Raw genomic sequence first — 72089 nt, 5'->3', positions numbered from 1 at the left:
CATCGCAGGGCTTTTGCCGGTGGTCATCAGGACTGAAGTGCACCCTTTCTCCACCCTGTCTAGGCCCAGGGTGGAGAAAGGGGGTGGCAATTGATAGGGGCATAAGGGCTTTGGGAATTATGGATCCAGTGTCCTCATTTGCAGTACCTTTCATGGTGTCCTTTTACAAATGCGCAGTAGCGTTTTTAGCATGTGCTAATCATTTGCATGTGCTAAACATTGGAGATGCCCATATGGTCGTCTCTAGTGTTTAGCGCATGCTTTAGTGTGCTAAAAACACTAGTGCACCTTTGTAAAAGGACCCCATGTACATAAGTACATAAGTATTGCCATACTGGGAAAGACCAAAGGTCCATCAAGCCCAGCATCCTGTTTCCAACAGTGGCCAATCCAGGTCACAAATATCTGGCAAGATCCAAACAAGTACAAACCCTTTTATACTGCTTAGTCCAGAAATAGTGGATTTTCCCCAAGTCCATTTAATAATGGTCTATGGACTTTTCCTTTAGGAAGCCGTCCAAACCTTTTTAAAACTCCGCTAAGCTAACCGCCTTTACCACATTCTCTGGCAACGAATTCCAGAGTTTAATTACACGTTGAGTGAAGAACATTTTCTCCAATTTGTTTTAAATTTACTACATTGTAGCTTCATCCCATGCCCCCTAGTCCTAGTATTTTTGGAAAGCGTGAACAGACGCTTCACATCTACCTGTTCAACACCACTCATGGTGAGGCAAGTAGGCAGTATATTCAAATTTCAAATACATAGGTTTAATTATATATATACATATTTTTAATACGTATTTATCTGCTTTTGTCCCCTTGCATTTTCTGTGCCATGGAAAAATATTGACACCCAGTGGGCAAGCAAATTATTTCTTTGCGTGTCTGTCCCTTCCCTTCATGCTCCCTTCTCTTCTCTGTCTTTCCCTCCACCTCCCGCCCCTCAGTAACTCCCTAGCAGACCTGAATTTGGCATCTTTCTCCAGTCTATGAAATGTTCGGCATTAAACAGGCTTTTCCATTACCCTCTCGGCCAGATGCAATTATCCCACCAGCTTTGCTTTATTCTTAGTAAAATAAAGTGCACGTTCAGTGCTTACCTTCTAATCTGCAATAAATTCGTGGAAGGTTGAATATGGTTTGCACCCTCACACCTAATACTTCAAATAATCATCAAGCAAACATTTCTTGGAAGGTGAGCCACTTGGGTAATTTCAGCTTATAAAATGTACTTGTTTATCTAATGAATTACCCTCAGGTCATACCTGATCATTTAGAAGCATCGTACAAATGTCTGACTTATTTGTTTTCACTATTTATTATTAAAATTTTATCAGTTTTCCGTTGGTGAATGGCTGCCTTGGGATATACCACATGAAGCGTGCACACACACGCACACCCAAGAAATAAAAAACAATTCTGCAATTTGCATAATATTATACAAGAATATTAGCTTAGAATAATATAAAGCCCTGGAATATTTACACAGCCCCTTGGTGTTTAATGTTGGTAAATATTTAAATACCAACAGCCTAAATAAATAGATGGATCAGCTTTCTAATCTGTGCACAGTCTAAAAGGCCAGTGCCCTTGTTTCTGTGGTGTGGTTTGGCTGGATTAAAGCTGAAAATTGATTTAAAATGCTCATGCCCAGAATTTGTGGAATAGTTTAGTTGCACAATAATGTATTCTGTGTTGGTGTATATTTAAAAATAAAGCACAGAATCAATGCAGTTTAAGGGAAGTAAGGAATGAGGCAGTGCTGAATTGAAAGGCTGGTCTCCATCCTTTAATGATTCCAGCTGGATTTTACAGAAGTCGGCCAAGGGGAGGAGGTCCAGCAGCAAGCAAAGCTCCTTTCTATTCCGACTTCTGATCTGAGCCACTGGCCATAGAGACACAGATTTGAGACTCAGTAGTAGAGATCAGGGGGCGTAGCCAGACTTCGGCGTGAGGGGGGGTCCAGAGCCCGAGGTGAGGGGGCACATTATAGCCCCCCCTCCCGCCGCCAACCTGCAGGACGTCAGACTCAGAAACAGAACGAAGGAAGAAGAGGACCTCGGCTGGCGGGGGTTGGGGTCCCCCGCCAGCAAAGGCAGCAGACGGCGACGGCGGGTTGACAGTGGGTTGGCGGTGGGAGGGGGGGTTGAGAGGGTCGTCGCGCAGGGGGGTCCAGGGCAAATCTACGGGGGCCCAGGCCCCCGTGGCCCCACGTAGCTACGCCCCTGGTAGAGATAGGCTGCTGTTTACATGACATAGGAGATGTCGAATGCGTTAACAAATGAAAACAAGCAGAAAATAAATCCAAGTTCATATAGATATTCAAAGTGATTTAACAGCTCCTGGCTGGTTAAATTGATTGTTTGGAGCTAAGTAGTCATTTCAGCAGCAACTACCCGATTAGCGCCACTGAAAATGTTCGGTTAGTGCCTGTCTCAAAACTGGCTATTTGAGGGCATTCCAGGATCAGAGTCAACATTTAGCCACTTTACTGGCCAGGGTAACCGCATAAAAGTCAGTCTTATCTTTATGCGATGCCCCATAGTCAGTTAAGGGCTGAATATCATGTTTAACTGGCTGGAACTGGAACTGCAAGCCTAGAAATTCAGTGCAGAAGCCCAGATATGGCAGGCATTGAATTTCCAGACCTAATACCGGCAGTGGTCAGCAAACAGGCTACTAGGAATTATTAGGAAAGGGATGCAAAATAAGACCAAGAATATTATAATGCCTCTGTATCGCTCCATGGTGCAACCTCACCTTGAATTTTGTGTTCAGTTTTGGTTGCCATATCTCAAAAAAGGATATAGCGGAATTAGAAAAGGTTCAAAGAAGAGCGACCAATATGATAAAGGGGATGGAACTCCTCTCATATGAGGAAAGGCTAAAGAGGTTAGGGCTCTTCAGTTGGAAAAAAGATGGCTGAGGGAGGATATGATTGAGATCCTGAGTGGTGTAGAACAAGTACAAGTGAATCAATTTTTCACCTCTTTCAAAAAGTACAAAGACCAGAGGACATTCAAAGAAATTACATGGAAATACTTTTAAAACAAATAGGAGGAATATTTTTTCACTCAAAGAATAGTTAAGCTCTGGAACTCATTGCCAGAGGATGTGGTAACAGCAGTTAGCGCATCTAGGTTTAAAAAGGTTTGGACAAGTTCCTGGAGGAAAAGTCTGTAGTCTGTTATTGAGATGGGCATGGGGGAAGTCACTGCTTACCCTGGGATTGGTAGCATGGAATGTTGCTGCTAATTGGTTTCTGCCAGGTACTTGGGACCTGGTCACTGTTGGAAGCAGGATACTGAGCTAGATGAACCATTGGTCTGACCCAGTATGGCTATTCTTATGTTCTTAATATCAACTCCTTTGTGTTTTTTTTTCCTGTTTACAGATTCTAGTGTACACAATTTGCAAAGAGGGTGCGCTCTTTCCCGATAATGCGTGCATATGTGAACCATTGCGTACATGCAAATTAGTGTATACATGTATACATGTCCATCTTCCTGCTTCAGTATAATTTATATATGAGCTCCATGGGATCAATTATTTTGGAAACTGGGGAATTTATATTCTCGTATGCAGATGACATGTTAAAAAAACTATATAAAGAAAATTTGACATTGAGCCTCTTTGTACTATCTTAAGTTAAATTCTGATAAAACTAAAATCCTCTGGATCAGCCTGAATTTGGCAGAAATTCCACACTGTATATCCAGTGTTGATGGGTTCATTTTAAATGTGGATAAGATCTCAAGAGTTCTTGGGATGTTGTTGGAATCTTCTTTAAGTATGGCATCCCAGATCAATAATGTGATAAAAAAAGAACTTTTTAAAACTTAGGGATCCTTTTACTAAGCTGTGTAAGCGTCTATGTGCGCCCAACATGCGCCAAAATGGAGTAAGCACCCGGCTACCGTGTGGCTCTTGTGGTAATTTCAATTTTGGTATGTGTTCGATATGCACATCCGAAAAATAATTTTTATTTTTGGACGTGTATCGGCAACGCGCCAAGTGGCATTTGACATGCATAGGTCCTTATGGCACGGTTACCACATGAGACTTTACCACTAGGTCAATGGCTGGTGGTAAGGTCTCAGACCCAAAATGGATGCGCTCCAATTTTGATTTTGCCGCACAGTCCATTTTCGGCAAAAATTTAAAAATTGTCTTTTTTTACAGGCGCGCTGAAAAATGGACCTGCAAGTGCCTAAAACCTGCGCCTACACTACTGCAGGCCATTTTTCAGCACACCTTAGTAAAAGGACCCCTTAAACAACTGCTTTGGTTCACTCGCTCAGATCATTTAAGACTGCTTGTCCAGCTGTTAGTTCTCTCTCAGCAGGATATTGCAATTCTCTTTAGTCAGGTATTTCTGAATTGATGAACAGAATCAACTGATCCAAACTCAGTTGCTTGATTGTTACTTGGGGCCCTGTTTACTAAGTCGCGCTATAGGCTCGCTATCTTTTTAGCTTGCGGTAATGCTAGAGACACCCATAGGAATATATAGATGTATCTAGTGTTAGTGTGCGTTAATTTTTAGCACGACTTAGTAAACAGGGCCCTTGTTAAATTAAAGTTTGACCATGTTTCACCACTGCTGTTTGCTGTTTGAGCTCCATTGGTTACCAGGGCCGCTGAGAGGGGGGCGGGGGGGGGGGGCAAAACTCCCCAGGCCTGGGCCACCAAAGGGCCACCGCTTTCCCTCACTGTGTCCCGCCCCTCCTCTGATGTAACTTCCTATTTCCGTGAGGGCGGGACACAGTGAGGGGAAAGCCCGCCCAAGGCAATCTGCTGCTTTTGCACAGAAGGCGCTGCACCTACTGCTTTAGAGATTTTTTTTGTTAATTTAAATGATGTGGGTCGGATGGCAGGCAGAAGGGAGCAGAGGATAGGAAAGTGGAGACTGGGAACTGCGGCGCCGGTGGCCTGGGAGCAGGAGAGGGAGGTGACAGCAGTAGCGATTGAGGGGCAATCCTTGGGGGGGCAGGGTGGCTGCGATCCTGGGGGGACACGGCGATCCTGGATGGGTTGCAGCCTTTCCCCGGGCCCGGCTCAGTCTCTTGGTGGCCCTGTTGGTACCATTGAGGGCTCAGATATTATTTAAATGTGTTGTTTAGTTTTTAAATCTTAGAAGATCATGCTCCAGAGAGCTTATCTTATTTCCATTACTAGATTTTAATAATTACCATCAAAATGCTGATTGTCAATTATTATGTTTCCCATCTGTTCATGAAAATTCCTTTATATATCAGTCAGCCAAAGTCTGGAATTCATTACCGTAGGAAAACTGTTTATGTTCTTCGATTTCAGTTCCAGAAACGTCTGAATCATATATGTTTAGGAACTTTTGTTGTAATAATTTTGATTCTTTGTTTTATTAACATTGTAGAATCCTGATGTATTGTCATCATTCTCTTAAGGCTGTTATTCCACTATAAACCTTGAACTTAGCGATAAAGTGGCAGAATTAGGTACAGGTACAGGCACTAAGGGACCCTATCACAAAGCAGCCGTAGGGCTAACACACAGGTAGCATGTACCAAATCGGCACTACCGTTGGGGTAGTGTGCCCACCCGGCGGTAATTTTGAAGTTGGCGCACACTCATTCCCGCGGTAGAAATAATTTTCTATTTTCTACCATGAGGGCGTTTCCCGGCGGTAATCAGCAGTGCAGCCACGTTAGCGTGCGCTACATGGTTACTGCGCAGGTAGTAGGTGAGCCTTTACTGCTAAGTCAATGGGTGGTGGTAAGGGCTCAGGCTCGTAAATAGGTGAGCGCTTGTTTTAATTTTAGCCCATGCCTATTAAAAAAATGCCCTTTTTCCCAGACATTGTACAAAAATGGCCCAGTACGTGCCAAAAACATGTGCCCATTGTACCACAGGCCATGTTTTACCTTGGCTTAATAGAAGGATCCCTGAATATCCAGATACTTCATGGCCTACTGGGAGTTACTGAGTTTTGCTGATATTCAGAAGTGTACCTAAATAGTTACCCAGTTAACTTAGAGCAGACATTTTGCTTATCTGGGTGCCACCATTGAATATTGGTGGTACCGGGCCTGGGTGGGCCAGGGCCCACCCAACAGTAGCACACGTTTAGTGGTAGCTGGTGGGAATCCCAAGCTCCGCCAGCTGAAGACTTCCCCTGATGGTAATAAAAATACTACTCTCCACGATACTGGCACCTGCGCATGCTCAATTTTCAGTGCATGCCTGCTTCAGACTACCAACGTGGAAAGAAGCCTTTTCCTGCCAGCTGAGATATATTTTTTTTTTGGTGGTGGTGGTGGGGGAGGGGGGGGGAGAACACTTGTTGCCCATCACTTCTTGCCTAGGCCCACCCAAAATCTGTTGTCCGGGCTACGCCCCTGACCTGGGTTAGTGGGTAATTCCGGCTCTGCCCCAGCTCTAACCAGGTAGTACCACAGCAGCCAGACAGGATATTTAGCAGCACTACCTGGTTCTGTGCTGCTGAATATTCTGTAGGAATCCAGTCAGCACTGAACATTGACCCCCCTTAGATTGTACGTCATCTGGGAGCAAGGAAATGCCTATTATACCTGGATATAAATTTTCCTGTACTGCTACTGAAAATCACTGAAAGTAAATAAAAATTGTAGTTGATAACAATGTTTTCCTGGGCACTCTCTGGCAAGCTGCTTTTTTTTTTCTTTCTTTTGCTGGGAGAAGGGAAACAGATATCCCTCAAATAATATTTTTATTTCAGAGATTTAAAAATTTACATTTTGCCATCTCAAATCAGTTTCTGGGCCAAATATGGTTACACAGTGAATTGTGGGCAGAAGGGTATTGTTCAAATAATTTTTCTGCTAAAAGGGACATGCTCAGTGTTCTCATAGTCTCTCTCTCTCTCTCTCTCTCTCTCACTCTCTCAATGCTTCTCTTCATTTTATTTTACCTGTAAAGTGTTTTTTGAAAGGGACCTTTTGACCTTCTTCTAATATGTGAATTCACACAGCGATATGTGCCAATGGTGCTTTGTAAATCCCATTGTTTTATAAATAACAGTGAAATGAATCCATACAGGGCAAACAGAATATTTCATCTCTGCAAGATAATACATTTTCTTCCGTCATAAAAAAGGGCCATCATATTTCATTCTTGAAAGCACTTATGAATTACTCTGGGTCTTTGTTTCACATTCCATAGAAAAAAAAAAGAAACTGGAAAAAAATGAGCAGTAGATCGGAAGAGCCTTTTAGCTCAGTGTAGAACCATAAAAAACATTCTGAAAGAGAGCTTTTAAAAATATATAGAAGGGTGAAGAAGAAAGGAGCAAAAAAAAAAAAGAAAAGAAAAAACAACTAGTCCTGTACACGAACCTTCCAGAGTCTGTCAATCTTTTCATGATTGAGCTGATTAAAAATCAAATCAACAAACAAATGGTACCCTTATCCTGTACTGGGCATTTTGGGTAGTGCACCATGTTGGATCATGATGGATCTTACCTTCAAGAATGGACTTGGCTGGAGTATATTAGGGTAAGTTATTGCATTTTTGGCCAGATGGGTAGATTGAACAAACACCTAAGTGATTTGCATATGTGTTGAGAAGAATAAACACACTGAAAAGTGCACACTTCACTGTGTCATAATGGCACATTTTGCATACCTCCATTAGACTTGGACATATCCGTGTGCGGAACCTATTCTTGATGAGCCATTGAAGGGTAGCAGGGGCTTTGTGGATGGATGAATGGATGTCTGCAAGGGTGTGTGGTGTCTGTGTGAGTTATATGGTGTGCATATTTACTCCTATGGGAATAGTATAAGTAGGTATCTGTGGTAATATGGGGCGGGATGGAGGGGGGTAGGTATGTGCCAGGCTGTTTCTGTGGGGTGCATCTGCAGGGAGTGTGGAAGGTTCTGTGCTGGGGGCTTGTATATCTGCTTGAGGATGTATAATTTTTTTTTGGTCTCCTTCCACTTCCCCTTCCCCTACACTCATATCCTCTCCCTCCAGCTCCTTCTCTTGTCACCATCTGCCTTCCACTCTATCCCTTGACTTTCCCTTTCCCCCTTGCACACTTTCCTCCTCTCCCAATCTTCCCCTTACTCCTCCATTTTCTTCACCTGCCAGTGGACCTCTTCTTTCAGTACTGTGGCCATTTTCCTTTGTGTTCCCATGCTTATGGGGTTCCTTATGGCACACAGCTCTATTCTCCATCACAGCATACATCTCTTGCTTGTCTCATGCCAGCAGGGGTTGAGATCCTGCTAGCAAGTAGCTCCATTCTCTTTGGTGGAGCAGATCTTCTCTTCTTATGTCAGTATGAGTTGGGTCTCTGCCAGCATGTGGCTCCATTTTCCTTCTTGGCCCAACTCTTCCTCTTCTTGTGCAGGCAGGGGTGGTGTTCCTGCTGGCACAAGACTCTGTTCTCCCTCACACTGTGACTTTTTCCTCTTGTGCTGGTAGTCATGGGGTCCTCGCTGGAATGTAGCTCCATTCTTCATTGCAGCATGGCTCTCCTCTTTCTGGCAGGGTTGGGTCCCCCGCCAGTACATCATTGATGTCATTATCATGGCTGGCTATATTTGGTCTTCTTTGATGGCAGGGCCAGACTTTCCTGCCACTCTGCTAGACTTCCTCAACTGCTGTGCCAGATTTCCCCCACCACCCTGCCAGACTTCCTCACCGCTCCGTTGCAGCCAATACAGGTTGGCTGTTGTACAGTGCCAAACTTTAAAATACAGTTGCTGTGGGAAATATGGTTGTGTATGAAAAAATAATTCTGAGCAGAGCCCAGAAACTGAATGCTCATCCCTGGTGGGAGATATAAAGTGATTACACTGTATTGTTTACATCATTCACATCACTCTTTACACTGATTGCTCCATGACATTAACTAATCACACACTCTCACCCCCCTACACATGCTCCATGCTCCATGTGTGTCCTTTCATTTATATGTTAAATATAATATAATATAAAGCAAGGAGCGGTGACAACCTAAAAAGGATGATGGAAGACTCAGGAATTGACCAGATGAACAGGATAAGTTTATTGATGATCACAAATTCACACAGTGGCCCAACACATCTGTGTTACGGCATCAAATGCCTGTGTCTGGGGTCCACAAACTGTGATTCACAAAAAGTTAAATTCTGAACAAATAGAAAATCCTGAGCATCCTTTGCTGAAAGCGAACCTTGCACCACAACAGCTTCAGAGACACTGTCAAAACAAACATTTTTATATTTATTTATTTGTTACATTTGTACCCCATATTTTCCTACCTATTTGCAGGCTCAATGTGGCTTACATGGTACCAGAGAGGTGTTGATAGACTCCGGAGTAAAACAAATACAAATAATGGCAGGGCCGGTCAAACCCGGTAAGCGGGGTAAGCACCGCAGGGGGGCGCCTGCCTTCAAGAGCACCGCTGTGGCACTGCGCCGCCTTACTGTGCCGCCCTTGGGGGTTTAAATCTTTTATTTACCTCCGTCCCAGTGGCCGCGTCAATTCAAAGCCTTGCCCGTCTCTAGCCTTCCCTCCCTTCGTGAGTTTGTTCCCTCAGAGTCCCGCCTTCTGACGTCATTTCCTCTTTCTTCAAGGGCAGGACTCTGAGGGAATGAACTCACGAAGGGAGGGAAGGCTAGAGATGGGCAAGGCTTTGAAATGACGCGGCCGCTGGGACGGAGGTAAATTAAAAAAGACTTAAACCACGCAGGGTGGCAGGAAGAAAGAGGGGGATGTTGGGGGGAGAAGAGGGCGGAGATGCTAGACGGGGCGGGGGCAGGGCGTGGGACACCAGAGACCCTAGGACCAGCCCTGAATAATGGAGTAAAACAAATAGAAATAATGGTTAGGTTGTGGTAGGAAAGGTTCATGTGATAGAGGAAGACAAGAACAGAAAGAAAATGTTTGGTGATCAATACGAGCTGTGGTGTTGTAGTGTCGCATAGGCATTTAGGTTGGGTCGGGGGGGGGGGTAGCCTTATGACATTAAGGTCCTCTGCATCACACAATAATGCAGGGGAGGGGTTAGTGACCTGCTGGAGGTGACACAGTGACATGATCCAGGTTCTATGTGTGGAAATCATGGTTCTACCCCGCCAGTCCTGGAAATGCCCACAAGGGGGTCACATGTTTTCCACACCCTACAGCCAGTTCAGAACAGAAAGCAGGCGAGGTGCCTGGCAGCTGAAAGATCAGTAAGTGCCAGTCTTCCCAGGGCTCGCTCTACCAGGTAGAAAGCTGGAAAGTGGAAACCAGAGTAAATGGTAAAACTAATACAGTATAGCAGCAAACAATACATCAACTGGTTGGGTTAACTAATTACACTGTAGTGTTCCCAGCAGTTCTACCTGTGTCTGCTGGAAAATTAATGTACTGCTTTGGTCAGGGGAATCACTTGTAACATTACATTTGTTTAGTACAGAAATAAATTTGCTCATTGACTTCTATGTGCAATAAAATGTGTCTAAATTGAGCTTAGGCAAGTAATTTGGAATATTAGAGGAAAAGAGGTTTGTTAGAATAATTTAAAAAGACTTCATTACTACTGCTACTGTATTTCATTTCTATAGCGCTACTAGACATACACATCAGTGTACATAACTCATAAGAGATGGTACCTACTCCACAAAGCTTACAATCTATTCAAGACAGAGAAGCAGGACAAATACGGAATTTCATTTATTATGGGAAATGATTAAAAACCATTGGGAGAGTTATGCTCATAAAATGTCCAGTTTGAAGAATTTTCTAGGGCTGAGTGTTTATATTTCTTTTCACAATTTCACTAAACTCTTAAATTTTGGAGCATAAAAAGTAGGTGGCAACAGGGGTGGGTTTAGAGTGGGGAAAATTTAGCACTGATTTTCAGCACTAGGCTCATAAATCTAGGAAAATAAATGGCAGATCTAAATGCATAACTTTTAAGTTTCCAAATTTTTTAAAAATTATTTATTTATGCAATTTTTAAACTTCACAAGCATTAATCTTGTTACAAACAACATTAGACATATATGTGAGACATATAGTACAAATGTACTTCCTATAAAGAAAAGTCAAAAATCCAAATTAACTCACAATATGTCTACCTTATACCACAATATAAAGCAGAAGTGAGGGGGGGGGGGGGGGGGGAGATATACAAAGATTCAGGGAATCTAAATAAGAAATAACTATAAGGAAAGGCTTAAAGCCCTAACATCCACCATCTTCATTTATAATTATACTGGTATCATGTCTTAACAATCTTTTTCAGGTTTATGAGCTCTCTTAATTGATTTGGTACAAAAAACCCCCACATATTTTATGCCTAAATATTTTACAATACACTTGCATGGGTACGCTAGCAAAAAAGTTGCACCCAATGACCTCGCTTCCTCTCTCATTTCCAAAAACTGTTTTCCTTCTCTCCTGTGTTATCTTTGTTACGTCCAGAAAAATCCATAATTTCTGTCCAACAAACTTTTGAGTTTCCAAATTAAAGTGAACTTTAATTAGAAAACTTAGGGGTCGGTATTCAAAAGGGTTTAACCAGGCAGAAGAGGAGGCTCCTGCTTGATAAAACCACATTGAGAAGGCCAATCGCCAATATTCCTCGGCAATTAATCGGTAGTGTCGCTGAGTATCTCCACTAATCGGCCACTTTGTAACTGGTCTGGGGGACAGAGTTTGGGTGGAGTCAGCACTGAGCAGTGGTGTAGTCACAGGTGGGCCTGGGTGGGCCAGGGCCCACCAACTTAGGGCTCAGGCCCACCCAACAGTAGCACACATTTGCTGGTAGCTGGTGGGGATCCCAAGCTCAGCCAGCTGAAGACTTCCCCTTGATGGTAACAAAAACAGTACTCTCCATGATACCGGCACATGCTCATGCTCTGTTTTCTGCACATGCCTGCTGCAGACTGAAAAGGTGGAAAGAACGTTTTCCCACCTGCTGAGATTTTTTTTTGGGGGGGGGGAAGGGGGAAAGCACTTGGTGCCCACCCACTTCTTGCCTAGGCCCACCCAAAATCTGTAGTCTGGCTATGCCACTGGCACTGAGGGGCCTTTTTACTAAGCTGCATTAAAAGGGGCCCTGCATTAGCGGGGGCCATTTTTGCCACACACCAGGGCCCATTTTACTGCAGTGGGTAAAAAGGCTGAAAAGAGAAATGGCCATGTGGTAAGTTCGCACTTGCTGTACGGCCATTTCAGGGGAGCCCCTTTCCATCACCCATTGAGGTGGCGGTAAGGGCTTCCACGCTAAGTTGGCGGTAACCGGGCACCATGCATCACCCTGTGGATATATTTTAAAAATATTTCTGCTAACTTTAGAAATGGCGCATGCTGGAGGTGGACCTACCGCCAACACCCACGTTGGGTTGGTGGTAGTTCCGGGTTGCTGCATGGCAAGATTTTAATAAAAGGGGCCCTTAGCCAGTTAGTGGTGATATTCAGTCCACTAACGGGATAAGCAGGCATATAAATTTAGGACAACAAAATGGCTGTCCTATTTTATGCACTGAACTAATCAGGCATCAGTCTGAATAATGGTAGACTCTTTCTAGTAGGTGCTATCACTCAGCGAAACATGCTAAAAAACAAAACAAAAAACAAGGAGAAAACAAACCCCAAAGGAACAGCTTTTTTCTGTCATTAATGTAGGAGTACCCTAGAGTTTAGATTAGTGGACTGATAACTAGGAAACCTGGTTCGAATCTCGCTTCTTCCACGGATACCCCTTGTAACTTTGGGCAAGTCAATTCACCCTCCATTGCTTCAGGCAGAGTTAATAAAATGCACTACTGTGTTAAATATGTATTATTAGAAAAATAGATTCCATTGCTTAAAATGGAACCTGTGGTAAATAACATGTCTTACTACATGTGAGTGCTCAGCAATTAGACGCCCTAATTGTAAGTCCTCTGGTGCAGACAAAATACCTATTTTACATGTACATAACTTGCTTAGAGCACTGATTTGTAAAGATGAGTCCAAATTCTAAAATAAATAGTTCTCCTACAAGTTCAGCCAGGCCTATGGGAGGTGGCCCTTACCTCAGTGGTGGAGGTTTGGAGCAGATGAATGATGGGAAGATGGCCAAAGGTTCTTGTGGAGACAAAAAGATGAACACGTTGTGTCCCAGGAAATCAGTCTGAGGGGCAACAGTTCAAAGTTTCAAAAACCTTTATTTTCCACAATCTTCCAAAAGTACACACAGTCTTGTCACATTCAAATATGTGAAAAGTCTTGACCCTACATGGGCCGTGTTTCAGCATAAAAGCCTTCCTCAGGGGTCTTCAAACGCATGAAGAGTAACAGCTGGTAGGAAACCATATATTTTGAACATCAAATCATTAGACTCTAATGCTCTGATGAGCCGAAATCAAAGTGTGCTCAGGATTATGATTTCCCATAGTGCTTGGCAGAGAACGGAGGAAAGAAGTGATAATACAATGGTAAATTAGGATCTCAACAACAAACATTTGGAGCAGAATTGTTGCTGTGATATCATCATAGGCTGCCAGATCTTAAGGGAGATATATATGAAGACATTATGGGAGGCAGATCACTATAATTGAGTTGTACCATCATGCAAATAATCTGTAACCATCAGGAACACTTGTCTAAACCATGGGTATGAAAGTCAGATGAATTTTCCCTCTCAAGTGAGACTCAGCAGGAAAAGAAGGAAGCCATAAAGAACCTAAAGGTGGGAGGAAAATTATCTAACGCAGAGAAGCAGGGCCAAGGAGTAGCCATGCATTTGCTTCTGCTGAAATTGCCATTGCACAAAGGAATCTGAGAAATAGCCCAGAGGTGAAACAGGTATAACATTCAAGAAGTTATTAGGCTGTTAAAAGACAAAAGGAAGGTGACAAAGAAAGATAAACGAAACAAGGAAGACAGAGGTGAAGATAAAATACACTTTGATGTGAGAACACTATGAAAAGAACTAAAAAAAATTACATGAAACAAAATGAACAAAAAGTCTAGCAGAAGGGAAGAGAATAAAGGGCATTCACAGAGCGAAGATTACAAAGAACCTCCCCACCTCCATTTTGTTTTACTTTCTATGGCCCACAGTGACATAAGGAGTGAGGGTGGGGGGGAGGGGGCTCTGAAGATTTTGAAAATGTGCACGGGGGGGGGGGGGGGGGGGGGGGGGGGGGGGGAAAGAGCCCTTGTGATTTTCATTTGATGACTTTGAAACAGAGCAGGTCCTTGTACTGCAAAGGCAGAGAATCTTTCTCAGAAGTCCAAAGAGCAAACCTGCTTAAAAGGGTAGATGATGGCTAATGTTTAACCTTTTCAAGGCAAAGAATTTAATATATAAGTGGTGTAAGTTTTGGGTAAAGTGGAACACAGTAAAAAAATGTCTTCGCAGTAATTCAGAGATGGTGGGAAGTACTAGGAGGTTATCCGTTAACACAAGAAAGTTGCTTATAATAACCCTTGGGAAAAATATGACATCATAAAAGTCTATGCTGTAGAACCTATAGGGAATTTAATGGGGTTTTTTTAAGGGGGGCATGGGGTAATTTGATTCGATCAGCACCTACTCCTTCCATCATTTAATTTCTACATGTAATTCTTTCTTCTATGATATTAAAGGTAGCATTCACAGAAGGTAACAGGAAGCAGAAATAGAAATCCTCCATTTATTCACTGAGCAGATACACTGCAAAAACAAACCCCCATCATTGCATCTGCCAGGGCACAAAGAATCTTAGCATGTCGTCAATAGGATGATTGTATTGATACAACTCTATTAATTTTTGTGATTTTTCTGAGTCATACAAATGGATGTTTAATTATCATGATAACTTATTGGTTAAAATCAAAAGTTCTGCTCTTCATTATTCCAGGATGGAAGACTGACTAGAAGTCATTAGGGGTTCCTTTTACAGAGCGGCGGTAAGCCCAATGTGGGCTTTCCGCTTGCTCTTCTGAGGCTACCGCTGGCCCAACACGACCGCCAGTGGTAGTTCTGAGTTGAGCGCATTTCCGGGGGGGGGGGGGGGAACCCTGGAAATGGTTAGTGCAGTAGTAACCCGGCAGTAATCAGGCATCACCGCGCGCTGACCGGTTATCGCCCGGTTACCACTGGAGCCCTTACTGCTCAATGAGTGGCAGTAAGGGCTCCACTCCGTATGGCCATGTGGTAAGAATTATCTCACCGTGTGGCCATTTATTTCGAGGCTTTTATTGTTGTAGTAAAAAGGGTCCTGGCACACAGGAAAAACGGCCCCTGCCGCTACCGCAGGGCTCTTTTCCCCACAGCTTAGTAAAGGACCCCTAGGTTGGACACAGAATACCCAGGTCATAGAAAAGTTAGGCAAAAACCAAAGTCTAGAACAGTGATTCCCAAACCTGTCCTGGGGAACCCCAGCTAGTCAAGTTTTCAGGATATCTGCAATGAATATTCTTGGGTTAGATTCTATGCAATGGAGGCAGTGCACGCAAATCTAACACATGAATATTCATTGCAGATATCCTGAAAACCTGACTGGCTGGGGTTCCCCCAGGACAGGTTTGGGAACCACTGGTCTAGAACAGCAGCTGTTAACCCAGTCCTCAGGACCAGTGCATAGCCAAGGGTGGGCTGGGGTGGGCCCAGGCCCACCCACTTTAGGTTCAGGCCCACCAAGTAGCAGCACACCTATAATGTGGCTGGCAGGGACCCCAAGCTCCACCAGCCAAAAGTCCCAACAACTGTTTGCTGCCAGTGAAAATCTGCTATTTAAAAGGTATATGGGGGAGAGGGGATGTTTGAAGACATATGGCATGCAGGCGAGAGAGGGAGAAACCAAATCACTTGTAGGATTTCTGTCCACCCACCTTGGGTCCAGGCCCACCCAACACTTGGGTGTCTGGCTACGCCCCTGCTCAGGACACATCCAGCCAGTCAGGTTTCCAGGATCTCCACAAGCATGAGACAGATCTGCATGCACTGCCTCCATTATATGCAAATCTAATTGATGCATATTCATTGTGGAGATCCTGGGAAACCTGACTGGCTGGATGTGTCCTTAGGACTGAGTGGAGAACTGGTGGTCTAGATATACGTGCCGCTTAAAAGGCTCTGCAGAAAAACTGGGAAGATACTGGTCAACACATTTCTTGATCTATTAGTACTGAGGACTGTAATGACATGGGAATGTTTTAGCATGATAAATGAAAAATTTGCAATATTTGATACAAGGTTTGAAGAGAGCCTAATATTTACCATTAATTATTGTGGAAGGTAACTTTGTGTAGGCCATGTAGGTAGGAAATACACTTTAAGTCTAACCCATTTAAACTAAGTCAATATTTTATAACAGGTTAGGGGCTCTTTTACTAAGCTGTGCTAAAAAGTGACCTGTGCTTTAACTAACTTGGTAGGTTTACCCATGCACTGAGGCCACTTTTAGTGTGGCTTCAAAATGGCTGCATTTCCTATTTCCCCTATTAATGGCCACATGCTAATTTCATAAGGTCTTAAAGACATTTATTTTCTTCATTGTAGTTATTGACTTTTTTAAATTTTGTTCCTTTTATTACGCTAATTTACTGTTAATTTATTGTTATTCCTCATGACTATATCAGTATCTTTTTTGGTTTGTATCCTGCCTTGAATTCTAGTTCAGAGAGTTGGCAGGCTTAAAGTCCCCTGTAACATAACAATACATAACATTAGCTTGTGAGCTCTTACTGACACCTATTTATAGGCGGGAAGGGCTCACAGCACTAATGGTTGGCACACAGCAATGTAGCTATGCTAGCCAATTAGCTGGGCATGCCTGCTTTCCGCTCCCCCCATGGGAATCGTGCACAGATGCCAAATCTACCAGGGACGCCTGAGCACGCCCTGCGACAGTGCATTTCCCCTCATGCTAAGCACACGTTAGTGCATACTGCAGCTTAGTAAAAGGACCCCCCAAGTGAGTACGAAGTCTTTTTTATAAAATACACTCAGGAGGTAATTCTCAAAGGGTCAGCTAAAGTTGGGCACCAGGATGCTGTGCAGTAAGGACAGTTCGATAACAACTATGCACACAATTACTGTTATAGAATACTAGGTAAGTCGGGGCATTTATACATTAACTAAGGGGTCCTTTTACTGAGGTGCACTGAAAAATGTCCTACTCTGGTGTAGGCATGTGTTTTGGATGCGCGCAGGTCCAATTTCCAGCGCGCCTGTAAAAAAAGGTCCTTTTTTGGGGCCGAAAATGGACGTGTGCCAAAATAAAAATTGGCACATGTCCATTTTGGGCCTGAGACCTTACTGCCATCCATTGACTTAGCGGTAAGGTCTCATCCGTTAACTGGGTGGTAATTGTCAGCGTGCATACACTGCTGATTGCTGCTCGGTTAGTGCTGCGAAAGTAGAAAATAAAAAATATTTTCCAACCTGCATATTGGACGCACGTAAAAAATGAAATCACCACCCTGCACACATGGTAGCTGGGCAGTAGTTCCAAATTGACGTGCTTTGGATGCACGTAGGCTCCTGCGTGCCTTTGTAAAAGTGCCCCAAATGACTGGTGTAAATCCTCATGCCTAACTTGTAGGCAGTTAGGTGCATAAATAGAAGCATTCTAGACACACCCCTGACCCTCCCATGCCCCTCCCAGATCCTTGCCCACTCGTAGTTGTGTGCTCTGGAATTTACACACCACACAATTAGTACACGAGTCCCAATACCAATCATATCCTGTAAAGTTCCATATATATCCAAAAATCTCTGCCCCAGGCAGTTATGAAGATTAACAGTGCTGTTTCAAGATCAGTCATGTGTGGCTGCTTTTATTATGAAACTAGTAAAAAAGGCCCATTTCTGTCAGAAATGAAACGGGCGCTAGCAAGGTTTTTCCTCGGAGTGTATGTTTGAGAGAGAGAGTGTGTGAGAGAGATGTAGAGTGTGATAGACAGAGAGTGTGTCAGAGACAGTGTATGTGATAGACAGAGAGTGAGTGAGAGTGAGTGTACACCCCCTCCCCCTCCCTTTATGGTCTGAGGCCCCCTTCCACCCCCACTTTTCTGGTCTTAGGACCCCCTCACCCCCACCTTTCTTGTCTTAGGACCTCCCACCTTTCTGGTCTTAGGACCCCCCCACCTTTCTGGTCTTAGGACCCCCTCACCCCCCCTGCAGCCACCCATGTCCAGCGACCCTCCCCTGCCCCCCTGCAGCCACCCATGTCCAGCGACCCTCCTCTCCCCTGCCCCCCTCCCGCCACCCAGTCCCTGTGGACCCTCCTCTCCTCCTGCCCCCTTGCAGCCACCCATGTCCAGCGACAACCCTCCTCTCCCCCTGCCTCCCCGCAGGCCACCCATGCCCAATGACCCTGCTCTTCCCCTGCCCCCCTCCAGCCACCCTAGTCCAGCGAAGCCTGCTCTCTCACCTGCCCCTCCTTCATCCACACCAGATGTGTTTTCACGAAATCTTCGGGGCAGGCAGAAAGACCTCCACGTTCCTGCCTGCCCACTGCTGGCGCTGCTGATGCTCCCCCGATGCCGGATCGCTGTTGAAAATGGCCGCCGAGACTTCCAATGGCGGTCTCGCAAGACTTCTGTTGAAGTCTTTGAGGCCACCCTTGTAAGTATCGGCGGCTATTTTGAACAGCGATCCGGCATCGGGGGAGCGTCAGCAGCGGGGAGCGGCGCACTGACAGCTGATTCCCAGGCAGGGGAAGGAGTAGGGAAAGACGCTCTGTGTGTTTCCCTACTCCTACCCTTGCCTTGGAATCAGCTGTGAGTGATGTCATCCTGGCTACGGAGCCTTGCTCAGCAACTCCAGGAGCCACGGACACAGGCAGTCCCACATTAGAACGTTGGTGATGAGAATTATTATATAGGATGAGGAAGAAGCAACAAAATAGAAACATTTACACTTTACAGATTTTGGATATATTTTGGACTTTATAGGGACTCATGCGTAAATTGAGTGGTGGTGGGCAGATGAATGAGATCTTTTGCTCAAGAAGTCTGAACATAAATTAAGCTTGATTCCCACTAAGTCCTATGAATTTCTCCTCATAAAAACTTTGATCCCAAGATGACGAATTCCATCCCAAAAATGATGATTAAAAAAAAAAGCTCTGATGTCCCCTCTTTCATCTGAAAACGCATAACAATTGGCCAGGGCTTTTTTGAGGGGGTACTTGAGGGTACTGTCACAGGGGCGTAGCCAGAAACCCAATTTTGGCGGGCCTGGGCCCAATATGGATGGGCAGAAGAACTCTGCCCTGTCCCACAAGTGATTTGGTCTCTCCCTCCCTCACCTGAATGCCAAATGGTCTCTCAAACATCCCTTTTCCCCTGCATACCTTTTAAGTAGCAGATTTTCACCAGCAGCGAGCAGCAACTAATACACACTGCTCATGTGGCCCCACAGCCTTCCCTCTGATGCATCTTCCTGTTCCGCATAGGCTGGAATATATCAGAGGAAAGGCTGTAGGACCAGTGCGAACAGTATGTATCAGTCGCTGCTCACTGTAGGTGAAGATCTGTTATTTACAAGGTATGCAGGAGGGACAATTGTTGGAAGCTTTTGGCTGGTAGGGCTTAGGATCCCTGCCAGCCACTTCATAGGTGTGCTGCTACTGGGTGGGCCTGAGTCCAAAGTGGGTGGGCCTGGGCCCACCCGGGCCCACCCGGGCCCTCCCTTGGCTACTGAGTATCGGCACCTTTTCCATTGTCTGCTAAATTGGCCCATGGTCCCCAAGTTTAATGAATGAGCTCAGGCTCTACATGCCAGTTCTGCTTGTCATAGATTCTGTGACTGGTTGCAGGGGGCCTGATCACCCCACCCCTGAAGGGTGGCCTGGCATTTGAGTACCAGCATCTTTTTCGTTAGAAAAAACGCACTGCAATTGGCACTAATTTAACAAGCCTGAAATAGTAGGGGTTGAAAAAATGTGAGCAAACCAATTCTGCCAATCAGGCTGGATATTTACTGGGAGGCATAACTGATTGGATTGAGATCTGATCAAAACCACCCAGTAATTGTGAGGTGGTCCCATTTCTGCCCAGTGTCCTTTGACTGTCACAGGCATCTCCAAGCTGCTTGTACCTTTGTGCAGTCAGTTTCATTGTACTGATAACGTGTTTTTCAGAATGATGTTGTGTGAACAACCTTCGTTTTCCCCAAAGAAGAGTTTAATTGAAGGAATGCCTTATCATGGTAGAAAACTCATAAATCGCCCACTCTCTCATTCTTCTCTTTCTCTCTCTCCTCGTTCTCTGTCTCTGAAATTATAAGGTTCAGAGTAGACAACTTGATTGGCAAGTTATTCTCTATTACAGTACCTTTCATTTTTTCATTACAAGAAAAAAAGGCAGTCTTTGAAAACCAAAGCAAACAAGACTAAAAGTAGTTATATTCCTTCCCACATAGCATCAAACAGCCAGCCTGATACATTAAAGGGGTCTGTGTATAGATTCCAAAAGGACCTTTCCCCTGCCATCAGCTGTCTTCTGAAATCTATTCAGTATTTGCTTGCAAAAAAAAAATACATGCCTGTTTCATATCAAGAGATGCTAACTGGGTAGTCCAAAGGGCTTGTGGAAACCACATCTTAGACAACTGGATCCATAAGCAAACATCGTCATTTTCATTAGGATCTACACAATGTCTTCTTCTGAAGAACACTCCATCTAGTTTATTAAATGCATTCAAGTAATCAATGTGTGATTAATTTAAGGTCTCCGGAGAATGGAACAGTGTCTTGTCTTTTGTGCTGATAAAGAGCAATCAAGTTGCCAAGAAATAAAATATTTACAGTACCGCATAAGAAATGGCTAGGTAAGTCAGGAGGATTTAGTTTTGTGGGCAGATGAGCATGAAATGGTCTATTTATTTTTAGTTTACAAATACCCAATGTCAGTAAGTGTTCAATCAAACCTGTATCAGATAATATGGAGAAGACAAGATAACTATTCTAACTCAAAAACACATTTTACTGTTGGTGTGTCAAGATTGTAGATAGACTATTCCAGCTGGCAAGATTGCTATGCAAGATCTTTGAATATTTGAAAGTAACATAACATAAGATAACAATAAAACTTATATTCAGCCGTATACTTTTCGTTTCAATGCGATCACATAAATGAAGCTGGTCATATCCAGGAAATACAAAGACAAATAATAATTTAACTACCAAATTGCAACTTGTTAGTTATTGCAATTCAGTACAAATTTCCTGAATAGATAAGTATTTGTATATTTCTGAAACTGACTATAGTTAGTCATGAAAAATAATAAACTTTGAGTGTACTTATCCAAATGAGCTGCCTGCTAGGAAAAAAAGAATATAAGTTTAGTCCTTTTAGATTTTGTATAGGTGGAAAGGTAAATAAAGCCAATGTTCTGGTGACTACAGATTTTTGTAAAAAGAAAAATGATTCAGAAGATATAATGGAGCTAAACCATAAAGTATCTTACAAATAAAGCAATGAAATTTAAACCATATCCTATCGTGCATAGGCAGCCAGTGAAGCTTTCTATAATATTGAGGAACACTGTTGTACTTTTTCAGAGAATAGATGAGTCGTAATGCAACATTTGAATAATATGAAGTTTCTTTAAAATTTGTTTAGAGGCTCCTAAATAGATTATACAACAATAATCTAATAAACTCAAGATCAGAGATTGTACTATGAGTCGAAAATGATCATGATCAAAATATTTTCAAACACGTCATAAATTTCTCATAAAAAAAGAATGATCTTTGCATAAAGTTTGTTAATCTGAAAATCTAAAGACAACTTACTATCCAACAAAATCCACAATTTTCCTATGGAAGAAAAAATGATATAATGTCTGGTTTATCATCACCTGGTTTCATTTACTTCTTTAGAAAGACCAACTAACAGAAATGTCATTTTATCTGAATTTAGTTTAAGCTTATGTAGTTTCATCCATAATTCTAAGATGTTGAAAATGTTATGAAGTATAAGACTGGATAGACATTAAGGGGTAATTATATAAGTGACGAGGTAACTAATGAAGTTTCTTTAAAATGGGTGTCATATGATCTGATCTCTGTGTGACAATAAGTAGCTGAGCTGCTGCGTTTTGTATAACCTGCAATATTTGAACTCTAGCAGCCAACATTCCCAGGTACAATGAGTTACAATAATCTAATCTTGTAATAATCAAACTTTGCACAATCATTTGAAAATCATAATTAGACATCATCCCTTTTAATCTACTGAGAACACGTAGTTGAAAAAAGAGATCAAGCTCATATGATCAACTTGATTCTGCATAGATAAGCTGGAGTCTAACTGTATTCTCAAACTGCACAAAAATGGTTTCACCTTAAAATCCACTCCTTGATACTTTAAGACAAAAGGCAAGGAAGGAGTCAATTGTCTACCAACATACATAATTTCAGTCTTTGAAAGATTTAATGACATTTTATGCTGATGCATTCAACCATTAATCCCATCCAAATATTTGTTCAATGACTCAATCAGATGTTATGTTATACTGGACTTAAAACCCGTCAACTCCTTCAGTTGAAGTTCTAAGCAGAATACAAAAAGAGAACTAATACAGTCTATCAGGCTTGACAAAAACTGATCATAAACTATTTCTTTAAAAGACTTTGAGGTTTTTTTTTACTAAGGTGCGCTAGAAATCAGCTGGCACTAAATGCTGAGACGCCCATAGGAATAGAGGAAATATTCTATATATGACGCCAAAAAACTCCACACCTTAAAATATTTTGCCTAAGCATATTTTATAAACATTAGCGCAAAATATGCCTACATGTTGTCCCGTGATGAAATCTACGCATCATGTACCTATGCAACTGAATTTCTACACCTGTCCTGCTCCACACTCTATATAGAATACACCTGGAATTCCATGCACTATGTAGTATTGATCAGCGCTGATTGACATCAATGTGTAAAGACGTCATGATGTGACAATGTCATATCTGCAGGGACATTTTGCAGCCATGCCTCCGTCTAATTTTTCCCCTGCAGACTACAAGCTCCTGGCCCAGCTGTTTCTCAGGAAAGAGAGAAGATCATCCAGGCCACCGAAGGATATATCTGTGTTACACTGAGTCTCTCCTAAGCCCTCCTATATTTTCAACTCCCAGGGATGTAAGTATACTAAGTAATGTACCCAAGTTATACATATGATTGTAATGGTTTAGTTCCTCTCCAGCTTAGGGATGTCTTTCAAGCATGATGCATTCTTCCCACAAAATATATTCTACAACACCAGCTGAAGTGTATTACAAAATCCTTTATATTCTTATTATTGTTTTCATAAATCCTCAGAACGTATGTCACACTTAAAGCACAAAAATTGTTTTCAGTACAGTAGTTATCCACTCCTCATCGGTCCACATTTTTACTGAACATTATAATAGAAACCTTGCTTTCAGATCTTCATTCTTAAACATGCTTGTCCCATACTTAACTTCTGAAATAAAATTTGCATGGCTGTTATCAAGACTGGATCTTATGCCAACATGGCAGGGTTTCAAGCTGCAGTTATGTTATTTGGACTGCTACTCCGATGAAGAGCACAAAACCTGGCCATGTTGGCAGAAGGTCCTGTCTTGAGAACAACTATTTAAATCTTACTGAAAAAGTTAACTATTTCAAAAGCATGTTTAAAAATTTGGGTCTGAAATCAAAGTTGCAGTGCAACTTAAAAACGATCTACTGTATGAACTAACTAAGTTCCGCAAACTACTGAAGACCCATCTCTTTAACAAGGCATACCACAAAGATCAACAAATGTGAACTCTTACACATATATCCAGAATTGCCTTACGATATTTGCTTGTTATACTAATATCATGCTTTATCATTATCATGTTACCCAAGATCCTTATGCAATACTAAATGTCTATTTTCTTATATATTTCCACTATTCATGATGTAATGTAAGCCACATTGAGCCTGCAAAGAGGTGGGAAATATGGGTTACAAATGCAATAAATAAATAAAATAAATAAAAAATATCTGGACCAATGAGGGACTTGCTACTACTGTAGGGTCAGGTGGAGGGTCAGGTGCAGATGACCTAGTGATGGGATCTGAGCTCCTAATCCCAGAAGGGAAAAGGCAAGTGTTCTAATTGCTTTGCCACCTCTTTCCTTGAGCAACAAAACCTCTGATAATAGGAAAGGCTATGTTGGGGGGGGGGGGGGGGAATAAATGTAGGTTGGGGGAACCAGGTGTGCAGGCCCCAGTGATGGGATTTGAACTCCCAACCCCAGAAGGAAAAGGTAAGTGTTTAACCACTCCACCAGCTCCACCCTTGAGCAGCAAATCCTCTGACAGTGACAGTGGGAAATTCCAACCCCAGAAGGAGAAGGCAAATGTTCTAACCACTCTACCACCGCCTTCCTTGAGCATCACACACTTAGATGATGGGCCTTCAAAAGAGCAGGAGTCCCTTCCTATTGCTGTCTCCTTTCAGTGGATTTCTGCTGACTCAGTCTCAGCTGCAGCAAGGAGGTGAGTACTGGACTTTGCTCTCTCCACCACATGTCCTCATCTTTGTGGAACAGAGATTCCTGGTTTGGAAACAGGCTTACAATAGTGAGGGAGACAGAGCTGCTACATTATCCATTCCAGGAGGGAAGAGTTTTGGCCAGTTCTGGTGTTACACATATATTCCAAAGCAGAGTAGAATCTGTAGTCCATGACTGTCTCCATTGCAATCAGTGCTGCAGGTCCCATAAAGTACCAGGGTGAAGTAGGGAGAAATCCTGGACTGGCCTAAAGGTATCCCTCTGGAAATTGGTACTTTTGCAGGTCTGTGGAGAGGGTGTGTAGCAATGGGCCCAGAGCCTCCCAGGAGTACTGTTACCATAGCTACGGGATACAGGGTATGCAGGACAGTGGCCCAGGAGCATCACTACTCTTTTTTCAAGCACAACAAACCTCATTTACTATTGGGCTCATTTTTGAAAGAGAAGGACGTCCATCTTTCGACATAAATCGGAAGATGGACGTCCTTCTCCCAGGAACGTCCAAATGGGTATAATCGAAACCCGATTTAGGACGTCTCCAACTGCACTCCATCACAAGGATGGCCAAAGCTCAAGGGGGGCGTGTCTGGAGCGTGTTGGAGGCGGGACTTGGGCGTGCTTAACACTTGGACGTCCTTGACCCATAATAAAAAAAACAAGGACATCCCTGACAAACACTTGGATGTTTTCACCCAGACCTGATTTTCTTACGACTAAGGCACAAAAAGGTGCCCGAAATGACCACATGACCACCGGAGAGAACTGGGGATGACTTCCCATTACTCCCCCAGTGGTCACTAACCCCCTCCCACCTTCAAAAAACATCTTTAAAAATATGTTGTACCAGCCTCTATGCCAGCCTCAGAAGTCATACTCAGATCCATGACAGCACATGCAGGTCCCTGGAGCAGTTTTACTGGGTACTGCAGTGCACTTCAGACAGGCGGACGCAGGCCCATACCCCCCCCCCCCTACCTGTTCCATTTGTGGAGGAAACAGCGAGCTCTCCTAAATCCACCACAAACCCACTGTACCCATATATAGGTGCCCCCCCTTCACCCATAAGGGCTATGGTAGTGGTGTACAGTTGTGGGTAGTGGGTTTTGGGGGGGGTGTTGGGGGGCTCAGCACACAAGGTAAGGGAGCTATGCTCCTGAGAGCATATATGAAGTCCACTGCAGTGCCCCCTAGGGTGCCTGGTTGGTGTCCTGGCATGTCAGGGGGGACCAGTGCACTACAAATGCTGGCTCCTCCCACAACCAAGTGGCTTGCATTTGGCCATTTTTGACATGGACGTCTTTGGTTTCAAAAATCACCAAAAGTCAGACACGTCCATGTCTAGGGACGTCCAAATTTAAGGATTTGGACGTCTCTGATGGTATTTTCGAAACGAAAGATGGACGTCCATCTTGTTTTGAAAATATGGGTTTCCCTGCCCCTGGATTTCGCCATTTTGCAAGGAAGTCCAAATCGCAACTTGGACGTCCCTTTCGAAAATGCCCCTCCACGTAACCTATTGTCTCTGTCATCTGAGAATGTTTTGGGAGATCAGCATGTTTATGTCAGAGGGTTAGACAGCTAATCTCTAATGGGCTGGAAAAACAATTCTTTTTTTCAGTCTTAGTTTCTTTACATTCCAAACAAATTTGTTAGGTGTCTGTCACATACCACCAACAGCAACTCACTCTCCCATTGACCCCCACACCTTGAAACCATACAAACACAAGACTTCAGTATGGCACACCCGACCACAGAATGACTCTCACACCCAGGAAACACAGCAACCAGTCTGGGTTTTCCAAACCACACTACTCCATGGGAAGACTTTCATTCTTTTATACTTTTTAGCAGTGCGATACACGAGGCGCTTGTCAAGGCTTCATGTGACTTTTATTAATTGATCAGGAAATGCTCCATCAATCAATATATTATAGAACATCCATTGATTGACCCCTGAAGAAGGCTGATACAGCCGAAACGCGGACCGTGTTGGGTCCCAATAAAGGCTTTTCTGGAGCATCTTACCCTTGAGTGTGGTGACTGATCTCTTATATTGGGCCCTCTCCACCCCCTTTTTTCTGTTGTGTTCGATTGCTGTGGAGAGTGTGAACCCCACTCTGTTTTTCTGTGTCATTTGCTGCACGACACATTTAAGCACAACTTATGCTTGCCATTTACACGGTATAAGCAATCATGCCTAGATAGTTTATATTCAGCTTCAATTATCTCCTCATTAAATCTAGTCTGAAATACAATGGCGGATAATTGATCAGGTGCAAGAGGGATGGGAGGGCGATGACTTGGAAAAACTGCTGAATTATAGGGAGCAATATTGGATTTTTACTCTGAATTCTGTCAAGCCATCTGGCTTCTATCGTGAAATTGACTGGATGACACTTATTTGAATCTGGAAGAACTGAATATCTCATTGGTAGATGTCATTCTAAATCAACTGTTCAAACTGGCAGTTTAACTGACGCTAGAGATGACGTATTCATAAAGCGCCTATATAAACTCTCTTTGAAATGATCGGTAGCCATGTTTAAACCGCTGCTTACTACATAGGTTTGATTAGCTCTCTATGGATTATATATTGGGGCGTTATATTTTTAAAAATTGAGTGATTGTTAAGTGTTTCGTTATGATTGATTTTTAGGAGACTACCTTGAAACAGCATCATACGAAACATGGATCTATGTTGGTGATATTGGGTCTCCACTGCACACCATTCACTGTTGCTGAAAAGCTAAGTACTAACTTTGAATGTAAAGATAAGAGAGACTGAAATAATTGATACGAAGAAATGCTACAATGAAAAAATAAGTAAAAAAATAATTTAAAAAAATCAAAACTTGGGATCGATGAGGATTTCGCTACCGCCTCTTTTCAAAATGCTTGGCTCACAATAGCCATTATAGAGGTCGGTACGATAATCTGAGGACCCTATAGTGAATGGCTCTGAATGACTAGATTTAATGAGGAGATAGTTGAAGCTGAGTATATTGAAAGCGATTGATTATACACTCCCTTCACATCTTTAAGTGTATGCTTGCCTATAGATTACTATATTAGATATTTATATTGGCACTTCAATGCTGCATTATGTTGGTATTTTATAATGGGTTAGGCATGTTTTAACAGTGTTATCCACTTGGTGCTATACAGGCCCCTTTGTGGCACTTATATTTATAGAATTGCCACCATAGTTTTGGCCATTGGAAAGTATGTGGTTAAGTTTATTTCCTGCCTCATCCATGTCTCCAGGACTAAATCCCCATTGTTAGCTGAAACTTATTCATTCAGTGAAATTATCCACATAGGTTTGCTTGCAGATAGGGTGGACAATATTTAAAGACTACATTTCTGTGCATAAAGCCTGTTATATGCATACAAATGGCTTTTGAAAATCGTTCCCTTGGTGATTTCTCTAGCCGCATTGAGCCTGCCATGAGTGGGAAAGCGCGGGGTACAAATGTAACAAAAATAAAATAAAAATAAAAATTATTGATCATAATATTTATTTATTTTTATTTTTTGTATTGATTTGGATTTACTAACCACCTTTATGAAGAGGTTCACCTCAGACTGTGTACAACAGGTATAGCTAGTGGCATAACAATAATAAAATAACTAAATATAAGCATAAGTACAATCAATGGGAGAAGGCAAATTGAATCATAGCAATAGCACTGGCATGATATAGTATTGGAAATATAAACAATTTTATATTCTGCCACTTCTGAGGCAGTTCTCACTCTACCAGGGCTCAAGGGCAATCAATAAACCACAGGTGTTCCTGAAATGTAGCCATGGGTCAGATTGTATGGAAGGATGACTGCTGCAAACCATCGCAAATCCTTTCATAAATCTATGTATTCAGCTGGAATTCACTGGAAAATTGTGTTCTCCTTTGCTTTGTCTGCCCTTCAGATGGCACTGTTGCATTTCCAGGTTCACCGCTGCAGCTTTGGTATAGACCTGGAGTATTTTGAAATAGCAGTGAATGAAAGGATCTTAAATGATGCAGCAACATCAGTGCACCTCCGTGTTTGATGTTCTTACTCTGTGTCTCTTCCAAATCAAAATGCCTTATCTTTCTTATTGCTAATCTATCATAACTTTGTGGACCAACTCCACCTAGAAAGAAGAAAAAAAAATTTAAATTTCACTGTGTTGCAATTACCTGCGGTTTTAGCTTCTTGAAAGTCAGATAAATGGTATCTTCAAACAGATATGTTCCATTGAAGTTGATTTTTAATGTCTAATATCCACATATAAGGAGACAGGTACATACCGGAGGCTTCCGGGTTTATCCACACACATTCTATGTTATCTTAATGCTGAATTTCTGTTTCTTAGTACTACACTGCACAAGGAGAAATTTTGAGCTGACAGCATCAGATATAGAAATACATGATTGTTTTCCTCAGGTGACAGCACTGCAGGTAGCAGCAGTACAGGTTTCACCATTCCATTATCCTACCCGACTTCCAAACCTTCTGCTTAAAACACCAAGTCCTACGTAGTCCAGTGGATAATATTCATCTGGGAGTGGGCAATGTTTTTAAGATGCTGGCTGCTGCTGGCTTTGTGCCTGGATAAGTAAATGTGCATCGCCTTGCTGGGATGAAGCAGAGGTCCATTAAGCCCAATATCTTGCTTCCAACAGTGGCTGATCCAGGTCACAAGTATCTGGCAGGATCTCAAAAGTATAAAATAGATTTGTTGCTTCTTATTCTAGGAATAAGCAGAGGCTTTTCCCAAGTCTATCTTATTGCTAGTTCATGGACTTGAGTATCGGTACTAAATATCTGGACAGTCAGCAGTCTGATGGGAATTACCCAGGTACCACTGAAATTAAATGGTAGCACATGGATAGCTACCTGTTTTGCTGTTTGTTCTCCTAAGATAAAAGGATAATTTTCCAGGTACTGCTGCTGAGCTCCTGGCTTCGCCCTACTCTATCCTTGGACTGCCCTGGCACTAACTCAATAGTGTCATGTCAGTGCCCCCAGATTTTCAGTGGCACTATAGGGTTATATGCTGCCGAAAATCTGGGGATCATCCCATCAGCAGGAGACAACTGAATAGAAGCATCTCCTACCCACTTATCACCCTCTGATCAATGTTCCCTCTAAGTTGAGTGGGAGTCCTCCACCTACATTCTTGCCACTGGGTGGTGCTGTTTAACTATCACATCTTCAATAGCGAGGGAGAGGCAAGTTCTGCAGGACTCCAGGAAACCTGCCTATCCATAGCAAGTAAAAATACAATATTGAAGCGCCAGCTCTCACTGGCAGCAATGCAGTTGGAGGACTCCTGCTCAGCATAGAGGGAACACTGCCTCTGAATATCGGCCCTTCAGTTTCCCAAGCTTTCAACATTCACTGTGTGACTCCTTTGCCGAAGTTTTCAATTTTGGTTTTAACATATATTGTTCCAAGACTGCATCATATTTAACTGCCTATATATGGTTGGCATGATGGCAAATGAATGACTGTAACCTGCACAGTGGTAGGTGCAGCTCTGACAATCTTGTTGGTAGACTAGATGGACCATGCAGGCCTTTATCTGCTGTCATTTTTTGTGTTACTGTGTGTAAATGTAGCAAATCATATTCATGGGGTAAATTCCATGTTCTATTACATTTACATACACCCATTCAAGCCAAAAGGATTGCCCAAATTGACTTACCACAATTCTAATCACTGCCGTGCCTTTCTCTCTCATTTATTAAATCAGTTTCCGGTGATTTATGATTCATGAACAAGTTAATACATGCTACCTTGCCACAGTACTAGAGGTTGCACTTTTTGACAGACCCATAACTAGGATGGAAACCTGTGCATGTGCCAAGCATGTCCCCCCCCCTCCCGTGCTTATACTTTAACAGTGCACTTATGATTTGCATACTATTTCCTTTGAGCATTGGCAAGCTAGGTTTCTTCACTGTTGGCTTACTGTGGGAGTTCTGAGCTTCGGAGCATAAGCCCATTTTTTGTTTTAATTTGAAATAGGACTCTTTATTGAACAAGTATATCAACATACAATTCCAACAAGAACTTTTAGCCCAGAGGCATCAGCATCACTACTTCTGACTCTAGTACATTGTCACTTCTACCTGCTCTTTAGCATACAACATAACATTCAAGTGTCCCATCATTTTTAACGTGACTATAACGTAGGGCTTTTTCCTTTTAGCAGGTCCCATGCTAATTTTTCCATTAGCAAGTGAGACCTGCAAAACAATTAACACAGGATCACTTACCATCTTCTATTTAGAAGACAGTATGGGGCCCTTTTACAGAGCGGCGGTAAGCCCAACACTTACCGCTCGCTCTTTTGGGACTGCTGCTGGCCCAACGCGGTCACCGGTGGTGGTCCTGCCCCGAGCATGTGCCATTACTGGGGAAAAAGAAAACTCCTGGAAATGACTTGTGCGACAGTAACCCGGCAGTAATTAGGCAACATTGTGCGCTGCCCGGTCACCGCCAGTTTAGCGCGGGAACCCTTATCGCCACCTCAGTGGGTGGCAGTAAGGGATCCCCATCGCTTGGCCATACAGTAAGAGTTCTCTACTGCATGGCCATGTGTGCAGGGGGCTTTTTTTACCCACGGCAGTAAAAAAGGCCCTGGCGCACAGGAAAAATGGCTCCCGCCACCAGAACAGGGCTCTTTTTCTCGCAGCTTGGTAAAAGGGCCCCTATATGCTCCTACATTAACCAGTTAGTTCGTTAATGCAGACACACTCATACCCTGCCCAGTGCATATCCCTGCAAAAAAATAATTGAAAAAAAATCCATTAATGCGCACTTAGGGGGAATTCAATATAATTTATCTGGCCACAGTACTATAGGTTGCCAAAGTTAGGCACCTGGATGATGTGCAGTAAGGGGCCCTTTTACCAAACTGCAGCGGATAAAAAAGCCCCCAGCGCACATGGCCATGCGGTAAGAGAACTCTAAGGGCTCCCACGCTAACCCGGTGGTAACTGATTACTGCTGGGTTACCGCCGTGCAAGCCATTTCTTTTCATTTTCTTTTTCCCCCGGAATTGGCATGCATTCAGGGAGGAGCTACCGCCGGTAGCCATATTGGGCTGGCGGCGGTCCCGAAAGAGTGAACGGTAAGCCCGCGTTGGGCTTACTGCCGCTCTGTAAAAGGACCCCCTAGCTAGAATATTGCAAAGGTTGCTCTGTGTGGAACTACCTTTACAGAATACTGGTTTGGCATACGTTTCCTCCTGGATTCTATATAGTATGCTCAGATTTAGGAACCAAAATTGGTGCAGATTCTATAAAACAGCATGTAACTTAATTGTTCAAAATTCTGCTGCACAACTAATATTCCGCCAGTGTTGTTATGCTCATATTAGCCCTCTCCTCAAGTCACTTCACTGGCTTCCTATCCATTTCCGCATACGGTTCAAACTCCTCTTATTGACCTATAAGTGCATTCTCTCTGCAGCTCCTCAGTACCTCTCCACTCTCATCTCTCCCTACATTCCTCCTCGGGAACTCAGTTCACTGGGTAAATCACTCTTATCAGCACCCTTCTCCTCCACTGCTAACTCCAGACTCGGTTCCTTTTATCTTGCTGCCCATATGCCTGGAATAGACTTCCTGAGCCGGTACGTCAAGCTTCATCTCTGGCCGTCTTCAAATCTAAGCTAAAAGCCCACCTTTTTGATGCTGCTTTTAACTCCTAACTCTTATTTTATCATCCTCACTTTAATATTCCATTATCTCTTGTTTGTCCTGTTTGTCTGTCCTAATTAGATTGTAAGCTCTGTACACTTCATGTTCAAGTGTACAACGCTGCGTACGTCTAGTAGCGCTATAGAAATGATAAGTAGTAGTTAGTTGGCTTAACAAGCTAATGAGCATTGATATTAGCTCTTAACAATCAATAATGAGCACTAATTGGCACTGATTAGAATTTAGGCACACAATTCGCTAAGCGTATTCTGTAATGATGTGTGCAGAACTTCTAATTTGCTGAGGTAAAAAGGGGCATGGCTATGCGCGGGAAATGGGCAATTCATTGGCATTCCAAAATTTAGGTGCCCAGTTATAGAATATGGCCCAGTTTGCCTAAATCTACACTCTGAGATTTACACCAGGTTTGCATTGGCATAAATGGATATGCGCAGATATCGGCGCTGAAATATCAACTAAGCGTATTCTATAATCGGTGCCTAAATCTAGGCGCCGATTATAGAATATGCTTAGTTGACACTGATTTCAGCGCAGATTTTTTAGGCGCCATATATAGAATCTTTTCCTTCATCCCTAAATTTGGGCACAAGCATTTACGCCTGCCATAGGCTGGTGTAAATGTTGGTACCCAACCAAATGCATATAAAGGCACATAAATGATATTATTCTGTAACACTGCACTTAAATGCCCATGACCTGTCTGTGCCCCTTCAATGACCACACCCCCTTTGGAGTTACGAGCTATGAAATTTAGGCATAAATATTATAGAATAGGGCGTAGGGCAGATCACATATAACTCCTAATTGCTACCATTTATTTATTGTTAATGTGCCCAATTTTCACACCCAACTTCGAGTAACCTATACAGAATCCATCATTCAGCCCACGGAATATGCAAAATTACTGCAAAACACTTTAAAAATGTTTTGCGGTAAGCATTTTCCCATGCTTTAAGCATGAGTTATCGCTTAACACCCTTTAGTAAACGGGCCGCTAAATAAGATGATATTTGGTATGTCTGATTCATATGCTGCCTTGAAATAACCATTTAAAGGAACTGAAAGACGTTGGGCATCATTGTTTTAATTGTTGGCATCAATGTTTTACAGCAGTTTTATATGCTGTAACAAATACAACCCAAGGTAAAATGCTGAGGCAATACAGCCTTCATAGACAGAAAGAGGAGGCCTAACACACATCTCTATATTGAGGTTTGGGTTATCAGTCTTACATCTTTACCAACTTGTGGAGACAGCAGGAAAAAGACCCCTCCCTACAAGGCCCACAGAGTTCCCTTGAGATGCTCTTAATTAAACACAACAATCACGATGACCCCACCTGCATACCTCTGAGAACAATTCTGCTTAAATATGTGTGGAAAAAAATTCCGTCTATGTATAGAGGACCCTCATCCCACAACCACTCAGATATGGGACATCCAAGAGGCTTGACTGATGTAATAGTTTAATATTTAATCATCAGTCTACTTTAAGTGAATTTTAATAAGAGTTTTATGATTGCACATCAAGCATTAAGAATTTTCACAGGGCTGTATAATTGCTTCAACCCAGGTTCCAGATGCTCAGGTCCTGGACCAGCACAGAACCATGTTTTATGTATCTGTTTTAGGGAGGGATTTAATAAAAGAAGGAAAAAGTCCTTTGTCTGGGTGTGAATGAGGGTCCGGGGAGCTCATATCCCAACACTGGTTCCAATTAAGCTGGAAATAAAAGGAGAAAGGAGAAAAAACAAGGCCAAAAAGGGGGGGGGGGGGGGGGGGGGGGGGGGGGGGGGGGGGGGGGGGGGGGAGAGTGTCTTTAAACCAATTTCTGTATATCCCAGGCTTATAATATAGTTATCTAGGGCTGTACCAAATATTTTCTCCCTAGTTTCCTGAATGCATTATGTGTAGTTGGCTGAATACGAATAATGCATTTGGGACACTAAGGGATTGAATATTCAGTACAGCCCTAATGGTTGCATCAGTTTTACCAAAGAAAAACTTCTTGAACTGCACAGTCTGTGCAGTTGTCCCTGCTGTCTGTGACCCTGCAAACCTGTTTTCAATCTCTGGTCATCTCTCAGCCTTACCCCTTACCTCTCTGAATCCCCCCCCCCCCCCCCCCCCCCAGCATTCTGCAATCTCCGTCACTTTTGAAACTACTGTCACTGATGGCCATGGATGTCTGCTGCTTCCCAGTGGTATACATAGTACCTGGTTGTATAACACATCTCAGTTTGCAGCCGTAAGATCAATAATGCTTTACACTTCAGATAAGTCTGCTGCATATTCTATAAATAGCATCTGAGCTCCTTCCATTTTGAGAGCCTCTGTTTGTTTTTTCCTCACAGAAACAAAGATATATTCATCAAATACATATTTCAATGCTGTATCTGTCCCAGCACTGTTTATAATTTAATGCCAGGAATATTAGGTAAGCTTGTGTCTGTGAACCTGTATCTAAGGATATATAAAAGTGTTGTTATTGGACACAAGGTCAAAGGCAAGGAGACATTGATTTCTGCAAGCCTATATTTTAGGAATAAAACAGTATGTGTAGTACGTAACAAGATCTGATTTGAAACATTGAGGGGTCTTTTTACTAAGACACACCTAAAAGTTGCCTATAAGAACATAAGTAATGCCACACTGGAAAAGTCCAAGGGTCCATCGAGCCCAGCATCCTGTCCATGACAGCGGCCAATCCAGGCCAAGGGCACCTGGCAAGCTTCCCAAACGTACAAACATTCTATACATGTTATTCCTGGAATTGTGGATTTTCCCAAGTCCATTTAGTAGTGGTTTATGGACTTGTCCTTTAGGAAACCGTCTAACTCCCTTTTAAACTCTGCCAAGCTAACCACATTCTCCGGCAATGAATTCCAGAGTTTAATTATGCGTTGGGTGAAGAAATAATTTCTCCGATTTGTTTTAAATTTACTACACTGTAGTTTCATCGCATGCCCCCTAGTCCTAGTATTTTTGGAAAGCGTGAACAGACACTTCACATCCACCTGTTCCACTCCACTCATCATTTTATATACCTCTATCATGTCTATGCTGATGTAGGTGCGTGTTGTGGATGTGCGCAGGTCCATTTCCTCAGCATGCCTGGAAAAATAAAAAATATTTTCTACCGCGTGTTTTGGGTGCAAACCAAAAATGGATAATTCTGCCTGGGGCATGCAGTAGTGCCAATTTGATGCGCATTGGACATGCATGGGTGCCTACGCACCTTTGTAAAAGGGCCTCTGAATACCTGTACGCAAACTGTTAAAAGCTAGTCTTCTAATTATCTTATTTTGGATATCTTCCTAAAAGAAAAGTCCATAAGCCATTATTAAGATGGACTTGGGAAAATTCACTGCTTATTTGTAGGATACAAACACATACACCAGTAGAAGTGATCGTGAGAGTATCGGATGCGTAGATATTCTGATGCACTTCAGGGACAGTCTCATATGGTCACCAGGACAATGTATATCACCAGTCGCAGGTGTATTCTTCCTCTGTGACAGTTGTAATCATCGACTGACCCCCTCCTTCCACTATGTGTTCAGTTTTTAATCTGTTTTTATATTAATTTTTCTATTTCTTATTTCAATTATTACTTCTTTTTTTCAGTTGTTCCATAACTTACATATATGCTTTATACCCTCTGGTATTGCTATGCCATTTTCGCTTACTCCCATATGGATCCAAAAAATGTCAACGGTATTTGTCGTTATGCACGGTTATTGCAGTAATACTTTACGCGCCCTTACAATGGCGTCCACACTTAACTATAGCCGTCTTCACTTTGAACTTAATTATTCACGGCTCAGGCGGCCATACTTTTTGCGCCCAAACAATAGCCGTCTTAACCATCAATAATGGCCGTCTGTACTAAACAATGGCCGTCTGCACTCTGCACTTATCTGTGAGGATGCTCACTCGTTTCCTCCGGCCCGTCCAGGTGCTGATCTTACCCTGACAGGTGCCTGTTTTGCTTCTTGTGGCTTTTTCAAGGGGTGTATGCACTGAGGACAGTCTCTCAGTCACCGTTATTTATAGGAAAAGCAGTTTAAAATGTATCGTAGTGTTGTGGGATCTTGCTAGGTACTTGTGACCTGGATTGGCCACTTTTGGGAAGCTCGCCATGTGCCCTTGGCCTGGATTGGCCGCTGTCATGGACAGGATGCTGGGCTCGATGGACCTTTGGTCTTTTCCTAGTTTGGAATTACTTATGTATTTATGTAGGATACTGGGCTTCATGGACCTTCACTCTCCCAGTACAGCAAGGCTTATATACTTATGATGATTTTACATAAATATTTTACACACACAGGTCTCCAGCTATGAGCCTATGACTATCCTCCACAATGATGTTTAGAAAAGCATGGTTTATGGGCAGCTGAGTGTGACCTAGAAACTTGCAGATAGTTTTCCTCAAGATGGTAGAGATCTTACAATTTTTTACCACATAAATATTCTGTAGAATCCCTCTTAATGTCTCCGATGTAATACTTTCCTTTCCTTCTCCCCTTACTTAATCTATGCACATTATTAATTGTATCTGACACCCTGTAATAACAATGTCATAACAAAACTATGGAAGCCACATTGAGCCTGCAAATAGGTGGGAAAATGTGGGATACAAATGCAATAAAAAATAATAAATGTCCTAGAATATTTAAAATCAACTTTGCAAAGCATAAAGCTCTCGCAAGCTCTTAAGGCTTTTAAGCTCATTCCTAGAAACAGAAAGAACAGAATTTGATACTATGTCAATGTGTGCTGGTACTTGCCTAATTTTGGTTCACATTTAGAAATGTTAAATACATAATCATGTGAGTTTCTTCACATGACAACAGAAAAACATAACACACCAGACACACTAACCAAGCTAGAAACAGATAAAGCTATCCTATATAATACAACACACCTCCAACATTCTGAAGCTGACTGCATGGCTGAGGCATTCCTGCTCTCTGTATCCATCTCCTGAATTGACAACACGTACTTCCGGGTTGTCACAAGCAGAAGTGACCAACCACACGAGGTTTCTCGGCTTCAGAAAGTTGGAGGTGCATTCTATTAAATAGGATTGGTCAGTTCCTTGAAGCACAGCCAGAGCTCAGCATCCTGCACAGTAACGCTCAGACACCAGAGAGTGAGAGAGAGAGAGAGGGGGTGGGGGGGGGGGGGGGGCTGACACCAGAGAGGGGGGGGGGAGTATCTCTGTCACACACACACTCTCTCTCTCTCTCACACACACTCTCTCTCCCTCTCTCTCTCTCACACAGTCAATGTCTTTCTCTCTCTCACTCTCACACACTGTCTTTCACACACTCTATGTCTCAGACTGTATCTCATTCACTCTCTATGTGTCACACAGTCACTCACACACTCTCTTGGTCTCATACACTCAGTCTCACAGAGAGTCTGTGTCTTACACACACTCACTCTCGCACACACTGTATCTGTGTGAAACACACTCTCTCTCTGTCCTCACACTGTGTCTCACATATGCACTTGCACACAACTCTCATTCTCACACACACTCTCTCACAGACACACTCGCACCCAGACTCTCTCTCTCTCTCACACACACACACACTCGCACATTCACTCTCTCTCTCACAAACAGTCCCTCTCACATACACTCTCTCAAACATACACACTCCGAGGAAAACCTTGCTAGCGCCCGTTTCATTTGTGTCAGAAATGGGCCTTTTTTACTAGTATATTCAAAAGTTCATAGTTCAAACTTTTTATTGTAATTTCCAATTACAAACAACAATTCCCCTGCCCCCTTCCCCAAAAAACTCCCGCTGTAGATCACTAATACAGTTCTTCTGAAAATGCTCATTAACACAGTTGAATACAAAGATTACTTCAACAGTTTAAACATTTTAACAATCACAAAAACGATCCAGTGGTGCCCAAAATTTCTTAAATAATGAGTGCTCAGCTTCTTAATTGCTACAACTTCTTCATACTTTCTCATCTAACAACTACATTCCAGCACACATTCAGAGATAGAGCAGTATTATCTTCATAAAGTTTTAGATACCATTATTCAAAATGGTTTGTAAATGTCAATAAAACCAATAAAAATCAGAACAGGACAAAAACAGTATAAAAGGCCATAAGCTATCCCTAATAAATCATCTCTTCCAGTCAATTATGAACAAACAATTGCAAATCTCCTAACAGGAAAGAGAAATGTTTGAACTGCTTTTATAAAGGAGAACCCACTTTGGCTCTGTCCTGACTCCAGTGCCAGCTTATTCCAGACTTCAGGCCCAATTACACTAAAAGCTTCAGCCCTCCAAACAACTTCCCAAAGGTTTTTACTAAGCTGCACTAAAAAGTGTCCTGTATTATTTTAGTGCGTGGGTTTCCTGCAACACTGAGGCCACTTTTAGCGCAGCTGTATAATGGACACAATGTCTTTTTTTTCCATTAATGACTATATGCTAATTTGCCAATTAGCACATGGCCATTAATACAGGAGCCCTTACCGCCACCTATTTTGAAGGTAGTAGGGGCTACCGCTCTAATCCTGTGCTAATCGATCAGTGCATGCCAATGACCACATGCTAACCGATTTACTACTACTACTACTTATCATTTTTAAAGCGCTGCTAGACATACGCAGCGCTATACACTTGAATTGTACAGGACATGCCTACTCTGCCTCCAAACATGCTCCCTAAGCTACTGCCTTTTTAAACTGTGGTAAGCACGTGCTAGTATTTACCGCAGCTCTGTAAAAGGATGCCTAAATCTTTCCAGTGCTGGAATCTGCAGAAGGTTTCCCTGTGAGGATCTCAAATGCCTGTTGCGTCTATATGCTTGAACCTTGCTTTCATGTTCTGCCCAAGGTAAGATGTCGCTTGAGGCGGAGCTAACATGATGCCTCCCGGGCAGCATTTACCTCATCATGTTCCAAATCCAGCAGCGGCAGTGATTCCCATACGTGGCCCTGCCACCAGTACCCACCTCTTCCCTTTACTGCGGCTGCCTGAGTTTCTGGCGAAACAGGAAGTTACATCAGAGAGTGTGGCCGCAGTAAAGGGAAGAGGCGGGTGCCAGCAGCAGGGCAGTCGTATGGGAATCACTGCCACTGCCTGGTTTGGAATGTGACGATGTAAAACGCCGTGAAGGTGGTGATGACGCTCCTGAGGCATGCCGTCTGAGGTCCCCACCTCAGAAGGCCTAATAGTTGGACTGCCCCTGCTTGCTTTAGACCTTCTTCTACCAACCGTAGCAAGAACTGATTATGAGGGGAACACCTCAGTCCATCTGTCTGTCTGTGATCTCATATCACAAGCAAAATGATAGGAAGTAGGATGTTGTGTTTTGGTATACGTAAGATTGTAATGTGTTGGTTATAATTGCTGAGTTTCATGCTGTTTGGATATTGGAGAATGAGAACTGGGACAGACACTCACTGTGTACTCACAAGGCAGGAAATGCTACCAAAATATGACATACAGCTAGATACAAATGCTCATAGCATCACCATTGAGAAGATAGATATCCTTGACCATGTGAGTGAGCCACAACACCCAATCAGTGTACATTTAATATGTATGATTGCAGCATACAAAAGAATTTTGGGTTCTACTTTGGAAAAGAATTACCTCGATCCTTCATACTCAAGATCCTCTATCGATGAAAATTATCATCTTTGGTTCACTAGCATTGACCTCTGAGCTCAACTTAATAGACTCAAAACTGCTAAACATTCTCTTAGTGATTGCCATTAAAACTGTTTTAAATAATCGGAAAGATAATACACTACTGAATGTTCATTTCTTGTGGCAATCAGTCCTGCAAATCCATAAATTTGAGCTGTCACTAGGCAGACAAGCTTGGGACTCTTCAATCTAAATTTAAAATACGGTCTAGTTTGGGTACTTACACGACTGGGAATTGTGACTGATTCAATATTTTTACATTATTAGCTTCCTATTACCTGAACACAATGACTGTATTGATTCCTTTGATAAAGTTGCCTTGGAATTATACCTATAGTTAGTTAATGTTAATGAATAATTTTTCTATGTTAATACCAACCATTTTGTAGCTTACTTTTTATATGTATAAAAAATGAGAATAAACAAGGACAAAAAATATTTATAGATGTAAACATGACTAGCGTTTTGTACCAGGCAAACCTGAACATGTAGCACACATTGGCATGTTTTCTGCACCTTTAAATATAAGCATTTCAATTTTTTTTAACTTGGAAGGTTTTTATTTAAGTGCAGGAAACAGGGGCCGATGTGTGCTTTCACTTTTGGGTTTGCTCGGACTCACGCACATTTGTTTCTCACTACTGGTGCTTAGAGTCTTGCATGGGCTTCCTTCTGCTTCAAAATTAAAGAAAAAAATGGCAGATTTTAAAGACAGAATCGTGAGAAATCCTTTTCAAACACCCTAATGCCTGCTCTGAGCTGGCATATTTTTTCAGTGGTAAGGGCTGCTTTGTTTTGTGTGCTGTTTTCTGAGCATTGGAAGGCAATAGGAAATGACCTCATTAATATCTGTTTGACTGCATTAGCATGCTATTTGCGCTAATCTTTGGCATGCTTGCAGTGGCGTTCCTATGCCGGCTGCCACCCGGGATGGATCGCCACTGTGCAGCCCCCAGCGCATCACCCCCTTAGTACATCAACAGCCCCCCCCCCGGTGCATCACCTCCAGCCCCTGGCGCATCACCTCCTGGAGGTGCAGGGAGCAGTCATGTGGCTGTCAGCTCCACTGGATCAGAGGGAGCAGGACCACCCCACCCTTGGTACACCACTGCATGCTTGTTTCCCGTGCTAGAGCATCTGAGCATTCTACGCTTGATAATACAGGCACTAGTCTGGCGCTAATGGCCTCTAGCATCACATTTGCTTCTGAGCATCGGCCCATTAGTGAGCCAGAAAGTCCCGCCTTAAAACGTGCTAAGCCCCTTAACAAGATATGATATGCATTTCTTTCCATCTCACTAGTGCCCGTGGTCCTCTCGCCTTTCTCCCTGCTTGAGGAGTGTTGACTTCCTAGCCAGGTACTAAAACAGAGACGTGGACTAGCCTTAGCTGTGAAACCTTTTATACTAATTTCCTTTTATAGAGTCACATTAGTAGCCAGTGTGCTGTGCTTTAACAAGGCACAAACCATTATCAAAGTGAGCAAAACTGCTTGACAGCAAAAGTTATTTTAGGGAACTTCCCTTAAAACTGAGTTTTCACATCTGTTCTTCAATTACAAAAGCAAAAAGGTGATAACTCACATTCGCATCTGAAAAAGTAAGAAATAAGTGATTTCATTGTTTGCGTGAGTAATTTATTCATGGCAACATACATCTGTTATATGTTTTTCTCAAATTTTTGTAGTGTATGGCATACAGGACCCCCCCCCCCCCCCAACCCCTTCTTCTGATGTGAGTAGAGAAGTGTGCATGACTGATTTGAGGAATGCAAAAAAAACTTTTTGGTTGAGCACTTAGTCATAATAATGTGGGGCCAATATTCAAAACGATTTAATTGACCACTGACCACTTAAATCACTTGGGGGGGGGGGGGGGTCCTTTTACTAAGGTGTGCTGAAAAATGGCTTGCGGTAGTCTAGGCGTGGGTTTTGGGCATGCGCCAAGCCATTTTTCAGCTTGCCTGTAAAAAAGGCCTTTAAAATTTTTGCCGAAAATGGATGTGCGGCCAAAATCAAAATTGGCTGTTCATCCATTTTGAGTCTGAGACCTTACCACCAGCCATTGACCTAGCGGTAAAGACTAACGCAGTAACTGGGCGGTATTGACCTATATGCATCAAATGCCACTTGGCGTACGTCCGATACAGGTGTCTGAAAATAAAAATTATTTTTTGGACGCGCGTAGCAGATGCATGCCAAAAATGACATTACCACAATAGCCACATGGTAGCCAGGCAGTAACTCCATTTTGGCGCGCGTTGGGCACATGTAGGTGTTTATACAGCTTAGTAAAAGGGCCCCTGCTAATTTTCAGCGGCACTTGACTATTATTTCAATTCTTAAATGATCTAAAACTTAAATTCATTTCTCATTGTTTATCCAAAAAAATTGTATATACTCGTTCATTTTCAGCAAAAATTTAAAAAAGGCATTTTTTACAGGTGCACTAAAAAATGATTCTGTGCGCGCCCAAAACACGCGTTTACACTACTGCAGGCCATTTTTCAGCGTGCCTTAGTAAAAGGACCCTTAAAAGAAGTACATTTATACAATGGAATGGATTCAGGACATGAGAGTTGCCCCTTGATCTCCCTCTAGTGGTGGGGAGCTAAAGGAGGTTTAGAAAAGGAAGCTAAAGATGTTTTCTCCCAGTACTGCAGCTGCACTGAGAGTTGGCAACTGCCCCTTCTACTGCACACTTCTACTGTGCTGAGGATTAACAGCAGCTCTCACAAGCCAGTTTGCTCCGGCATCATTTTCATTTTAACCTTACATGTCGAAGAGACGTTTTTAGCTCCATTTTTTTTCCCAGACAAAGGACTAGGTAAAGTGCCCAATTATTCCAAAGCGATGGCAATGTTCAGTAATTGCTGAGAAGCTCCAGGGTATTAAAAAACCTTCATGCAGAACGCTGATTTCCTGTCTGGGGTGTCTAGGTAAGAATCACATGCAGGTTCTCTGGCTCACTGATTTTCAGCTTGCTGTAACCAAGTGGAGATGATTTTAGCCTGCTGAGAAGGAAACTCTCCATTAAAAGCACAAAAGCCTTGACAGCCTGCATTACCACCACAGCACTCTCTGTATTAACAGAATCTGATTTACATTTGTTAACAGTGCAGTTTGTTGCTGAAGGAGTGCTAACATGATTTAGCGGCAGTAAACAGATTAAAAAGCCAATCTGAGCTAAGAATCCTTGCAAAAGGTGTTTTTTCAAAATTGAATTTCTTACATACTGCTATGTACACTTAGATACAGTAGGCATGATCTTCCTTGTCCCCAGAGGACTCTCAATCTGAGGGAGGCAATGGAGGGCTAAAGTGGTTTGCCCAAGCTGACAAGAGGCTGTGGTGGGATTTGAACCAGACTCTCCTCATGCACAACCAGTTGCTGTAACCATTAGGCTACACAATTCTGTGCCCTCATGAGAGTTTGGTCCAGTGGGCCAGAACCAAGGGGAAAATACACATAAGCAAGCCATTGGGATGGATGCGGGGTGGGGGAGGGGGTGTGGCCAGCATTCTTAGTAGCCTAGTCACACAGATATCCCAGCACAGCAGTAGGGCATTCCATTGGACTTCACATAAAAGGTCCCAGGTACATATCTCACTGTTACCCCCTTATATTATATGGTAAGCCCTCCAGAACCCACCAGGAGCCTACTATACCCAACCACTACAATAGCCCGTATGCCTGCATATGTTACTTATATGTGGGTGCAGTGGGTTCTGGGTGGGTTTTGGAGGGCTCAAACTTTGCACCACAAATGTACCAGTTAGAGTGGGATATGGGTCTGGGTCTTCTCTACAGTCTACTGCACTGACCATTAGGCCACTCCAGGGTCCTGCTCTCTGATCAAATAGGACCAGCCATAACATCTGAAACTGTTATAGAGGCTGTTATATACTGTTCCTTTCAAATCTTTGGGGGGTGGGAAGGGGTTCAGTGACCATTGAGAGAGTAAGGAGGTCCATGCCTTAACCCCCCCCCAGTGGTCTTCTGGTTATTTATGGCATCCTTTTGTGACCTAGGCGTGATTGAAGCAGCTCTAGACCAAAATGTCTAAACCAAGCCATCATTCTATTCATCTCATCATGGCCCACAGTTGTCCCTAATGCCATCTAACCTACATCAGCAGTAGCATCCCTGCCATGTTCTACTAGTTAATGGGATGTTATAATCTGTAACAGCTACAGTGCAGAAATACCAACACTGAACATGGCACCCATGCCTATGGAGGTCATACTATGGATATGGAAGTAGTGTAATGCCCAGGTTTTCAGTATGGTTGACTTTTTCACACACCTTTTGCATTTGCACTTGAAAAGTCCAGGTCTAGAACAGAACATGCAATGCAGGCAAGGACAGAAAAATGAAGACATAAAGGGAAAGGGATTTGATATACTGCTTTTCTGTGGTTACAATCAAAGTGGTTTATATATTATATATATAGGTACTCGTTTTGTACCTGGGGCAATGGAGGCTTAAGTAACTTGCCCAGAGTCACAAGGCCACTGCGCTAACCATTAGTGTACTCCTCTATTCAGAGTACTTGCATACACCATGATTCAGCCATTATGCTCTTGTTCAATAGGAAGTCACCTCACAATTTACAAATAGAAAATTCTCCACATTCTGAAGCTGACTGCATGGCTGAGGCATTCCTGCTCTCTGTATCCATCTCCTGAATTGACATCACGTACTTCCGGGTTCGTCACAAGCAGAAGTGACCAACCACCGAGGTTTCTCAGCTTCAGAATGTTGGAGGTGCATTCTATTAAATAGGATTGGTCAGTTCCTTGAAGCACAGCCAGAGCTCAGCGTCCTGCACAGTAACGCTCAGACACCAGAGAGAGAGGGGGGGGGGCTGACACCAGAGGGGGGGGGGGGGGGAGGTATCTCTATCACACACACTCTGTCTCTCACACACACTCTCTCTCTTTCTCTCACAGTCAATGTCTTTCTCTCTCTCACTCTCACACACTGTCTCTCACACACTCTATGTCTCACACTGTATCACATTCACTCTCTGTGTGTCACACAGTCACTCACACACTTTCTTGGTCTCATACACTCAGTCTCACAGAGAGTCTGTGTCTCACTCTCTCTCTCTCACACTGTGTCTCACACACACACTCTCTCTCTCTCACAGACACACTCGCACCCAGACTCACTCTCTCTCTCTCTCTCTCTCACACACACACACTCGCACATTCACTCTCTCTCTCACACAGTCACTCTCACATACACTCTCTCAAACATACACACTCCGAGGAAAACCTTGCTAGCGCCCGTTTCATTTGTGTCAGAAACGGGCCTTTTTTACTAGTTGTTATAATGTAAAAACAATGTCCATTAGAGAAAAGTGCAAAAGAATGGGTTCCATTAATTTAGTTAGTTCATTTTAACTCCCCTCCTGAGTCCCCACAAAAAGACCTCCTGGCACATTTGTTGTCTAGCTAAATCACTTACCTACACATAGGGCTACATTCAGTAAATAAAGCTAAAAAAATCAGCACTTAATGCTATTCTATAATGGGTACTTAAAGATGGGCATCCACTATAAAATAGCATTGTGTGCCGATTTTGGCATCCAAATTTGAGTAATAAAATAATATCAACGGAAGACCACAAGATATATAATACCAAGTCTGCAAATTCACTACCTACTATACCTTGGATAAACAATATACTTTTTAATTTTTTATAATGCAATAATATAGTGTTTAAATGTGCCCAAATTTGAGTGCCAGACATACTTCAGCTGAAACCAGGTGTAATTCGTGGTGCCCAATTTGGGTGCACATCTTCAGTATTCTATAACATTAAGTGCAAATTTTAGGAACACCCTTGACCTACCCATACACCTCCCATGGTCACATCTCTAGTTCCAGTCCACTTCGTGAGAAATTGCACTGGCTTCCTGTACAAGAGCGTATAACTTTTAAAATCTGTATCCTAGTCCACAAGATTCTCTATGGAGTAGCCCCTGCATACATGGATGCCCTTGTCCACTTACCACCAAGAAACTCACTCAGAACTGCCCGTTCTTACTTAACCCTCCATTACCCTGCGTGTTCTAGGCTGAAGTATAAAACCATGTATGCTTCCACCTTTGTCTACGTCGGTACTCACTTGTGGAATGCCCTACCAAAATCAGTGAAAACGGTTCAGGATCATCTGACTTTTAGGAAGTCGCTTAAGACCTGCTTATTTGAGCAAGCATACCCCAAAGATCCTGTCCAGCCTCACTAACCTCAGGACGCTGCCATTATGGACTGACGCTGCTATTATGGACTGACCCATTTCTTTATCCTTACCTCTCTGCCCTGCTTACCCCTTTCCATTTATTGGATCCTGTCTATTTGTTATTCAAATGTTGTAAGCCACATTGAGCCTGCCAGAGGTGGGAAATTGTGGGATATAAGCACTGTAAAATAAAAATAATAAATCTCCGTTTGGGTTGCGAGCTATGGGATTTGGGTGTTCATTGTTATAGAATAGTGCATAGCAAGGTGTGGGCTCAAAATTAAATTAGCGCCAATTAGTACCCGATTATTGGCACAAATTGGCTCATTAGCCAATGTAGTTGGGTGTACAACTTGGATTGGCACCCAATTTTGGAACTGAAATCAAGGTTATGTCTCATTTACACATAAAACCAGAGCAAAACAAGAATTATGCAGGAAGAAGATGCTCTAACATAATGACACTCAGAACTGGATCTGGTCCTGAATGATACCAGATCTTACACCTAATTCAGTTTTTGTGTTTCCAGGTGGAGACTCTATCACTGCAAAGAATTTTAAGGTAGACTTTTAAATTACTTTTCTATTCCTTTCCTACCCTCTCTTTCTCACCCAAATCCTTTGTTTCAAAGGCAGGGTTGGTTCTTCTATCATGCAGAATAAGTGATCAGCTAGAGTGCAATAATTTTGAGGTGGAATTAGGTACTTCACTACACAAGGCTTCACCTTCAGCACTCTATTTGCTAGTGTCCTAGATCTCTATCAGCAGAGAAGGTTCTTCTATTCACAATATAGGAAGGGAGGAAGTGAAACTAGAGTGGAAAGAGCAGAACAAGAAAGAACCACTCACTCTTTAATCCAGCCTCTCTCCACATATTTTAACCCTGCATTGGGTTACCATATTTGCTCCCTCAAAAAAGAGGACACGTCCCGTCATGCCCCGTCATGCCCCGCCACGCCCCCACCCATCCCCTTTCACACCCCACCCCCTGTCACAGACCACCCCACCCCTTTCACACATACACCTGCCCCTGTCACACACACCTCAGCCACACACCCCCACACCCCCCCCCATCACACACCCCTAAGGGTGTCCTATCCTCCCCTCACCTTACCTTACTGTACTTCCCTGGTGGTCTAGTGATCTCTTTGGGGCAGGAAAGAGCCCCCTCTTTCCTGCCCGGAGCACCTCCATACTGTTCCTTGCTGACTCCGGTCCCGGTGCCAATTCAAAATGGCCACCAAGAGTTGAAGTGGCTTTGCGAGACTTCATTTCTTGGCATCCATTTTGAATCTGCGCCGGGACCGTCAGCGTGGAACAGTATGCAGGTGCTCCGGGCAGGAAAGAGGGGGCTCTTTCCTGCCCCGAAGAGGTCACTAGACCACCAGGGCAGTATAGTAAGATAAGGGGAGTGGAGGATAGGACACCACTAGGCCCGCTTGCCCACCCGCGAGCCTGCCAGTTTGTCCGGAAATCTGGACAAACAGGCAGGCTGGCGAAACCCACCCAGTTGCCCGGCCATGTCCTCTAAAAGAGGACATGTCCAGGTAAAACCAGACATATGGTAACCCTAACCCTGCATTAGCACCACAGCATTCTCTGTATTATCGGCTTCCAGTTCTGTGTAACAGAATCTGATTTACATTTGTTAACAGTGCAGTTTGTTGCTGAAGGAGTGCCTCCTCTCATTCAGGTATTAAAACTAAATCCTTCACATTCCCTGAGCCAGGCAGTGGGCAGCGAAATGCTGCTGTGAAAACATATGTCTTAAGAATCATCCTAGATTTTTTGTGTGTTTGTTTCCCACAATCTGAGAGCCAAAAAAAAAACCCATTAAGGGCCCTGTTTACTAAACAGCACTGTAGGCGCACTAGCGTTTTTAGCGTGCACTAAAAATTAGCATACTTTAATGCTAGAGACACCCATATATTCCTATGGGTATATGAAGAAACAGTGGGGACCTTTTACTAAGGTATACCTAAAAGTGACCTGTGCTGGTATAGGTGCGTGTTTTGGACGTGCGCTGGTCCATTTTCTCAGTGCGCCTGGAAAAAAGGCATTCTTTTGTGCCAGAAAATGGACATGCGGTGACATTAAAACCAGTGCATGTCCATTTTCGGCCTGAGACCTTACCGCTACCCATTGACTTAGCGGTAAGGTCTCAAGTGCTAACCAGGCAGTAAGCATTCAATGCACGTCAACTGCCGATTACCGCCGGGTAAGCACCACACTGTAGCCGGGCGGTAGTGCCAATTTGACGTGCATTGGATGTGTGTAGACGCCTTTGCGCTTTTGTGAAAGGGCCCTAGTGTGTTTTAAGTCTGTAGAATTGCCTTTAATAATTCTTGAAGTGCATTTCTCTGGTTTGGCCAGCAAGTGGTGCATGTTATGTTTTACGCTGTTACAATGAACTGACCTTTCCCTTCTTTAGTTAACACAGATAAAGGAAATGCCTGGAGGAATGTAACCAGCTTTTTTTGAATGTTGTTGTTCTGGGCTCTGATTGGACTGGAGTTTGAAATTACCCAGCAGTTACTGGCTGTTGCTTCAGTCTTAGCCAGGAAGAAAAGAGAGCAAGATCTCTTTGCTGAGGCTCAGTAAATAAACAGTCATATGCCCAGGTACTTTTTAGAAACTAAACATTAGTGCTATAATTGATCCATATTTTAGTTACCTGTTATTGTTTGCTGATTGCACTATTTTGTTCCACTGTTCAACTTTTAAAAGACAATAAACAAATATTTAGTTTACTGCCTCTCTCCCTGGACTGATAAAGAATCCTGGTGGTTTGTGTGTTGGGTCTGCAAGTGCTTTCTGGGACCTGTGGGACCACTGGGAGTGTGGCCCCAGTAACCTAGAAATCACTGGGGATAATTTGAGAGCGGGAGACTCGCCTAGAGGCAGTTGTGACCCAGTCGGTGGGAGGAGGGTAATAGTGTAGAACACAAGCAGCAGGTAGACCTGAGCTATACTGGGGATAGATCCTCTAAGTGGCCGCGGGTTAACCCCAGGTGGGTAGCTAGGCGTTTCGTGGAATGAAAGCTCAGAATCAAGTATAATGCCCAAATACTGAAAAGATTCCACCATAGAGACAAGAGTATCAAAAAGAAGAGGAACAATAGATGGACATATCAAGCAATCTGTTACCCAACGCATCACTGTCTTGTCTTGATTCAATACTAGTTTGTTGTCAGAGAACTGAGTAGCTATATCTTTCAGGCATGTTGTCAGAGAATGAAAATCAGGGGATTTTATAGATTTAGGAAAAAACAAAAGAATATCAACCGCATTGATGTAAGAGGATTGTTGTGTTTAATGACCAGAATTTCAGGGTGAGATCTGTGGGACTGAAAATAAATTTGGGGGGAGGCAGAGATTGCAAGGGTGAAGATTTATCTATGATTTCTAAATACACTTGACTGCTCTATTCAAATGTCCATGTTTTCTGTATCTCCAAGCAGTGCAAGCTTGCAAAGATATCAGGCTGATAACCCAGACCTCAGTACAGAAATATTTAGAAGGCCACTTGTTTCTTTCTAACACAAAAAACCATATTAAGCATTCAGCAAAAAGATAAGTAGTATTATTGACAACATCAGAAACTTGTCTAACTGGAGAATGTGAATGAACCTTCAACAAAGGTGTAAAGAATGATCATTTTAGGAAAGTCCTGAAAGCGTACAGCAATTTTTGTTAGCTGGGAGATTTGTACACCAATGCACAAGTCCTGTTCCATTCTGAGCACACAAGGAAGCATGGGATGTGAAATTACTTGGTACAATGCAGCCTCGATGTTTAAAGTGCCTTGCACAGGACTGCATGATTCAGTGAGAAAATATAAATGGAAAACTGGTGGAGCTGAAATTTTGTGCAAAGTTATTTATCTTTGCTATTTCTCCCTGATTCCTTTTGCACGTATCACTCAGTGGAGCATTATCTACACCACCTTCCAAAATATGTATGAAGGAGAAATAATGGACAGTGCACCAAAAGAGCAAGAAAGGGAAGAAAAGAAATGTTTTTGTGTGTGCAGAAGAAATGTTTATTTCATTCCAGTCAATATTTTACATTTAAGTGTAATTGGAAAAAAATAGCCATCATTCCGAAAACCAATTCCTTTGCTTTTCTGAAGTTATTTCAGTTGTGTTAAGCTGTGTGGCAGTGAGGGCAGTGTAAAGGGAACCTATCATCTTCCATGATCATAACATATTTGTTACAGAAATCAAAGCAGGTACCAGAAGTGACTCACTAAGGATTCATCATTGTCTTTGTTCATGACAAGCTATGCTAACAAAATCGATTCCAAAAGGATCAATCTTTTTGCAAGTGGGAATTGAACAATGCTGTTTGATGAAAAGACTACAAGGCAAAACCTAGGCGTTTGTCTGCCCCATCATGAATTATTTCCTCTTCTAGGGTCCAGATGTGCTCTGCATTTTATTTATAGCAACCAAATGGGAATGTGTGCTTTAGCCCATCTGGACCATGCAGGAGCTGTTTGCTGTTGCACTTGTCTATTCATTTTGTATGTGTAGTGATCTTGTGGCTAGAACAAACAGCTGAATTCTCCCTGCTGACACCTTGTGTGACCTTGGCAAGTCACTTCCACCTCATTCTATAAACTTGCATGCACATTTTCATGCCTAGCATGCAAAATTGAATGCATAGGTTATAGACTAGTGCCAGTTACGTGTGTAAGTTAATTGGTAAATTTGGTACTAATTGGCACTACCAAATAATAATTGCTGATAATTGGAATTGACACTAATTAGCACTAATTTGCAATTAAGCATATAACTCACTTTTAGTCGCTATTCTAGGGATGTAGCATGGAAAATCTATATTGTGTAACTGCAAGGGGTGTGAACATGGGAGGAGCATAGGCAGGTCAGGGGAGTGGCCAGCACTTATGCGCTAAGATTCTAGAATGCTGAGAGTTACACATGCAACTGCAACATTTAGTAGCAATCATTTTCACCAGCCATTGTCATGGTGTAAAGCAGTCATGCCTAAATGTTGGTGCGTAAAAGCCCTTCTATGGGGGCAATTCTATAACTGGGCACCCTGAGGCCATGAGGCTGAGGTGTAGCTAGAGGGGGTTGCAAGGGGTGCAATTCTCACTGATGCCTATTTTACTAAAGGTCTGCTCCCTCCGATATCAAAACCTGGCTATTCATCTGCCATGAGGTAGGATTCTATTCTATAACAGAGCCCAGGCACCTAGGTTGCGTTACAGCATACAAGTGTATCCTAGTATTGGTGCACCTTACATTTAGGCACCCACAGTTACACCAGCAGGTACCTGAATGTGGCAGAGGGTACCCAGTCAAAATAGCCCCGACAAAAAAGCTCCAAACAAAAAAAGTTCCCGACATAATAGCCCCTGACATAACAGCCACTGTCCAAACAGCCTGCCCACAATATAGCCCTTGACAAATTAGCCCCCTGTCAAAAGGGCTCGATCAGGCTGCCCAGAATATGGCACTGCATTTTGTTCTACGGGATATTTTGTTAAGGGGGCTATTTTGTCTAGGGGCTATTTTGTCAAGAGTTATTTTGTGGGAGGGGTCATTTTGTCAAGGGCTGTTTTGTTACCAGGCTGTTTTGTCAAGGCTTTTTTGTCAGGGTTATTATGTCGGGGTGTCATGGCAGAGGAATGTGTGGATTATATTATTGTGTAAGTTATGCACATAAGTTGGAGCCCTATCTGTGTCTCACCCATGCTCCTCCCCTGTGCATGGCTTCTTGCAAATAAGCACTACCCCCCAGATTCTATATAGCGCAACTTATGTTGCGCATACTAATACAGTTGTATTCTCTTTGCATGCACAACTTAGTTAACAAGCCAATCAGCACTGATAATTGCCATTTAACAAGCAATTATTGACATTGCATTAATTAGAATTTACGCACACAACTGCCTAAGCGTATTCTATAGTGTGATAAGTCACATACTTGAAAAGGGGGTGTGGCCATGGGTGTGGAATGGGCAGGTCATGGGCTTTTCTAAAATCTATGCACATTATTATAGAATTCACCTGGTCCACGCCTAATTTAGGCATTGGCATTTGCACCAAGTTTTCCTTGGCGTAACTGCTCGCAACTAAATTTAGTTGCACTGATGGGCGTTCGGTGCATTCTATAAACGGCACAGAAATTCAGGCTTATTCTATAAAGTACACCTAAATTAAATACAATTAGGCATGTTTTATTTCAGTGCCGATTTTTTAGGTGTGATATGTAGAATTTAGTTCTATGTGAGATAAGCAGATATTTGCAGAGTAGTGTTCAGGGGTTCTGCTAGCACTATGGAGTTATGTATACACATATGTGTGTAAGTGCATAACATACATTGTGTTCCTCCTCATTTCCCAGAATTCCTCTGCAAGGCTTCACTTCAAGCCTTTCCAGCCAGTCTTTCGCTCCTATTTTCATTTCACAACCCCCCCCCCCCTCCCTAATCATCCTTCCTGATAATACTTCCTATGTCCTTAAATGGTACAAATGAACAAGCACAGAAGAGAAAGAATTCAAAAACAGACCAAATAAATGGCGTTCTAGGAAAAAAGTCCAATCCTGGGCAGTGTGTGTGAAACAAATAAAGATCAAATCTGCGTATTGTATATCACTATTATCATATGCTGCTAGTGAGGGTGTTGTGCATCTCAAGGGGGAGGGGAAGACATCTTAATGTTGAGATTAGCAAGATAAATACTGTTAGCCATACTTTTGGTTTTAACATATATTGTTCCAAGTCTGCATCATATTAAACTGCCTATATTTTATTTTATTTATTTTATTTTTTTGTTGCATTTGTACCCCACATTTTCTCACCTGAATGACTATAACCTGCACAGTGGCGGGTGCTGCTTTGGTCGCCTTGTTGGGTTAACTGGATGGACTGTGCACATTTACTGTGGTACTGTGTGTTCTGTGTTTACAAATTATTGTTAAAACCTCTCTCTCTCTCTCACACACACACACACCTCCATTAGGATGCAAAATACAGTAGCTGGTCTGCATAAATCACTGTTTACTTCTTTAAACAAAGTCACAGCTGATTGACATCAGGGGTGTCTGCCCTATTATAGAGCTTTGTATCATCCGCAAAGAGACAAATCTTACCCGACAGCCCTTCCGCAATATCACTCACAAAGATGTTAAAAATATTGCATTTTCAATCACTAGGTTCAAGCAGGTCCTCTGCAGTCCTGCAGAACTTGCTTGTCCCTCGCTATTGAAAATATGATATTCAAACAGCACCGTCACTACCAGGAATGTAGGTAGAGAACTCTAGCACAGCTTAGAGCAGTTGTCCAAATTCAGTCCTCAAGGGCTGCAAGCAGGTCAGGTTTTCAGGATATCCCTAATGAATATGCAGTCTACTCCTATGAGATTCCAAATTTCCACTCTAGTTACTACATTTTAAAATCTCTGAGGAGTAGCCTAGTGGTTAGTACAGTGGACTTTGATCCTGGGGAGCTGAGTTCAATTCCAACTGCAGCTCCTTGTGACTCTGGGCAAGTCACTTAACCCTCCATTGTTCCTGGTACAAAATAAGTACCTGAATATATTTATTTATTTATTACATTTGTACCCTGCTCTTTCCCACATACAGCAGGTTCAGTGTGGCTTACATAGTAAAAAAACGCATTACAATGAACATGTATCTAGAGATACAGATGTTAAGCTATGAAAAATTGGGGGAATGTAAAAACTTGCCCCCAGAAAGAAAGTGTGATTCAACCTGAGGCTCAGTGAAGAAGAGGGAATGACCCAAGTCTAGCGATAAATTAAGTAAACTAAAAATTCATCGCATAATGGAGAGAAAAGAGTGCTATCTGTGAAGAGACAGATGAATCAGATAAAAAGAATACATAGTCCACTAGTATGAAGAACTGGAATGGTCACCGGTATTTTAAAGGGTAGCAAAAGACAATTGAGAACCCCAATTATGTGAAGACTGTCTAACTCTTCCTTCCCCTTTTCTTAAAAAACAAGACGACCTGATTTGGAAATCAAGGGAAAATTAGGTTCTTACCTTGGTAATTTTCTTTCCTTTAGTCAAAGCAAATGAATCCATTACGTAAACCGCTTTGAATGTAGTTGCAAAAACCTCAGAAAGGCGGTATATCAAGTCCCATTTCCCTTCCCTTCTTACACAGTAACTACAAAGTTTAAGTATCAAATATTTTTTATATGTATCAAATATTTTTTTAATATGTATCAACACTTTTTTCTTATTAAATTTTTAACTTTTTCACATTAAAGCTATACTGCATTTTACTTGGTTTTCCTATCACCCCTAACGTTCATATCCTCTCCTCTCATACATCCACATTCATACAATACCCTTTCACTACCATAAAATAACTCCTTGAAGAAATACAGAGGTATTGCATACACTTTACATGCTTATAATGCCTCCCCACATTTCTTAAACAATTTTGTTGGTTTTCATTCTTCCTTCTGTGGATCCTTGCTGTTATGAAAGAACAGTCTTCCACTCACAGTGTTTCTGATCACAGTAGCTGTATATTTAAACCAGCTACTTCAATATGCAAGGTCCCATTATGTTTGTCTTTGCAAGTTAAATACTGATTTTTAAACCACTTATCTTTAATCAACTTTGTGGTGTGTAAGTTGTAGGAAATATGCTTCTCTACTGCAGTTCCTGTTCTTCTGCAGCTTCCTCTGTGCTCTTCACTAGTATTTTACACATGTTTGAATTCTCAGTCAAACTTGTAGTTATTTTCTTTCTCTTCACTGCTTCTGAACATTCTGTTGTATTCCCATACTCAGAACGCGTCAAACACTTTGATCTTCTACCACATTTGACATATTAATCGGAACTTTTCCATTGTTACAAATTATGGAAGTGGTTAACTGATTGTCACCATTTTGAAATTTGGATGAGTTCAGAAGGTTTGATACAGACAACAGTAGACTAAAGATAAGTAAATATCGCTTCAACTATTGCTGCAAGGGACCATTATATACTTTAGATAATGGAGTAAAACCAATTCACACGAGTAAGCGTTTATTGAAGACAAAGAGGCAGAAGGATGCATGTAACATGCATTTGTTAGTCTGACCTTGAAACAATTTCTGTGATTAATAAAGTATTATTACTTACACAGAAAATGGTTTTAGTTTATGTTATTATGCATATTCATTAGGGATACCCTGAAAGCCTGGTCTGCTTGCAGCCCTCTAGGACTGAACTTGGAGAAGCCTGGCTTAGACTAGAGGGAACATTGCTGTAGACTGTTGAGCCAGTTTTGAAATTAGTATTTGAAGAGGGTTTGTAAGAAAAAATCAGATCACATAGTCCTGGTGGAACCATGTCCTGCATTCAAAGCACATTGGAGCCATTTGATATCTTGCTGCTACTTCCCTTGAGACTTTTTAAATATTTCTTAGCTCAACAGTTTCCTTCCATGGGCTGCTCTTCCAATATTGATTAATCATTTATTTATAGACAGGCATGCACTGTTTAATAAGACCTTGCCTGCTCGTTCAGTGCTGTTCTTCACATAACAGATTCCCTTGTGATAGATTCCCTCATGCTGCTCAGAGGTGTTATTCTACTTTGGTTCACCTTGAGTGCAACGTATGACCTCTTGAGAGATCCATTTCTTTGGAACCAGCCCATATGAAGACTTTCCCCACCACAGCAGAACTGAGAGTCTGATTTACTTGACAAGCATCAAACATGTCTGGCTATCAGACTTCTTGATGTCCTGTTTTGAAATGAAACCTCATTTACAGACCTAAGTATGTTACAGTAGATGCATCAATACACTAACCTTTGTCTGTGAAAACTAGAGAAGATAGGCCAAACAGTCATACAGCTTGTCATCACATGTAGTAAAGCTTGAAACCTGACTAGCAAAATAAGAAGCAGACCTATAAATGAGAATGCAAGAGGAGGCGTTAGATGCAAGAGATGGATATCTTGAAATTCTAAACCCAACTGTGGGTCAGTGACTGGGTTCAGGGGAAAACCAGAACCATTCCTCACACTCCTCTCACTCTGGATATCCATGCCATCTTGCAAACGGCATCAGCAGTCAGTGCAGAGTCTGCGAACCAGAGCGCATTTCACCTCCCCCTCCCCCTGCAACCTTCCTCTTGTTAGACTAGAATCTGTGTGGAGGGCCAGAGCCCGTGTGTGCATAAATAGCAGTCCTATCTTTGCCCACTATTCACTTAGTTGGCCAGCACTGAATATTCACTTAGCCAGTGAAATTATCACTGGCCAAAACCCCCCGATATTCAATGCTGGTCACCCAGAAATGGCCTGATATTAAATATCCAGGGTTAGCACTGACCGTGGCAGCTGAATATCAGCTGCTCCTGCTTTAAATTTAGGGCCCCTTTTTCCAAGCTGTGGCAAAAGGAGGCCAGCGCTGGCATCAGCATGTGTTTTACACGCGTGCCAAGGCCCCCTTTTACCGCAGCTGATAAAAGGGAAGTTTTGTCTTCCTACAGGAAATGGTCGGGCAGCAAGTAAAGCACTTGCCGCGTGGCCATTAATTTTGGGAGGAAGCCCTTACCACACCCATTGAGGTGGTGGTAAAGGCTTCTGCGTTAACCTGGTGGTAACCTGGCAGCACACAGCACTGCCCGATTACCGCCAGGTACACTCTGGTACTACAAAAATAGATACATTTTTGTAGCACCAGAAATGATGGCACGCTAGGGGTGGGAAGCACCACCGGGCTGCTTCAGTAGCCCGGTGGTACTTCCTGTACAGCGAGCAGTAAGCTTGCATTGGGCTTACCGACGCTTAGTACTTAGTAACTTCATTGTGCACCTCCTAGTTCTTGTATTTTTTGAAAGAATAAACAAGAAATTCATGTCTACCCATTACACTCTACTTGGTATTTTATAGACCCTTTATCATATCTCCCCTCAGCTGCCCTCTTCTCCATACTGCAGAATCCTAGCCTCTTTAGCCTTTCCTCAAAGGGGAGTCACTCCATCCCCTTCATCATTTTGGTTGCCCTTCTCTGTATCTTTTCTAATTCTGCTATATTATTTTTGAGATGAGGTAACCAGAAGTTCACACAATATTTGAGGTGTTGTCGCATCATGAAGTGATGCAAAGGCATCATAATACTGTTTTATTCTCCATTTCTTTCCTAATGATTCCTAACATTCTATTAGCTTTCTTGGCTGCCACTGCACATTAAGCTGAAGATTTCAACATTTCATTAATGAAGGCCCCTAGATCAATTTCCTGGATGGTGATTCCTAATGTGGAACATTGCATCTAGTAGTTGGGTTGCTCTTCCCTAGGTGCATCATTTTGCATTTGCTCACATTAAATGTCATCTGCCATTTGGATGTGACTTTTGGTTGCGGCGCTTATATATCCCTCTTGGATTGATTCACCCTACTTTTAACCGCGCATCTTTTTCAAGACACTGTGTGTTTTATCCACATTAATTCAAAGAGATTGACAAACTGTATTAAGACCCCTGAAGCAGGCACTTTGCCGAAACACAGTGCCGTGTCGGGTATTTTCAATACTAAAGTATTTTATCTTTCCTTTGTCCTTCTGTTGTTTTTTGGAAAAGCCCTGCTGGCTACGTTTTGGGAACACGAGGGGGTAGTACATAGGATGGAGGATAAAGGAAGTAAAGAAAAATGACACCATTCCCATTGCTTGAATAATCCAGTTCTTCTGAGAATACAGTTATGATTGAAAAATGCATAGAATGGATTTACAAAAGAGATGGCAGATCTCAAAAGAGTAGTAGAGTTAAAAAAAGAAAAGAATGGGATTGGCAGAGAGTACCTCTAATGGTACGGAGACACTGGGGAAACCTACAGGGGCAGCAGTTACAAATCCAAAACAACAGTCTGCATTGAGTTTCAAGAAGACATTGGGGTACAGTACTGAGCTTCCAAGAAGGCTGGAGGGATCTGCATGAAGGGATCATGACCAAAATACAAATTTCACTGAGTATGGGGAAGCTGTATTTTATTTTGGACAACAGCCTTACTCATTTTGGTAACTGTGAGAACTATTACAAAATGAGGCAATAGGGCATGGGAGATGGACTGGGCCTTGTAAGGAACACACTTTAAGATGACAAGGCCTGAAAAGGTCTATTAGTGGAGGTGGTGGAAGCCAGAACCTTTAACAAATTTTGAGCATGCTTAGGACAGATATGGAGGGTAGAGGTTTGATCTATTCTTACTGTACACCGCCTTGAGTGAATTCCTTCAAAAAGGCGGTAAATAAATCCTAATAAATAAATAAAGAAGTGGCAAAAGGGTTCAAAAGTCAAGTAAAAGATAAGATTTTTTTGCTGGGGTGGTATTTAGTGTTATGTTGCACATGGGACTTCATATGATCATGTACCCAAAGTGGAAGACATCTTAATTGATGATTTCTTTCTTTTATACAGAGGTTTTTTTTTTCGGGGGGGGGTGGGGGGGTGGAGGCGGTTACTTATATTACAAACTGTGGGGCAGTTGAAGGATTATAGAATCTCATTTGTTGTTTTAGGACCTGTGATATTCACGATATTGACCCTTCATCTCTATCCTCCCATGTTTCAAACCTCCTCTCTACTGTGGCACCATCCACGTCTGTCAACGAGGCTGATTCTTCTACAACAATACTCTATCCTCTGCCTTAGACACTCTTGCACCTCTGATGACCCGCCCTGTAAGGCGTACAAAACCCCAACCTTGGCTGACTTCTAATATCCGCTACCTACGTTCCTGTACCCGCTCCGCCGAACGCCTCTGGCAGAAATCTCGGGCCCTTGCTGATTTCTTACACTTTAGTTCATGCTGACCTCCTTCCAATCTGCTCTTTTACGTGCCAAACAGGATTATTATATCCAACTGACCAACTCTCTTGGCTCTAATCCTCGACTTCTCTTCACCACATTGAACTCTCTCCTCAAGGTGCCCCCTCCCCCAACTCCCCCTTCATTATCTCCTCAGACCCTTGCTGAATTCTTTCACAACAAGGTTCAAAAGATAAACCTTGCTTTCTCTACCTCACCAGCTCTCCCTCCACTAGTCCGTTCCCCTCTCTCTCCTTCCCCTCATTCCCTTTCCTCCTTTCCTGAAGTTACTATTGAGGAAACTACACTTATCCTTTCTTCCTCAAAATGTACCACCTGTTCCTCTGATCCCATTCCCACCCACCTTCTTAATGCCATCTCTCCTACTCTTATTCCTTTTATCTGTCACATTCTCAACCTCTCACTTTCCACTCCGACTGTCCCTGCTGCCTTTAAACATGCTGTGGTCACACCTCTCCTTAAGAAGCCTTCACTTGACCCTACTTGTCCCTCTAATTACCGACCCATCTCCCTCCTTCCTTTTCTCTCCAAATTACTTGAGCGTGCTGTTCACCGCCGCTGCCTTGATTTTCTCTCCTCACATGCTATTCTTGACCCATTACAATCTGGTTTTCGCCCTCTCCACTCAACCGAAACTGCGCTTACTAAGTCTCCAATGACCTATTACTGGCTAAATCCAGAGGTCAATATTCCATCCTCATTCTTCTTGATCTTTCCGCTGCTTTTGACACTGTCGATCACAGCATACTTCTCGATACCCTGTCCTCACTGGATTCCAGGCTCTGTCCTTTCCTGGTTCTCTTCCTACCTCTCCCTCCTCACCTTTAGTGTTCACTCTGGTGGATCCTCTTCTACTTCTATCCCTCTGCCTGTCGGCGTACCTCAGGGTTCTGTTCTTGGTCCCCTCCTCTTTTCTATCTACACTTCTTCCCTTGGTTCATTAATCTCATCCCATGGCTTTTCCTACCATCTCTATGCTGATGACTCCCAAATCTACCTTTCTACCCCTGATATCTCACCTTGCATCCAAACCAAAGTTTCAGCGTGCTGTCTGACATTGCTGCCTGGATGTCTCAACGCCACCTGAAATTAAATATGACCAAAACCGAGCTTCTCATTTCCCCCCCCAAACCCACCTCACCGCTCCCCCCGTTTTCTATTTCTGTTGATGGCTCTCTCATTCTCCCTGTCTCCTCAGCTCGAAACCTTGGGGTCATCTTTGACTCTTCTCTCTCCTTCTCTGCTCATATCCAGCAGACCGCCAAGACCTGTCGTTTCTTTCTTTACAACATTCGTAAAATCGCCCCTTTCTTTCCGAGCACTCTACCAAAACCCTCATCCACACCCTTGTCACCTCTCGTTTAGACTACTGCAATCTGCTTCTTGCTGGCCTCCCACTTAGTCACCTCTCCCCTCTCCAGTCGGTTCAAAACTCTGCTGCCGTCTCATCTTCCGCCAGGGTCGCTTTACTCATACTACCCATCTCCTCAAGACCCTTCACTGGCTCCCTATCCGTTTTCGCATCCTGTTCAAACTTCTTCTACTAACCTATAAATGTATTCACTCTGCTGCTCCCCAGTATCTCTCCACACTCGTCCTTTCCCTACACCCCTTCCCGTGCACTCCGCTCCATGGATAAATCCTTCTTATCTGTTCCCTTCTCCACTACTGCCAACTCCAGACTTCGCGCCTTCTGTCTCGCTGCACCCTATGCCTGGAATAAACTTCCTGAGCCCCTACGTCTTGCCCCATCCTTGGCCACCTTTAAATCTAGACTGAAAGCCCACCTCTTTAACATTGGTTTTGACTCGTAACCACTTGTAACCACTCGCCTCCACCTCCCCTCCTCTCTTCCTTCCCGTTCACATTAATTGATTTGATTTGCTTACTTTATTTATTTTTGTCTATTAGATTGTAAGCTCTTTGAGCAGGGACTGTCTTTCTTCTATGTTTGTTCAGCGCTGCGTATGCCTTGTAGCGCTATAGAAATGCTAAATAGTAGTAGTAGTAGTAGTAGTGATATCACAAAATAGGTGAATGAGGTTTGTGAATTAGTAAGGACTACTGAAATATATTTTCAACAACTTAGGGCCATGCTGTATGTACTAAGCAATTTGCACACAGCTGGCTGAAAAGTTCTTATGGGAAAAGGATTATATCCAGAAAGGCACAATAAGGTGGCATGTCTTATTCACTGAAAACTTTGTAACAGAAAAACATTGAGATCACAACCCCTAGGAGAATATGGAAACTGAAGAGGTTATGATCACTTCAGACATGCCCAATTCCAACTAACAAAAAAACTGGATGCAAGAAATTTGGACATCATGATAAAGGAGAAAAAACACTAGAACAGCACTGATAATACAGGTATTGGTGCCAAGTGATTATTCTGTGGAGATTAGCTTTCTGCATGCCATGGCAGGAATGAAACTCATTTATTTATTTAGATTTTGCTCACACCTTTTTCAGTAGTAGCTGAGTTAGGTTTAGGTACTCTGGATATTTATCTGTCCACAGGACTCACAATCTATGTTTGTACCTGAGGCAATAAAGGGTTAAGTGACTTGCCCAAGATCACAAGGAGCAGCAGTGGGATTTGAACTGGCCACCTCTGGATTGCAAGACCCGTGCTCTAACCACTAGACCACTCCTCCAAGCATGCTGAACATCATAGATAGTAGATGACGGCTGAAAAAGACCCTGCACGGTCCATCCAGTCTCTGCCCAACAAGACAACTACCAAAAAATCCCTTATATTGCAGGCTGGTCCTGCATGGTGCATCCCAGGATGCACTGCACGGGGCTGGGTGCTGCCATATTGAGATGGCGGGCACTGGAGACAGGAACGAGTGGATATCACTCCTGCCTCATTCAGAGCTATGAGGAACCTCCATGAGAGATCGGGGTAGGGTCCTTTCTAGATACCAGAGACTATATTTGTTTAATTCAGTTTGAACGGGGGGAGGGGGAGGGAAGGAAGGAAGGAAGGGTGCAACTAGACCCCAAGGCAATATTTTTAAAGAAGGAGGAAGGGAGGGGGTTGGTTGGTCTTGTTGGGGAGAGGGGGAAGGCCACTACATCAGGAAATTCTTTTTTAATTTGGGGGAGGAATGGAAGGGAACAGAATCAGGTGAGAGGTGGCAGTCCTGTCGGAGAGGGCCGGTGTCAATCATGTCAAGGGATGTGGGTGGGAAGGACATTATTTATTTTAAATTTTGGGGAGGGACATGGAGCTGATGCAGGCTGTGGAGGCTCTGCACCAGCCTCAGACCTGGAGGTAGATTTTTTGATGTTGAACTCCCGCAGTACTGTAGATATTAGTGCAGAGTCCTGCATTCCTGCAGGCTAGCTAATTGGCTCTTTAACATGCATTTTATTATGCTCTGCACTAATGTCTTCTGTGGGAGTAAACCTCAGTGCAGAAAACCTTTTAAGCTGCTTGTTAACTGTGCACTGCAGCCCATGGTAGCTTTCTGCATCGGCTCCTGTATTGCACTGTCCATGTGTGTGTGCCACGGTGAAAATACACGCCATACAACATACATACTTGTACACCCCGTCAGTATTTTATAGCAGATCATTTTCATGTATAGATTGCCATTTATTGACATAAATGACTAAAATACTGACATTTACATGCACTGTTCTGCTTCATGTCCACTTTTCTTGTATCAAGCATTTTAGTAGTTGGAAAGGAAACAAGCCAGATACAACTTCTCCATTCCCAATAATTGTGTCAGGGTTTGTGATCACAGTAGTTTATGATACCACAGTCTTACAGTGTTTACATTTCCAAGGGATGAACTGTGATACCTTATTGAGTTTTGCTCAGCGTAACCATTTTTTTAAATTGGTAGAGTCTGCCATTTTTTGTTGTTGTTTTTTTTTTTGCTAGTTTGTCCCTGTTGTCTGCGAATCATCTTGTACATTAGCATTACAGAGGCACCACGTGATGGGTTGAAGACTTCTTTTCTGTGTCAGGCTTTAATCTACTTGTGATGATGAAGTAAACTCTCTCTAATTTCTGTTGTACTTGTACTTTAGTCAATTGTTTTTCCTTGTTTCTGGTCCAACTCTTTCTCTTGTTTTGCAAGTTCTGTTGACCCTTTACCCTTCTCTGCTGGTAAGTTGTCACTCATTCCTTTCTATCTTTGTACTATTCTGTATAATTTATAGTTAGGAGGTTTAGGAAAAAAGTTAACAAGTTTGGCCATTCATGTTTCTGAGGTCATTAACTCATACAATAGGCATGTAAGTACAACTGAGCTGACCCCTTCCTACCTCCTAGAGCTATATCTTAAGGCTTTATTACTTACCTTCAGTATTTGCTTGAGAGACAAATATTTATTTTGCTTTTACTTTTCATTGGTAGTTCAAGGCAAGTCACATTAAAGTACTGTATGTATTTCCCTATCCATGGAGGACTTACAATTTACAGAAACCAGAAATATAGAAAATGGTGGCAGATAATGCAATTTGGCCTTTCCAGTCTGCCCATCCATACCATCTACTATCTCTTCCTATCCCTAAGAGATTTGCTGTAGTTGTTCACTGCTTTCTTGAATTCAGATAGTCTTCATCGCCACCATGTTGCCGTTCCATTCATCTACCATCCTTGCCATAAGAAGTATTTCTTTAGATTATACCTGAGTCAATGTCCTCTCATTTCAGAGCTTATTTTAAGCTGAAAGAGACTCATTTCTTGTGCATTTATTCCATGGAGATATTTAAATTTCTCTATCATATCTTCTGTCTCCTGCCTTTCTTTCTAAGTACACAAATTGCAAGTGGCATATCAAGGGGGGGAGTGGTCCGCCCTGGGTGCACGCCGCTGGGGGGGGGGGGGGGGTGCAGCGCGCCTGTCAGCTCCGCTCGTTCCGTGCTCCCTCTGCCCCGGAACAGGTTACTTCCTGTTCCGGGGCAGAGAGAGCGTGGAACCAGCGAAGCCAACAGGCGCGTGGCACCCCCCCCCAGCAGGTAAAAATGCACCGGGGGGGGTGGTCCTTTCGCTGGGGAGGGGGCCATCGTCGATCTGCCCCAGGTGTCAGCCACCCTAGGAACGCCACTGACAAATTGAGATCTTTAAATCTGTTCTCATGCTTTATGATGAAGACCACTGACCATTTTAGCAGCTGCTGTTTATATCTTTTTGAAGTTGTTATCTTGAGAATTGCAGACTGTACTCTAAATGGGGTCTCACCAGAGACTTATACAGAGGCACTATCACCTCCTTTTTCCTCTCTCTCTGTACATACAAACTTCCTTGTGGCTTTTGCTGTTGTGTTTTATACCTTTCTGGTCACCTTAAGATCATCAGATACAATCACGCCCAAGTCCTAGTCTTCTTTCATGCATAAGAGCACTTCACCCCCTATGTGCACTTAAGGCAACAAAAGGTTAAGAGGCCCTTTTACTAAGCTGTGTACGGTGCCTATGTGCACCCAACACGTGTCAATTTGGAGTTAATGCCCAACTACTGTGTGGCCCAGGTGGTAATTTCAGTTTTTACGCACATCTGCTATGTGGAAATTGGACAGTAATGGTCATTCTACACACGTAGACCATTACTGCCCAGTTAACGTGTGAGACCTTACCACTAAGTCAATGAGTGGCGGTAAGATCTCAGACCCAAAATAGATGTGTGCCAATATAGATTTTGCTGCACGTCCATTTTCGGCAAAAATGGCCTTTTTTATGGGTGCGCTGAAAAATGGATCTGCACACACCCAAACCACGTGCCTACACTAGTGCAGCTCATTCTTCGCGACCTTAGTAAAAGGACCCCTAAGTGCTTGCACAAGATCATAAAGGAGCAGCAGTGGAATTTGAACCTGGTTTTCTGCTTCCTCAGCCTACTGCCTAATCATTAAGCTACCCCTCCACTCTGTGGGCTGTGAGGCACATACATCTTGTAGATAGAAGAGAAAAAAATGATTGTGACAAAAAAATTAATGAGACATTAAACATGGTACCAGCAAACATGAAGATAATCTATTTATGTGTGCATTTCACAATTCAATGTCGTACAGAATTTCAATATAATTTTACTAAAAAATGAATTACTAATGATTTGTTACTTACTAATGTGCTGTCTATAATGTCTGACATGATGCACCATTTCCAATTAAATGCCAATATTTTTTATCAGAGCAAATTGGATATATGTTTTTGTATGTCAGAATGAATAATATGCCTTCAATAACATGATCCTGACAAAATTACACTCCTTATACGTGACTGGACCAGATAAGGAAATAAATTTCCTTTTAAAGACAAGAGAGATGTTTTATTACTCTTTCTTATCACAAATCTGTAAGCCTATTGAAAGGCTGACAGCTATTACCATCCTAACTCTGTGATATGACGTTCCTGTAGAGGCTGAGAGCATTGTGACTAGTTACTCTCTAAGGTCCTAGTGGTTAACCAGAGTCTGTGTTAACATGACCTGCTCTCCTGACATGATGTCAGTACCGGCTAGGTTGCTGTAGGTGGCATACATTTTCTAAAACGAAGAGCCCGAGAAAGCTTTAAGGGTCACAGTAATTATTCCATACTGGAAAGAATAAGCCCATATGGCTTCTGCACCTCCATTGCATTTATTCTGTTTTTTTTTGCTTTATTTTTTCCTGCCCCATATAGGAGTGAATTCTACATACAGCGCCATAAAAATTGGCACTGCAAAAGTGCTATTCTATAAGCCATGCTTAAAGTTAGGCGCGGTTTATCGAATAGCGGCTTATTCCCAGAAATTGTGGCTAACTTTAGGCATGCACTTAGCAAGCTGAAATTTCAAATAATGATAACTTATCACCGTGAGCTTGGTAGCAGATCAAAAATTTCTAAAGTGCCAGCTTTATTTAGACCGTTATTATCATGGTCAAAAAACTCCACGTTTTTATCATTTTATAAATTTTTTGATATTTTCTAATGATTATGACATTCTGAGGCACATCATAAGATATATATTTTATGATACTTAGCTTAAATCTCCACCATGTAGGCTGTGATGCACATACATCTTGTAGATAGAAGAGAAAAATTATTGTGACAATAAAATTAATGAGACATTAAACATGGTACCAGCAACCATGAGATAATCTATTTATGTGTGCATTCAGAATTAAATGTCATACAGAGTACGCAATTTTTAACAATTTTTTATAGAATTCAGGGGATTGTTCCTGACAGGGTCTAGAACTATTACTTCTGGTGGAGAATTTCATGCTAATAACTGCCCTCATCCTAAAACAGCAATCATAGCTGAACTTGTCACATTGTGCAAAACTAAAAAAGCAGCAGTCCTAAAAACTGGAGATGTCTTTTCTTCAGATAAATGAATTAGAATTAAAATTTCCAAGAGGTGTTAACGCAGTGGTGTGACTTTTCCACTTCATGGCGCTGCTGCCTGGGAGCACCCATCTTGGCACCTTCCCAAACAGGACACATTATGTGGCCATATTCATTGATTTACTTATTTTAATGATTCTAGGCTTCCTTTCCAAACTTCAGCAGAACTATGGTGCATTGACTCAGTGGCGTTCCTAGGTCAGTAGTCCCCGGGTCAGATTGCCGCTGCACACCCGCGGTGCATCACCTCCCCCCCCCGGCGTATCACCCCCAGAACATCACCTCCACCCCTGGCGTATCACCTCCAGGTGGCTCCACCCCCCCCAGCACATCACCTCCTAGGTGTGCAGGGATCAGCCACGTGGCTGTCGGCTCCGCCGGTTCACTGCCCCATAAACAGGAAGTAACATCAGAGGGAGCAGGGAACCAGTGGAGCTGACAGCCGCATGGCTGCTCCCTGCACCCCCTTTCAGCGTGCACCCAGGGCAGACCGCTCCCACCAGCCCCACCCTTGGTACGCCATTGCATTGATTAATTCATGTCTTGCTTGTCTACAGCAAGGAAAAAGGCTTGTTAAGCTGCGCACAGGAAATGCAATTCCATATCCGAAGGGAGATTAGAAACCATTACATTTTTTTCATCTAATTATTTTCAAAGTTAACCTCTGACACACCGAGGCACTCATTTTTTGAAGCAGATGGACATCTCAAAATGGCCACAAAAAAAATTCCATCTGTCGAAAACGTCCAAATCGGCGATTTTCAAAAGGCATAATTTGGGACATTTTACACTGCAGTTCATCCAAAGAGCAAGAGGGCATGATGCAGGCGTGTTTTTGGGGAGGACTAGGGTGGGCTCAAAATTAGGACATCTTTCAGTGAGAATGGATTGAGAAGAAATCTCCAAGGCAAAAAAGAAAGATGTTTTATTTAGATCTGTTTCAATCACGTCCAGGGTACCAAAAAGGTGCCCTGACTGAGCAGCTGATCACTGGAGGGATGAACACATGACTCCTCCTTAATCTCCCAGTGGTTACTGACTCCCTCCCACCCCTTAAGATGTGAAAGTAACAGTGGATACCAGGCTGTATGACAGCTTCAGGTATTATGGGCATTCCTAATAGAGCAGCAAGCAAGTGCAAGGAATAGCTTAGTGGTCAGTGAAGTGGAGTTTGAACCACTAACTTATTTCTGTGCAAATATGTGAGCCCTCCTGGAATATAGAAATTCCTACTGTACCTAAATTTATAAGATATCTGCAAACATGATGGCTATTGCAGTGGTGTACCTGGAGGACTCACAATAATATTTAAAAGAAATTAAGATGGGATTTGTACCTGGGTCCTGTTGTTTAAAGTCCACTGCACTGACCACTAGGCTGCCCCTCTGCTCTGCAGAGACATCTTTGTGGCCATTTTTCTACAAATTATTATTATTTGTAACGCTTATACCCTGCGCTTTCCCGCTTATTAGCACGTTCAGTGCGGCTTACGTAGTATTTCAGGTTTACAAGTAACATAGAATGGATACAGCCATAATATAGAGAATAAAGAGGTGTCAATTGGATGTGGGTAAGTTAGTTGAACAAGGGAGGAGAATGGTAAAGGTAGGGAGTGGGAGGAGGGTGTGTAGTGGGAATAGTGTGATGTTTAGTAAGGAAGAGTGTGTAGTGAGGGGTTGGAAGAGGGATGGACTTAGAAAGGATAAATGAGGGAGATCATTCCAGGTTCTGTCTTCATAGTCTGATCCGGGTAACAGAGGTGGATTTCTATTTTAAGTCAGTTCATTTGTGTAGGCTTGCTTGAAGAGGTGAGTTTTTAGCACTCCCGGAAGGGTAATGATCATTGACTATTCAAATGGATCTTGATAAGGCATTCCAGAGTTGGCTATGATGCCAGACAGACATTTGGTGCCTGCTTTTATGGAGTTCATATTTTGGACATTTCATTTTGGAAAAATGGCTGTCCATTTTGCATGTTTTCAATGCAAAAAAACCTCCTTCTCATGTATTTTCAAATAGGAAATCCTGACATTTTTCCTGTTTGAAAATGGCTATGAGATAGACAGCTTTTGGAAGTTATGAGCAAGATGTCCCAATTCTGATTTTGATGTTCTTTCGAAAACGCCCCTCCAATGGATCCAGCCCAGAATGAAAAACCTAGATATCTGCACTTAAACAGACGGAGTCAATATTCAAAATTTGTTTGCATAACTTTGGGAGTTACATGGACAAATCTTAGGCTTCGAAATTTCCTACTGACAGTTTTGGTTACAATTTTATGCAAATGACATTTAGAGACTCCTCTGCTAAAATCCATTAGATTTTGCATTTACCATGGCTTAATGCAGAAAATGAACATGTGATTGCAGCAGCTGTAAAGCGGTAACTATTGGGGGTGTGTCCAGCATTTTCCATTGCAGGTTTTGCATTAACATTTGCATTAGTGCATGGTACTCAGGTTGCAATTAGCCCATTCTCCATCTATGCACAACAAGGGGTTTACCATGTGATAACTGTCAAAATACTACAAAACTCCTTACTGTGTTTGTGCAGTTATGGTTACTGTGCTCTAAACCACAAATTAAGGGGTAGAGAGCCAAAATTTATGCTCTGGGATGATGCATACTAAGCACAAGTTCTATAACAGCAGTTTCATGTGCAACTTTAAGCAGGAGCACTTATGCAATGTTAAAGGTTGGTGTAAGTACTCATGTGTAATTATTGGCAGTTAGATGTGTAACTCCTAGTATTCTATAACCTGTGCATGTAATTCCTAGGCATGCCCCTGACCCATTTATGCCCCTCCCATGTCCACGCCCCCCAGAAGTTATGAGCGATAGAATCTGTGTACAGAGCTTCTAGAGCAACTAAGGGTAGTTGAATGTGCAACTGCAAATTGATGCTAATTAGTGCAAATGAACACTAATTAAAGTAAATAATTGGCTGTTAGCTTCCATTAACTGCCAATGATTAAATTAAGTTGTGTGCACAATTGATCTTATTTTATAAACTGTATGTGCAATTTTGCATACTAAGTCTAAATGTGGGCATGCCAGTTATAGAATTTGGGGGAAAGGGGAGAATTCTATATCTGGCACCAAACAATTGGTGCAGAAAAACCATGTTTGGAGCTATTCTATAAATCTTGCCTATACATATGGCCTATCCCCGTGACTAAAATTTATGTGTGGCCATTTACGCCAACTAAAACCTAGTGTAAATGCCCATGTCTAATAGGCACAGATCAGGTTGTAGGAGTGCCCATGACCCGCCTGTGCCCATCCCATGGCCAATCCCCTTTTTGAGACCCGTGCTTTAGAGTTTACACACCCTACTTTACAGAATACACTTATAAAGTTGTGTGCATGCATTCTAATTAATGCCAATTAGTGCCAATAATTGCTTGCTATCAGTCAATTATCGGCACCAATTGGCCTGCTAATCAATTAAGTTGCACGTGTAATTTGACTGCCAAATTTACACGTGCAACTTAAGTCATCATATATAGATTTCCCCTCAAAATGTCTAATGCACTTTAGTAAAAGGGCCCTTTAACTGGTTAAGGATGAGTGGAGCTAGAGGCATGCTGGAAGTGTGGTTGTATTTTAAATGGCTAGCACTGAGATTCAGTTAAAGCTATCCGATTAAGTATGGTAAAGAAAAATTGCTTTCCGAAAGTTAACTCGATAACTCTACCTGGTTAGGCTAGAAAAAGCTTCCTCCTAAAGGGTCATCACATCCAGTTGGGCTTTCATAATATTCACAATGAATATGCATGAGAGAGATTTGCATATACTGGGTCTCCAATGTGTTTGTTTTTTAAAATTAAATCTATGTAACTTGCTTAGGACTAATTGTAAGAAACATATATTCAAACTGATCTCATGCATATTCATTGTGGATGTCCGGAAAACATGAACAAGTTCGGGAAGCCCTGAGCTAGAGTGTGTGACAGCCCAGCTTAACTAGACATCTTCCAGTTGACCATCAACCTCTTAAATGGCCCTAATTATTCAACAGGAACATTTGTAATTGGAATTCACTTATAAGCCCAGTACTTTAAACTCAGCAAAATTACAGTGTGGTATTTTTACTTCTTTTGATGGGTGGATTAAACTACACAATAATTGTACTGTTTGAGTTGTTTACCTCTCCAGCCACTGCATCCATTGATTTGATCATGTAGATAAATGGGCAGTGACATCATTCAGTGTTGACCTGTAATTGAACGGGGCTTGGGACGATGCAGCTGTGTGTAAAATTGGAATAGCTTCTGAATAAATCAACTGTCCTGTGTATAAACCTAATCAATTCTCCCACTGTAGACACCACAGATAATAGTAACCACTTACAGAATTTCTGCAGAAAAGATTAGTTCTAATCAATTCAGCACCTAACCATGCAGAACTCCCTTTCTTAAAAGGTGTCATCATCTGACTGTTTTAAATTGAGTTCTTTTTATATGTTAATGAAGCATTTTAACACTGATAATGTAAGAACAATATTGCCCATTCTGGAGTATTTCGCTATGAGTGATTGACTCTATTGTGAGGACCTATAGAACATCAGAGAATGCAATAATTCTCAAAAGCCACTGAATACTACTACTACTGAACATTTATCTGATCTTTTACACTTAAATTTGTCTTTCAATCTGAAAAGGGTTACTCAATGCAGCTAACAAAATAAGGGGTCCTTTTACTAAAGGGCCTTAAGCACTACCGCGTGGTTAACACGCCAAAAAAGACTTACCGCAAAATGCCCATTATTTATTTTATTTTGTTGTTGTTTGAGGAGCTGGCGTGCCATGGGTGGGGAACAGGCATGGAAGCATTCTCCAGCTAGCATGTTCTGATTAGTGTGCTGTAGTTGGACCAAGTGGATTTAACGCAGAAGCACATGGCACTTCCGAAATAGAAGATGGTACATGCTCTTGCATTATTTTGTTTTTTTTGCAATTCCCACATGCTAATTGAAAAACAAGTGCAGAACCAGAAAAAAAAATTAAAATGCCTTAAGTACCACATTAAAACACTTTAACACCTAGATTCTATATAGCACGACATAAGTTGCGAATGCAATCCAGTCGTAGTCTAGATTTGCGTGTTCAACTTAATTAGTTAATAAGCCAGGGGCGTAGCCAGACAACAGATTTTGGGTGGGCCTAGGCAAACATTGGGTGGGCACCAAGTGTTCTTCCCCCCCCCCCCCCAAAAAAAAAAATTATCTCAGCTGGTGGGAAAATGCTTCTTTCTACCTTGGCAGCAGGCATGCACTGAAAACTGAGCATGCGCAGGTGCCGGTGTCATGGAGAGTAGCGTTTTTGTTACCATCAGGGGAAAATCTTCAGCTACTGTTGGGTGGGCCTGAGCCATAAATGGGTGAGCCCTGGCCCACCCAGGCCCACCTGTGGCTACGCCACTGTAACAAGCCAATCAAAGCCGATAATTGCCACTTAATAAGTAATTATTGATATGAAATGGCATTAATTAGAATTTATGCACAGAACTGTCTAATCATATTTTATAAGGTGATGCAGGTAAATTCTAAGTCGCATAGAGGGGCATAAGCAAATGGGGCCGCCCATCTATAAGGGCGGCCATCTCTAATGATGGCCCCGTAAACCGGCATACCTGACCGTATTATTGAAACAAGATGGGCGGCCATCTTCATTTCGATAATACGGTCGGGGCCGGCCAAATCTCAACATTTGGGCGCCCTTAGAGATCGCCGCCATTGGTTTTCGCCGATAATAGAAACTAATGGCGGCCATCTCAAACCCGGCCAAATCCAA

This window comes from Microcaecilia unicolor, chromosome 8 (genome assembly GCF_901765095.1).
Source record: "Microcaecilia unicolor chromosome 8, aMicUni1.1, whole genome shotgun sequence".
NCBI lineage: Eukaryota > Metazoa > Chordata > Amphibia > Gymnophiona > Siphonopidae > Microcaecilia > Microcaecilia unicolor.
The sequence above is the reverse complement of the archived record's forward strand: the minus strand, read 5'-3'. Positions refer to the sequence as shown.